At 36.9% G+C, this 72,089-nt stretch overlaps 3 protein-coding genes across 9 annotated transcripts; 2 read left to right on the forward strand and 1 right to left on the reverse strand.

Moving 5' to 3' along the window:
- Nucleotides 1-3,259: 3,259 nt before the first annotated feature.
- Nucleotides 3,260-8,287, forward strand: LOC114284108 (protein LURP-one-related 7). The gene is made up of 3 exons (XM_028226986.2): nucleotides 3,260-3,531; nucleotides 5,083-5,292; nucleotides 7,920-8,287. Exons 1-3 carry the CDS (start codon nucleotides 3,310-3,312, stop codon nucleotides 8,064-8,066), a joined length of 579 nt encoding a protein of 192 aa, XP_028082787.1. The 5' UTR covers nucleotides 3,260-3,309; the 3' UTR covers nucleotides 8,067-8,287.
- Nucleotides 8,288-11,472: 3,185 nt separating this feature from the next.
- On the forward strand, nucleotides 11,473-31,030 carry LOC114256463 (HEAT/U-box domain-containing protein). Of its 7 annotated transcripts, none has more exons than XM_082907006.1 (18): nucleotides 11,473-11,874; nucleotides 11,994-12,105; nucleotides 12,468-12,530; nucleotides 13,812-13,889; nucleotides 16,249-16,340; nucleotides 17,404-17,506; nucleotides 18,561-18,713; nucleotides 20,472-21,136; nucleotides 21,216-21,705; nucleotides 22,908-23,434; nucleotides 24,177-24,909; nucleotides 25,823-26,504; nucleotides 26,804-27,969; nucleotides 28,042-28,500; nucleotides 28,941-29,171; nucleotides 29,671-30,123; nucleotides 30,503-30,568; nucleotides 30,817-31,030. In XM_082907006.1, exons 1-16 carry the CDS (start codon nucleotides 11,819-11,821, stop codon nucleotides 29,896-29,898), a joined length of 5,838 nt encoding a protein of 1,945 aa, XP_082763132.1. In that variant the 5' UTR covers nucleotides 11,473-11,818; the 3' UTR covers nucleotides 29,899-30,123; nucleotides 30,503-30,568; nucleotides 30,817-31,030. The 7 variants fall into 7 exon arrangements, with proteins under 7 accessions (XP_082763132.1, XP_028051908.2, XP_082763131.1 ...); XM_028196107.2 differs by having other exon boundaries at nucleotides 26,927-27,969; XM_082907005.1 differs by lacking the exon at nucleotides 30,503-30,568.
- An 870-nt stretch (nucleotides 31,031-31,900) lies between these two features.
- LOC145807946 (wound-induced protein 1-like) lies at nucleotides 31,901-32,703 on the reverse strand. The gene has a single exon (XM_082907010.1). The coding sequence runs from the start codon at nucleotides 32,624-32,626 to the stop codon at nucleotides 32,132-32,134; it is 495 nt and encodes a 164-aa protein (XP_082763136.1). The 5' UTR covers nucleotides 32,627-32,703; the 3' UTR covers nucleotides 31,901-32,131.
- Nucleotides 32,704-72,089: the final 39,386 nt, after the last annotated feature.

Consider the following 72,089-nt stretch of genomic DNA (forward strand, 5'->3'; position numbering starts at 1 on the left):
AGAAAATTATTCATGCAAAAAATTAAGGGTAAATTACAAATACATCTCCTGAGATTTGCTTAAAGTATAGATGTGCCTTGTAGTTTAGAAAATTACAAATACCCCATTGTTAGAATTTTTTATTGTACAGAATTAACTAAAAAAATAAAATTTATAATTGCTCTCCTATACAATAATAAAATTACCTAAATTAGTAATTGAAACATATTTCTAATAACATTAAAAATAGTTAATTGACTTAATAATTTATTAATAAAAGAGGCAATTTGTTATGAAATTAGAAACCTCAAGGAGTGAAATGTAATTTTCAAAATCACAGGTGGCGTTTCGTATTTTAATAAAATCTCAAGGTGTGTATTTCTAATTTATTCAAAAATTAAATTGATCCAACATTGATTGTCATACTATTGAACTATTTTTATTTATACGGTCTATATGTTTTTAAGAATAGACTGTCCATGTATTATAATATATATATACAATTGGATCATGTGATTATTTATGTTTGACCAACTCAATTTTTTATATACATATTTTTTTTAGTTTGTCATATGAGATGAACGATTCCGATCGTTAACATAAATACAAATTAGTTCTACAATGCTCAAAATTCACCCATGAAGTTAGAATTTTCAACATTAACAAATACGAACATGTATATTCATACTATATAGTAATTTTAATTCAGTTAACTTTATTAAAAATAAAATTAATGTAATTATTTTAAAATTTTAAAATTTATTATGGTTTCGTTTGGAATGTAGATTGACTTTTTAGCTTTTTTGTTATTTTAGTCTAGGACTAAATTACCTTATTTGGGATAAATTTTTTGAATTTTTTAACTTTTATAAGAGAAAAAATAAAATAAGTATGATTTAAATGACATACATTTTATTTTATTAACTTTTAACTTATTTTATTTTTTTGTGTGATTGTTTTAATCAAAAAATTCCAAAACCTTATATGCCAAATGACGGCTAATTACTGTTCAAATTCCACTTTTAGGTTGACACAACTCCAGCGAAACTAGTTAAATTAATTATTCAAAATCCCTCCTTTTAATTTAGCTTTAATTAGTTTGATGAAGCTATTTTTGTTTTAATTTGTGGATTATTAACTAAAATACCATTTTAGCGACTTCTTTGGAGTTAATCATCATTGTGATGGGTGAATTTATAAGTATAAATATGTGGATCTCTAGCATTGCTCTAGAAAATTAAAATAATTTATATCAAATTAAATTTTTTATTGATATTTCGGTGTCACTTGGGGAGTATCTTATAAGCTGGCCTTTTGACTTATTATAAAAAATAGAGAGATAATATGATCCAAATAAGTTAATAAGCTAACTTATAAGTTTCTTTCTAAAATAGGCCTTGAATTGAAATAAAATTACGGGAAAATAACAGTTTGACCCTTTGTGATTTATCGAAAAAACACAAAGCACTCCTGTAGTTTCATTTGTAACACTTAAACTCCATGGATTTCATACCACATTGTGATTTTTGACGAAACCATTTGTTTCAACAGAGTGTGTGTTGCACAACCATAAAACTAAAATTTATTCCCTCAACCACACTGGATAATTCTTTAGTTTTTTTCTTCTTCCAATTTTTTTTTTAAAAACCAAGGACGATGGGTCTCTCTCCAAAATGCTTCCATCTCTCTCATTTCTCCATCCTTCCCTTTCATTTTTGTTTCATTATTCTTCTAAAATCTATGTTTATCATTCTCTTAACTTAAATAATGTTAACCTAACCAAGCTCAACCCCTTCCGCTTCTATTCCTCTATCCACAGCCACAACCTCACCACCTCCTCTCCTATTAACCTCTTTCTCCTCTCAATAGTCACACCATTGTGCCTGTGCTGCTGATCGAATAGGACATGCTCTATTGCTTACTCTTTATTTTATGGCCAAGCTATAAGACACAATATCCAATTTTTTGTTGAATATTTTGCCTTGATCTATTAATGGGTAGTGATGGTATGCATTCTCATTTTTCTCTTAAAAATTCTATTTCATTCGTCCCAAAATAATAGTCCATTTTGGGGAATTTAACTTTTTTTGGTAGTATAATTATTGCATTTGAAAAAGGTTGATTTTTCAAAATTATTCTTTTGATAGTACATTTTTTGAAAATATCAATGTCATAATTGTACTTTTTATATTGTTTATTAATTTAAAAGAAGGGCAAAATAGGAAATTTATATTATTTTTGTACTTGATTTTTGAAGAGGGACTAATATTTTGAGACAATAAAAAATGAAATAAGAAACTAATATTTTGAGACGGAGGAAATATTAATTAATTAATTAATTTTTAAGGGCTATTGTTTGGCAATTGGAAGAATATGATCCTCTCAAAAATTAGGAGTACAGTGAAAGAAAGATTAGGTTAAAAGTACTTTTAATGTTTGTCCACTTGAAAAAAAAACTAAAAAATCATTGTGGAATTTGTGCAATTATGGGTTTACTGAGTGAAGAAAATAGTAATGAAATCTTCTTTTCTACTATATTATTAATGGGTCTTCATGGTTAGTTTTGGATGGGGCAACCCAAACTGTTTTCATCAAAACAAGAATGGAGGATAGAAATTTGCTTGTAATCTAGTTGGAGAGGTGTGTGGTTTGCTATGGATGAGAAGAAAATTAGAGAAGAAGAAAAGCGAAAGAATACAAAAAAATTAAAGAAAAATGAGAGAGAATATTCTAGTTTGTAATGGCATTAAAAAGAAAATTAAAAAAAGAAATTAGGCTAATTTAGATTTTTTACAACTTCTGTTTCATCCGTTCAAAATTGCATTATGATATGAAATTTAGAGGTTAAAGTGTTATTTGGGAAGAGTTCATTTGGGCTCTTTTGGCTCTTTGAGCCACAAAAGACAGAATAGGCTATTTGAGTCACAACAAACAAAACATCACATCCAACTCATAATCATTACACTCTTCTCTCACAAAAAAAGTTAAAAAGTCAAAAAGTCCTTTCCAAACCAAGCTTTTGAGCCCAGGCTCAAATAGTCAAAAAAATCAAAAAGTTAAAAAGCCAACCCACTTCCCAAAACCCACTTCCCAAACGGAGATATTTTCGTGTTTTTTCGTTAAACTACATGGGTTAAAAGGGTAATTTATCCTAAAATTAGATGAATGAAAAAATAGCGAAAAGTTTGAGATGCTGAAAGTCAACGTCAGCAAAAAATATGAACTTTGGTCCAATCAAACACTCCCACGTTACGTATGTATGAAATGAGCGAATCGTTTTTTTTTTTTTTTTGAATCAGAACTTTCCCTATTGTTTATTCCTCTATTTTCATGGATTTCGCAGCACCTGAATTCCAGGCCAATTTGCAAATAGCGATCGATTTGTTCGTCTCCAAGAAACGTCACGGCGTTACACGTGGCGGCGGTCTGAGGTTCAAAGACTCCTCCGGTAATCTCGTATTTAGAGTCGAACGCCAATCGCACAAGTCGGCTCTCAAACGCGTCCTCTTCGATGCCTCCGGAAATCCCCTCATTTACATCCACCGAAACCAGGTCTCTCTCTCTTTCTCTTTCTCTCTCTACATGTGTGTGTATGTCATTGATCAGATACTGAGTTTAAAAACTATGAATTTTGATTATTATTTAAAAAGTTTATACTTCTATTCTGCTTTTGATTTGACAATAATGCTGATGCTACGAGATAAGAAAAAAAAGGTTGGAATTGATGGGAATTTATACCATATTTTATATGTTTTTTGGAGGCATATTCATTATTGATTAAATGTGAGAACAAAAGGATGTAAGATGTTAGGCTTTTGTAATTCAGTGGAAATTAGTGAATTGGGTTGGATGCCTGATTATCCCTTTTCTAATAAAAATTAGCGGTGAGTGCAAATGCGATATTTTGCAATTTAATATTTAATTTTTTAGATAGTTTGATGATTGTGGAAGACTGACTTGCAGTTTTTGGATATGAGTTATTGAGTGGGAAGGGGTTACCGGTATTGGGTGGGAAGGGCATTCATGGAGAAGTAAAAAACGTGACAGTATTACACCATCTCAGGTGTATGTTTATGTAATAAGAATATATAGAATAGATTTTACTTCCTTGTTAAGACTACAGAACATAGCCTAATAGGCAAAGTGTTATTTTGTTGGTATCTATATATTCCAGTCAATTTGTATACGGGCAATTTGGGGGGATTAATGCTGTGTTTGGTTAGAGGATTTGAGGAGAGATTTAGAAAGGGAAATGAAAAGAGAAGAATTAGGTGAAATATGAACAAAATATACCTATATTTCACCTAGTTTCATACACCTTTTCTCTTTTCCTTTCCAAATCTATTTTCAAATCTCTCAATCAAATACAGCGTAAAGGTATCTATCTTTTTGTTCTGTTACTCACAACTACATGATTGGTTGCTACTGAGTGCATGGGACAGAGTGGATATGCAACATTTAAGGCTAAAGGATCCAATGCCACTGCCAATAGGGGAGTAGTCCCTTTTTTCTTTCTCGGTTAATTGAGATTAAAAAGGAGGGGGGGGGGGGGGGGGGGGCTTGGAGTTGTCCTTTGTTTGGATAAGCTCAGAGAGAGAGAGATAAGTGCAACGATCATAGTAACCAACAATTCTTCTCTCTCCATAAATGGGCAAATTTGGGGAGAAAATAAATGAGGGTCAATGATTACCAATTTTTTGTCATTGTTTTTATTACAAGGTGTTTTTAACTTTACTCCCTTCTATTCGTATGTCGGAACTTTATTTTTTTTTGTTGGATCTCCTCGTATACTTTTCCAACGCCATAAGGAGAATGCTGCACTAGCATACCAACTCCCGAGGGGCCTTCGTGGTCTTGCCAGCCAACCGAAGTGGTCATAATACTGGGTGAATGAGAATGTTTACATATAACTCAGTTGCTTAATTGCTTACATGTGCATCATGCAAAATTTTTCTAAGACTTCCTGTGCAACTCTAGTGCTTTAATTTCATATTGTAGTTTGTCTGAAGCATGCAAATAAAAGGTCTTGAATTGGACTTGTGACTACTAGAATTTTATTATATGAGCTTATTAGAAGTAACGAAAAATACTTCCTGTTTGTAGAATGGATCTTGGCAAGGCTTTAAGAGAGACAACAGCGAGGAAGTCATGATATTCAGAGTAGAGAGGACACTGAATGCACTTTTTAGAACTGAGTTAGACGTATTCCCTGTTGGTGAAAATGGGGAAGAGTCAAAGTCTGATTTCAAGATGAAAGGCTCCCCCTTCCACAGATCATGCACCATCTATAGTGGCAATTCGATAATGGCCCAGGTATTTACACCCTTACGGTAACTAGCAGTACCTCCAAGGTCTTTTGAGATGGCCTGCTTCATCTTGAGTGGAGCGAAAGCACAATTATAATTAATATATGCTAGTATGGATTTCAGAAAATATTTTAATATTCAAATTACTGTCCATTTAGGCTTGTTTTATGTTTCTAAAGCCATTTACATGATATCAGTGCCATGGTGGAATATGACTGTGAATGTTAGCCTGGTTCCCTTCCTCCCTTTCACTTCTGAAATGTGACAGTTAAATCATAATATTTCTTTCTTATGAACTTCACATCATTGTTAATGTTACGTAATAATTATTTTGTTCCTAAACTGTATTGATGCCATGGTTAATTCCTGCATCCAGACAATTCAAACAATTTGTCGTCTAAACTACAATGATACCACTGGGTAATTCCAGTGTCCAGTCAATTCTAATAATTCGCAGTAATTGAGCTTATTATTTGCTATGAAATGGATGTAGGAGCTAGTATTGAAATGGAGAAATTTTATTGCTGAATGAATCGACAATGAAATGTATGTTCAGAACTTTTACAATTCAACTTATTTATAGGTACAACATTGGCTACACTGATTCCTCTCATTGATATTGTTCTACTTAAGCTTCAGCTGAAATTTTTTTTTTTATTCTTTTCATTTAATTCTGTTTTCATTGTCGGCTTTTCAACTTCCATATGGTTAACCTTATACACAAAGCCTCTAGCCTTGAATTTGTTGCTGAGGTTATGAAACCCTACCGTTGTTTGTCATGTCTGACTGGGCCTCGTTTGGAAATAGGCTTTTGTAGTAACTTTTTGGTTTTTTGGCTAAAATATAATGTAAAAAAAACTAGTGGGCTCGTTTGGTTTGATTTTCTGAAAAAAATTTGAGAAATTTTCTCTACAAATAAGTTTTCAAAAATAACCAAACCAAACAAATTTTCCCAAATTTTTTTTCCAAAACTTGTAAACCAAACAAGTTTTCCAAACAAATCTCTCTCTCACACACATCAAATCAATCACTTTTTCCAAAACTCTATCTCAAAATAATTTTCCAAAACATCTTTTAAAAAAAACCAAACCAAACATGTTTTCGTACTTTTTATCTCTAAAACACATCTCTCAAACACAAACCAAACATACCCAGTATGTTTGGGATGACTTTTTGATTTTTTATGAAAAGATGTGTAAAAAGTAGAGAGAAAATGAAATCTTTGACTTTTTGGTATAGGTTGTTGGTTTTTTGATTTTTTTAGTGACTTTTTGACTTTTAGGTTAAAAAGTGATGTTGTCAAACGAGGCCTAGTTTTCCTCTGCATGTAACTTATCATGAATGTTTTCCTCTCCCCAACTGATTTTATCATCCCTAATACTTCCACTCATCCATGTCCTTATCCTCAAACCAACTTAACTAGCACTCGAAGGATTTTCACTCGTAGACATAGATTTTGTTTTCTGTCATATAAAAGGTTTCTTGTCACAAATACATCATTGTTGGGAAACAATACTTGTATTTTGGCATGGATCCATTTACAATGCAGTTGCAAAATATTACCAGATCAAATATTGAAAAAACTAGTATAGCAGTAGGATCATTGGACTATGGGTGTCCTAAAGTGCTTAATCTATTCTTAATAATTATCTTTCCTTTGAATCAGAATCAGACCTCTGGAACTTGGACATGAGTTGGTCGGTGCCTGAATTGGTAACATCTGGTCCAAGTTTAAAAACTCCCCCCACTTGATTTGGGAAATCTTGATGTTTCCTCATAAAGGAAACCACATTAGAGGAGGATTTTGTAACATATTCATGATAATTTTTGTTTGATGTAATTTAATCTGATTAACATGTTATATTTATTGTGAAGATTTGGTAAACTTTATTACTAAACTTGGGATGTTAACACGGGTTAAAGTACCTTAGCTACTGTAGTATCATCATGGGATAAATTTTCCTCCATACTCATCCATGCTCCTCTTGTGGGCCTTAATTTGTACTCACTTTGATATCCAAACTGTCTATTTCATAGGCTTCACAGTAAAGTTCATTCATACAAAACATTAAAGTACCTTAGCTACTATAGTATCATCATGGGACAAATTTGCCCCCATACTTCATCTCTCCATACTCAACCATACTCCTATTGTGGGCCTTAATTCGTACTCACTTCTCATCCATACTCCTGTTGTGGGCCTTAATTCGTACTCACTTTGATATCCAAACTGTCTATTTCATAGGCTTCACAGTAAAGTTCATTCATACAAAAAATTAAATTTATTGGGCAACTATAAACACACAAACAAATAATGTTTTATTTTACAAAACGAATGGTTCAAAGCTATTAATTTCATAAAACAAAATGTGATTTGTTCTTTTATTTATAGATATTCGATGAAATTAATTTTTTACATGGATGGCCTTTATTATGGTACCTATAAAGTAGGCAGCTCAGATTGTCAATGTGAGTCCAAATTTGGGCTCACAAGAGGAGTAAGAGTATGGAGAGATGCGAGTATGGAGAGATGCAAGTATGGAGGGAAGCTTATCCCTGTCATCATATATGTTTTGTCTCTTGTATATGCCTGCTGAGATAACCTTATGTTTATTTTTCATGGAATTAATGCAGACTAGCCTTATGTACAAGCTTGGGATTCAGAAGGTTCTGGTGCCGAGGCACAGATTTCGACTAACCATATTTCCCGGGTTTGTAGATCATGCTTTCGTAGTCGCTTTGATTGTAATATTTTTCGATGGGAGAAAATTATGGATCTAGCAGAACATACATAACAAAGAGTTGATCTTTGTCGACCTGTAACATATTTTAGTTTCATCTCATGTTGACCCTGACACAATATGGGCATAGTGCCTCGGAGGCTGCTTCCATGGTGTCAGTTCGATGAAATTGATTTCCCTGTGAATTTCCAGAAATGGATGAATATTTTTCTGGGATTAATTGATAGTAAAGAGTAAATGCTGACTCACTAGAAAAATAAATTGCCAAAGAGGAAAATGGGATTGTTGGATTGGAGCACGAGGGAAGTTGTGAGGGAAAGGGGAGAGAATGAAAACTTGTGAAATCACATTTTCTAAAATTGTTGCAATTTTGACAACAAAAACATAAAACAAAAATTGTTACCATTACTCTTTTGGGAGCATTTAAAATGTACATTTTAAATTTCCCACTATACTCATCATATGTATTGTAACATTTGTATTTTTGAAACAAAGTCTTTTACAGGTGATTGAACATAGATATTCAAGGGTGTATTTAGAAGCTTGCTATTACCTTGCTAACTTTGTTATGTAATTAAATAATATAAAAATTATAAATAAATTGGCCAAAATTACTTATCTCAAACTCAATTTAAAAAATAAATTGACTTAAATTTTTAGTCAAGTTCGACCTTACAAACAAAAACAATTGTTTCGAATATTAAAAATATTGAGCTAAGTTTGGCCAGCTAGACCCCCTATTGAATCGATGGCCATCCTTATTGCGGGGTGGGATTGACTGGCCAGACCTAGGCTAGAAAAAATAAGAAACTCGTGTCTAAGCCCAATTCGGCTAGACATTGGGTGTAAAAATTTCATTTTAAAATTGATCCTAAAATGATGTTAAAATTTTAGGCTTGGCCAACAAATTCACATATTATACTAAAAATAAAAATTATAAAATAAAAATTACTAAATTATGGTTTAGCCACGTGAGCACTTATGGTTTACTATGGTTTAATAGGTGTAATTTTTTTCTTCTTAAAATACATTTTGTATTACAACAAAAATAAAACTAAACAAATTATTTGTGTATAATAATAATAATAATAATAATAATAACAACAACAAGGGAAAATTATACAAATAGTCCTTATAGTTTATACGATGTGTCAATTTGGTCTCTGTAGTTTTAATTTGTTCGATTTTGCCCCTTAATTTAACGGATTATGTCATTGTAGTTCAATAAATAACGGTTGTTAAGTTAATTTAACGGAAAGTCAAACAATGTGTCAATTTGGTCTCTGTATTTTTCACAATGTGTCAATTTGGTCCCATCAAAATCGAGAAAATTATAATAATAAGGACCAAATTGACACATCATGTAAAATATAGGGACTAAATTGACACATTGTTTGATTTTTCGTTAAATTAACTTAACAACTGTTATTTATTGGACTAAAATGACACAATCTGTTAAATTAATGAGCAAAATCGAACAAATTAAAATTACAAAAATTAAATTGACATATCGTATAAACCACATAGATTATTTACATAACTTACCCTAATAACAATAATAATAATCGGGCCATGCTGGGCCAAGTGGTTTTCAATTACTATTCCAAGCCGATTAATGAATTAAAAATTTCAATTAAACCTGATGCTATGAATTATATGTCTAAATTCTCAAAAAATAAATTAAATATGATGTACTACAGGTCGTCTCTTAGTTTTTAGGGTAAATTACATTGACACTTTCTGAGATTTATTATTATTATAATTTTTCTTCTTACTTTTTGAAAATTACATCCCCTTTCCTGAGGTTTAAGTTTCATTACAGATTGCTCCCTTAGTTAGTTGACTGTTAAGTCAACTAATAGATTTTGCTGATGTCAGCAATTCAATTTTTTTAAATACCAATTTTACCATCACTGGGTAAATTACATTGACATTCCTCACATTTTAGAAATTACAATCTCCTCTCTAAGGTTTAAAGTAGCATTACCAATTGCCCCCTCGGTTAGTATTAGTTAAAAAAAATTCATTGAAAAAAAATTTAATTGGGAAAAAAATTATTTGGAAAAAAAATTAATTGATAAAAAAGTTAATTGAAAAAAAATTTTGTTAGTCAAATTTTTAAATTTCTGTTTAAAAACTAATGTAAACTCATTTTTTGAATTTACGTTTTTTTTTCAAATTTACAAACTGATACAACAATTTATAAACCAAAAAAATTATCAAACAAGTTTTTATGACAGTTTTTAAATTTTTTGTAAATACAAATTGAAAACTGTAAGCGAAATGGTTACCAAATAGGGCTCAGATAGTAAAAATATCGTAAAATTAACAAATAATGAAATAAGTTACCAGCGTAAAAAATGACTTATCAAAAGATTCTTAAGCTATGTATGGTTTGATTTTTAGATTTTTTTTAAAAATTAAAAATTAATTTTGTTAAGAAATAAAAAATAAAAAATAATTATCATTTTTATATAATTTTTATCTTTCGAGTGGTTAGAAATATTTTTTTACAAATTAAATATATTTCTTCATATTTATTTTTATTAAATTAGTTTTTTTTTAAATATCAGGGGGGATCCGTATTAAATTGAAACCTCAGGGGTGTCAATGTAATTTACCTTTTAAAATATATGTAAAGGTTAAGGGTAAATATGTCATTTTTACTTAAAAGTTAATACCGTCAACTAATTACATTGACAAGAAGGATCAATGTAATTTTTCAAATATAAAAGAGGAATTATAATAAATATAAATCTCAGGGATTGCCAGTATAATTTACCCTAATTTTTATAAAATGAATCACAAATGTGACGTAGAAGAGTTGGATCCATATACACCTATTCATTGTTTGGTATTATGAAAATTTTAAGAAGTGTAAAAATTCAGCATAATTTTGAAAACAAATTTCATAAACTTTAATAGTTAAAAAGTATAATTTTGGATAAATTACAAACACAGCCTGAAATTTACTTAAATTATAAATTATTTCTGTGATTCTAGAAATTATATTATGCCCCCTAAGGTTTCAATTTCATAACAAATAAGTCCTTTTATTAATAAATTATCAAATTAATTAACAATTTTTAATAATGTTAAAATTTTATTTTAATTAATAATTCAGATAATTTTATTATTATATAGGTGAAGAGTTAGAAATTTCACTCTTTCAATTAATTCTGTTAAATAAAAAATTCAAATAGGGAGATATTTATAATTTTCTAAAACACAAAAACTAATTCATATTTTAAGTAATCTTGGATGATATATTTATAATTTAACCTATAATTTTTTTATGTCAATTTATAATTATGTGAGAAGTAAAATTATATATATTTTTAATTTAATATTTTACGGCGACACTTTTAAGTCTTACTATTTTGGAGAATTACACACAGATGAAAAATTGAAAAAAAAAAATCATGTAAATGACAATTACACTCCCGAAACATTTCATTTATACTCCGTTACAAATGAACATATTTGTAATTTTCTCCCCTGCTATTTTTACGAGACCGAGCTTTGTCGGCCGTAAATCGAATAGGGAAGGCGGCTGACTCCGCCAGGACGAACCGGCTCGGCCCTATACAGGCCTTAACAAAGGGTTTTCTCAACTTTTTCAGAGAGAACAAGCCAAAAAAATAAAAATAAAAATAAAAATAAAAATCCCAGTTTGGGGCCAAACTCAACTCAACAGAATAGAAGAATCTCAGAGTTTTAGGTATTCTGATTGATAGATAGAATAGAAAGAACATGCAGAGTTTTTGAGTGAATAAATAAGTAAGCATATCAATGGGGAGACAGAAAGGAGATGGAAACAGAAGCAAGGCACGTCCCTCCAGCAGCAGGTAAAATCAATTCTTCTTCTCTTTCCAATTTTTCTGTTTCTCTTTAATTTTTGAATTCTACTTTTAATGAAATCATTATTATTATTATTATTATTGTGTTTTTAAAAAAAAATTTCAAGTCTGGCTGCTTCGCTCGTGCCGTCGGGTTCTACAGCCGTTGGATTCGGGGGTTTTGTGGGTAGTTCGCGGGTCGATTCGGCTCTCTCAACCGATGATTCTGTCCCCTTTTTGGTAATTCTTTCTCTCAGTTTATTTCAATCTTTAATTCACCATTAGAGAAAGTTTATAACTTTGATTGCTTCATTAATGGGTTTCAAAATTTAATGCTTATTTATTTATTTATTTGTGTTTTAATTGTTTGCGAAACAGTTAAAAACCTTGAAAACACTACTATGTTATTCTCAATTCAGCTGGGTAAATTTTTTGCCCATTGTCCTAATTCAAGAATTTGCAAGAAGAAGAAAAAAAAAAAAAAGAGTTTAGTGTCTTATTGGCTTGTTGATTGGAGTCCGAGATGGAATCGTACTGTTTATGCAATGATGTCTTGTTTGTTTATTGTTTCTATTGATCTTTCAGTGGTCTTGGCATTGCAGGATATTGATGGTGAAGTTGCACAGCACTTGAAGAGGCTTGCCAGGAAGGATCCAACCACCAAGGTAACAGTACAGTTACATGTAATGATTATTATTATTATTTTTGTATCAACTTTTGTAGAAGTTTGGTTAGTTAAGAAAAGAGTGTTTATGAGTTGCTTTATGACTGATTTTCCATCTCTCTCTTGTGGTGGGTTGAGTCTAAGCTAAATTTTTTCATGTTAATGGTAAAGAAAAAATTCAGTATATCTTATTCAAATATAAATAAAATAAAAATAAAGAATAAGATATCAATGCAGCCTTTTTATATTTCATTGGGTTTAAGTCACGAGAATTAACCTCTCCACACAAAAAAAAAAAAAAAAAAAAGGTGGGTGAGACTGCATACATGTGCCATCTCTCCTGGATCTTACTATAACCAGGAGCCTTGTTTACTGAATATGACCTTAAGAGATTGTATGCATTTTACCAAACTACTGTTATAGATTCATAGACTATCGGAAGGCATGGCAGCCATGGTGGTGTGTCATAATTGGGGAAACTCCTTGCCGAGAACCTGTGCATCCCTACGGATTAGTCAAGCTTTGATTTGGACACCCCGGTGCCAATAAAAAAAATATTCCCCCAACGGCTTAGGTAACGTTCACTCAATAAAGAAATTTAAGTTTGAGTCTCCTTAACATAAAAAATAAAATAAAAAAAGACAAAAAGAACAAAAAAAAGAAAAGAAAAAAAGAGAGATTGGATATCCTGTTAGTCAAGAAAATTGCATTGTAAAATAGAGAGAGAGAGAGAGAGAGAGAGAGAGAGAGAGAGAGAGGGGAGAGATATAGTAACATGGTTGTGGCGGCAGTTGGTGAGAGACTACCATTTGTTGGTGTTTGTGGGTTTGTGATGGTTCCTTTTCTCTTTCTTTTGGGGTGTTGGTGTGGCCGTTATGATAGAGCAAGATAAAGAGAGAGAAAAGAGGAATAGATGCTAATGTTGTTTGAATTAACATATTGCAACATTGCATAGTGTAATTCCATTTAACTTCCATCAACCGGACAACTTTGATGGGGTGCAATTTTATTTTAGAATCCTGATTGGGTGGACATAATTGTCAAGAAGCTCAAGGGGTGTTAGTGTGATTTATTATTATTATTATTTTGGTATTTTTGCATTTTTGCTTGTGTTTGTCTGGTTTTGTTGTGATTCTTGGGACCTTTTTTGTTTGTTTGGGTCTCTATATCTATCTCTATTGTTTCATATAATTGGTGCATTTCATCTTCATGTTCAACCATATTTAATTTGCAAGTGTTTTATTCTTAGTTAAAAAGCTCATTGACTTTTCTTCTTTTACAGCTTAAAGCTTTGGCATCTTTGTCTACACTTTTCAAGCAAAAATCCAGCAAGGAAATAGTACCAATCATTCCACAATGGGTATGCTTTTTTGTTCTTGATTCATCTGCTGCCAAGATTGTTAAAATCGGGATCCTAGGTAGGATCGGTGAGAGGGTCTCATGGATTGGATCGAGGATCATAAGATCCTACTTTCTATTAAAAACAAGATAAAAATACAAATTAGAATGATACATATTAAAAATAAGATGAAAAATCACAAAATCTACGATCCTACTTACGATTTTGCACTATCCCATATGTTCCTACACGATCCTACTTGTGATCCTATTATAACACCAATCCTACAATGATCTGGATCATTTTAGCAATGTAGTACAATCCTACTATCCGGATCGCGATTTTAATAACCATGCCAGCTGCTTAAGGAATGCATGTTATGATCATGCTCTTTCTATTGCTTTCTAGTGCTTTCAAGTGATATTTTGTATAGCTATAGTTGAAATAGCCTTTCATAAGCATCTCATGCTCTTTAAAAGTGATCAGCATTGTTGTCAAATCGTGAATTGAATAGTGAATCGTTTTGCTAAAATAGTGAATTGTGAATCGTAAGATTCATTTTATTTAATATGATATATAATTCTATGTATTTATATACATATAAAAATACATGAAATGTTTAAAATAAGGTAAATTATCAGTATGACTAAATTATATATATGTATATACGTATAAAATCTCATATATCAATATAACTAATTAATCTCTTCTATATATTTTCATAGTTTGGCAAAAATAACTTTGTTTCATGTATTATGTAAAGAAAAATAAAAATAAAATTGAATCGCAATGAATCATAGTGAATTGCAATGAATCGTAAATTGAATCGTATGATTCACTCAATTTTTGATTCAATAGAATGATTTGAATCGTTTTTGTTGAAACTCGTATCAAATTGTGAATTGTACGATTCTAATAACAATGGTGAGCAGTACGCATTTTTTCCTATTGAAGTGGCCATTTACCTGCTGAAGCAGTCATGATATGGAGGCCAAAGTTGGATATAAAGATGTAACAACTGAAGATGGGGTCAACAAAAGTCAACTTGCAATTTCACTGGTTGGTGTTGGTCAATCAGTATGCCTATTGGCTTTGTTTTAACCCTGTTATATTTTAGAGTTTGCCACTTAGTTGGGGTCAACCAAACTGGCTACCAAAATGGAGCTGTGTGGTTTTGATAATTATGCTTTCGTAGGCTCATTGGTGTGGCTGATTATGTGAGAGAGAGAGAGAGAGAGAGAGAGAGAGAGAGAGAGATTCTAGCAATTAAGTCTTGAACTGAGAAAATTATAAAGGAAAAAAAAATACAGTTTGTCAATCAAGTCTGAAAATGAGAAATTACAAAAATAACACCTTCAACTAAAGCACTTAATCATCAGTTAACCCTAAATTTTTTCCTCCATTTACCCCTGCAATAAGTGTATGGACCCCTGTGATTATGCCATTTGTAATTGATATGAGTTTTCATTGCGATTCTCACATATCAATGGTCCATTATATAGTTGTTGTGAAGTGTGTAATTGCTAAAAGATAATGGTACTATCATGAAGACAAAATGTTGAGTATTACAGTTTCTTTTATTTGCTTGCTTTCATGAAGACAAAACGAGACAAAACGGTATTATCATGAAAACAAAATGAAGTGCTTAATTTCTAAAAGATAATGGTCCCTGTTTTATAGAGAGGTGGGACCTTGACCAAAATATGTGATATCTTGATGGCTGTATCATATCTGCCGCTGAGCCACTTTGACACAACCGAAAGGGCTGTATCATGTCTATCAATTGTCCACATATGAGACGTCCCTCGAGGCCTCTCCTTACTCTCTGGCATACAAAGCTCTCTATTACCACCATCTTGATTTCTTTCCTAAGGCTGCCTTGGCTCTCTCTTCTCCCACCTCCAGTGGTCTCCAGCCATCTCAGTACTTAGGCCTTGTTTGGAGTACTCTAAAAAAGTCAAAAAGTCACTATCCTATTTAAGTCACATCATCTTATTTAAGTCACACCACCTCTCTACCACATCACTTCAAACCCAACTCATACCCAACCCATATTTCACAAAAAGTCAAAAAGTGGATTTATTTAGATCATCCCAAACCACCCCTTACTATTCCAGAGGGCATTCCTTAGCCAACTCGCCACCAGCCATCCACAGTTTTCAGATAGTATAAAGTGAAAAAAATAAAATATTAATAACTTCTGCAAGGGTTGGATTTTGGACTCTCAATTATCATCACTTCTGCCTGAACACATTGGATGATAGTTATTGATGTTGTGGTTTGTGTTATATGCTGAGCTAAGACTTGTTCTTGGATGTATGATTACTTTCACTGATTGGTGACTCATAGTTTCCTGCCTTTTATTTATGTTTTTGCTTAGGCATTTGAATATAAAAGGCTGTTGTTGGACTACAATAGAGAGGTTCGGCGAGCTACTCATGACACAATGACTCTTCTTGTTGCCGCTGTCAGGTATTATCTTTTTGAAGTTTTATTGAAGTTGGGCTCGATTTTTTTGCCTTTTTTTTTTTTTGCTGTGATTCATATCTGCTAGCTGTTTTCTAAAGTTAGTGTGTTAGTTTAAAATCCACAATAGAAGGGGAAGACATTTATAACTGATTCTTGTGGATGCTAATTATGTTGACATCGATAATACCAATCAACACACACACACACACGCAATGAAAGTAGAGTGGGTGGGCTCAACTGTTGATTGTGTTGTTGCATGCTTTTGGGTAGAGCCCCCACCTCCCACGACTACAGCCAGCAACAGGAGCCTATAAAGGTATAGGTACCAGTTCATTTAGAATAACTAGATTCCATTCCAGTGATAGCATGCTTGTTAAATCTATAGATTTTCCAACCTTTTACTCTTTATCTTTCTCATGGACTTTTCTATTTCCTTTACAATCATTATCGATCCCCTTTTCAGGGGACAGATTTTGGATTCCACATGTAGGGGTTTCAAGTTTCTTAGCATTATGCTTAGTAGCTTGTGGATAAATTGGGTGATTGCGAACCATTTGGTCCAGATTTAAGTTACTTGATGAGAACAAGGGACCATTACTTGGTGCAGTGGTAACAGCTCTAGCAATCAAGCTGGGCATGTAGTTTTATGAGCATTACCATTTTGTGCAAATAATGCCAATGATTAGGTCTATGTTCAGCACTGCCCTCCCAACATCTTGCATTAGTGTGACTGACATGGTGTAATGGATTCTAGGCTTTATGGAAAGCATACTTTATTTGATTTAAGTGCAAGAGAGGAAGTAATTTTTTTAAGAAAACAAGCATGGATGGAAAACTATGACTGATCCATGCAGCAGGTTCTAGAATTTCATATTTCTGCAGCTAGGGTGTCATGCCTTTGATTATTATCAGTCTGACAATCTCTTTGTTGCAAGTTTATAATGTTTACACATAGCTGTTGAAATACTTCCATATTGATTGCAAGTAATGTGTCTTTTTACTCACTCTTCACAAAATTCCCTTAGAATATGTCTGTTGATTTCTCTCTCTCTCTCTCTCTCCACAGGAGAGACTTAGCCCCGCATCTGAAGTCTCTGATGGGACCATGGTGGTTTTCTCAGTTTGATCCAGCTTCTGAAGTTTCTCAAGCTGCTAAGCGGTCGTTGCAGGTTCATTTTTGTTTATGTTTAGTTGTGCAACTGTTGTGAATCATTTCATGGGAATTAATTTGCAAAACTAACCTGCCGTCTTGATGTCACTATGGAAATCTCAAGATCTTGCACAATGTTTAAGCTAAGAAAATTTATGAGAATTTAAAGATATGATGAACAGAAGAAATTAGTGTGCTGTGGAACTTGGTCCATGTCCAACCGGCTAAGGAAAGTATGTTGTCAATTTGGGATTGGGCAGAAGTTACTGGTGGATGAAGTTGGGAATTTGTCATCATTACTTCATGGTAAACTTGGTTTGCACCAATAGTTGGAATAAATATTAACTTGTAACCGGTTTTGGTGAGGCAAAGAAGAGACCACTTTTGTGTGTTCGCTTCTGCCCCAGTTTATAAGTCTGACCATCTAAACCAGGCCGGTTTGGATGACACTGGTTCACAAGGCCATTCAGTTGCGATGAATAATACATGCATTTATCTATATATATATAAACAGTTTAGATCTTTGGTAGTGCTACTTCTTTCTCTGTGTCTGTGTCTGTGTCTGTGTCTGTGTCTGTGTCTGTCTCTCTCTCTCTCTCTCTCTTAATACTTCAATATTGTTGAAGTTGTAGGAAGTTGTTATAATTCTGAAGAACTTTCTTGTGGATGCTGGTCATTGGACATAGTTTGTTTTTCATTGTGGGTGGTTTATGTATATGTTTATCATTTCTTCCAGTTTATTATAAACTTAGTGTCTGAGTATGCCAACATTTACATTAATTTAAGTTTCCTAACTTTTCCAAGCATCCTTTTTTTTAGGTACAAGATTGTTCAATATCTATTGTTTTGCTTATAGCTATATTGTTCTTGTTAGCAAATTTTTATTCTATTTTCAAGCAAAGTTCCCATGTTGCTACCCCTTTTTCATTTAACTTTCTCAAACAGTTGTTTATTTGAAGCTATGTTCACTGTGGCAATCTTATTAGTATTATTATTTTTTTGATAATCGGGTGTCCAGGCCAGCTTATGCGCACCTCAACTAATAAAAGGCAATCTTATTGTTAAATTAACAGGCAGCCTTTCCAGCACAGGAGAAAAGACTAGATGCCTTAATTTTGTGCACGACTGAGATATTTATTTATTTAGAAGAAAATCTGAATCTCACTCCAAAGAGTATGTCTGACAAGGCAGTTGCTTTGGATGAATTGGAAGAAATACACCGGCAGGTATTTTATATGGGATCAAGATAACTTTCTCATATATATCATTGCTTATTTATATTTTGTTTTAAAATTTGTTTGGTTAATAAGGAGCGTGAGTTTCTGTTATTTTTTGCAAGAATATGCAACATGTTCACGAAGAAATAATGAAACTTGTCACTTGACTGGATGATTATGTCTTGCCCATTTGTGTTTTGCAACTTATCTTGTATAATTACTAGTTTCAGTTTCATTGAGTATCTTTATTCTTACATTACTCTTCAAGGTAAGGTAGGTCGTTAATTAGTTAATGTAATCTACTCTATGAAGACATTGTTTAACATAATTCTACTTCATGAAGACTGTTAGAAATACTGGCATAAAAAAATATATATATATATATATAATTAAAAGAAACCTGGCCAAAAACTGCATGCTTACCAAAAAAAAAAAAAAATACTGGTTTTATCTTCTTTCTGTGAATACAGATCTTGTAAATGGAACTGGAGGTTCATTACCTAGTGGTTTTACTTTTTAATGAGAAACTTGGGATGTTTGACCTTGGGATCTCCCTGAGTAAGAGGCTTGGACAGCATCATCAATAATGTTTGTTTTGAGGTAAGCACAGGGGAATCAGGGAAGGTATATGACATGAGGTGCTTCTTTAAAGCAAAGCTTGTTGGTCTATTTTTATAAACTTCACTATTGATTAGAAAATTCTGAGCTGTTTGTTGCTAGCATCATATGAGGAAGAAAACCCACAGGCTTCAGTTTTTTCCAAAAGAAATCTTAATGGAAGAGATGGAGCACCTGAATCTTCTCTCGCTGTCAATGGGTCTTGATTCTGTCAAGTATGATGTAGTTGGTGGATTTTACTTACACTACGAGCTCTTCTAGAGACCTCAAAAATTCTACCAAACATTCTACCAAATGTCTCACATGGGTGTGAGACCCACATTGTGTGGGTCTCACACCCATGTGAGACATTTGGTAGAATTTTTGGAGTCTCTAGCATTACTCTGTTAAATAGCTTACAAACAATAGTTTAATTTTAAAATCATGCTAAGCATAAAAATAAAAATAAAAAAGAAGTCCAATGGAATTGATTTTACCTTTGTATTAGAAGAAAATAGGTACGGCTTAGGTATATTCTAGGTACGTCTAGGTATGCCAAAAATTAAGAAAAAAAAAATTGAGTATATGTTTCATGTACCTGGTACGTATGCAGAAGTATCATACGAAATATTAGTACTCGGTAAGTATCTGGTATAGGTATGACATGTTTTTCGAAGTATCCATGCTCCATGGAGCCTTGCCATTATGAAATGATTTCCTTTTAAGTGGATTTTTTGACCTGAATTCAATGATTCAGAGAAACATGTTTATTTGAACCTGTCAAGACATTTCTATTTTTGAGTTTCCTTGTCACTGGGGGCAGCACTGTCATGGAGAACTTTGCCATTAAGCTTGATTGTCATTGACTCATCAAAGATCTTATATAAAGTACAAAACTGAGTGCCCCTTGGGAGGAGGATTCTTTATAGCATCGTAGACACTCAGGAAACATAACAAATTTAACATATTTGGATGCTTATGTTCTCCTAAGAGAACATTCCTAAAGTTTTCTTTTTTCATTCTCTCTTTTTTCACCTTTTGTGTATGGATGTTAGACCAGTGTCTTGCAATAAGTTGTTGGATGTGGGAGAGGTACTTTCAAATATGGTGTCTGACCATTCTTGTTTTAATTCCTAGATTTTTTTTTTGTCTTGATTCTCTGTGTTACAGGTGGTTTCTTCATCATTGCTGGCATTGGCCACTTTCCTTGATGTTTTGATGGACTTGCAATTTGGAAAACCTGGTTTTGAAAATACAGCTGCTGAGACCAATAATGATAAAGCTTCAAAAGCACGGACCACAGCCATTGCTTATGCAGAGAAGTTGTTCTCTGCACATAAATACTTCCTTGATTTTCTTAAGTCCCAAAGCCCTGCTATTCGATCAGCTACATATTCGATGCTAAGGAGTTTCATTAAAAACATTCCTCATGCTTTCAATGAAGGAAACATGAAAACTCTCGCCACAGCAATTCTTGGTTCTTTCCAGGAAAAGGATCCAGCTTGCCATTCATCAATGTGGGAGACTATGTTGCTATTTTCCAAAAGATTTCCCGACAGTTGGACCACCTTCAATGTTCAAAAATCCCTGCTAAATCGGTTCTGGCATTTTCTTAGGAATGGGTGCTTTGGATCTCAGCAAGTTTCTTATCCAGCTTTAGTTCTATTTCTAGATGCTATCCCTCCTAAGGCAATAGTGGCGGAGAAGTTCTTCCTTGATTTTTTCCAAAACTTTTGGGCTGGAAGAAACCCGTCACATTCCTTAAATGCTGATCGACTAGTATTTTTCCGGGCATTTAGAGAATGTTTTCTTTGGAGTTTGCAAAATGCTTCAAGGTTGGAGTTCATTGAACTTGTCTTTTACCCTCCTATCTGTTTGGCCCTAATATACATTTTCTTATTGTTTGCACACCAGATATTGTGTTGGAGCAGATGCCATTCATTCTTTACAAGTTACTCTCATTGACAAGATCCTTCTGAAGCTTCTGTGGCACGACTATCTACCAATCAACTCAAAAGAACAGGATAGAGTCTCCTCTGGGCAAATGAGGGATCCATCTGAGATTAATGTTCGGCCTTTTCACGAGGAAACAGTGGAAACACTCAAGATCAAGTATCCAATGGATTACGTGCAAGAGTTGGGGAAATGCATCATTGAGATCCTTTCAGGGGTTTATTCACGGGACCTTGATCTGCTCTTGACTTTTTGCACAGAATTTCAAGAGAATTGCTTTGAGATATTTCAGCAAACAGAGAACACAGAAAGTTCTTCGGAGTTTATAGAACTGGTCATCAAATTTTTGTTATTACTAGGGCAACATGCAGTGCAGAAAGGTGAAAAATGGCCTTTGGTTAATATGGTGGGACCAATGTTGGCAAAGTCATTCCCATTGATAAAAACACTTGTAAGTTAACTGTTGTGCATCTTTTGTTAGACTCTCATCGTGGTTGTAACTTGTCAGGCATGTTTTACACAATGGCTAATACATAATATTTAGGTGACACACAACCTCTGTAACCCCTTTTAAAATAAAAATCTTTATCTTATTCATTACTTTGTTTTCTATGTTAGTTTTTTTAGTTTTTATTTTTATAAATATATACAACGTACATAAGATTATTTGGATGTTTTGATAAGCTTCACGAAGCGTAGAATTCCTTATGTTTTGGGATGTATCATTTTTGTATTGGTGTCTTCTGTTCACAGAGAAGGATTGTTGTCTGTAGCCGTAGGTGACATATACAGTAATGCACAGCTAGAGCATCAAAAGGTCTGAAGCTAAAGTACAATATGGAGAACTAATGTATTAGTTTTATAGTTTAACATTTCATTTCATTTCATTAATGTAAAATATTGCAGTTGTTCTAATGGCTAGTCGTACTATATATTTTGGTTTAATGAAAACTATGAAGCATGGGTACTTCGAAAAACATGCTGTACCTGTACCGGGTACTTACTGGCGTATGGTACCTTGTATGGTACTTCTGCATACGTGCCGGGTACACGAAACACGTACCCACATTTTCTTTTCTTAATTTTTGGCGTACCCAGACATACCTACTATATACCCAAACGGCACCGTACCTCAGTTGAAACAATATTTTCTTCTACTGCAGAGATGAAACTCCTTTCACTAGACTTCTTTTTTATTTTTAGTTTTATACTTAGCATTTTTTTAAAATTAAACTATGGTTTGTAAGTTAATTAATATATTGACATTTAATTTTGATTTATACTTTTACTTTTGGCATTAAATGTTAATTATAGGTTAAATCTTAACAAATTAAACCATTTAATTAATTTTTACATTACTCTAAATTAAAAATAAATATTTTTTTACAAGCGTACCAAGCCGTACCTGTACTCCACTTTTTTTGGATTTTACTGTATCGACGTACCCGTATCGTACTAGTATCATCAGTACACGTATCCATACCCGTGCTTCATAGAATGAAAAGGAGTATATAAGGTTCTGCCTTCATATCTGCATTAAGAAATGCAATGATAAATTACTGTGCTTGAAGTTTTTCAGTTGACAATTTTTAATGTGTATTTATTTTCTTCCTGTACTACTATCTTAATTGTTGTATTTGATGTTTTTGACAGGATTCGCCAGATATTGTGAGACTTGCATCGGTTGCAGTGTCGGTATTTGGTCCACGCAAGATAGTTGGAGAACTCGTCTGCAATGATAGCACTTTCTTTCGTAGTCTTTCTGATGAATTGAACAGAGAATTGGATTCAGAGCAGTTTCTGCAGCTGTACAAGGAAATATTTGTACCTTGTTGCCTGCAAGGAAATGGTTCTTCCACCAATGCTCGACTTGATCTCTTGCTTGTGTTACTTGATAATGAAAGCTTTTCAGAACAATGGCATTGTATTATCACATATGCAACTGATCCAGAACGTTTTGGAGTGGGGCCTGAGACCCCAGACCCCAACCACATACTTGTCTTGGGAATGCTCATAGAGAAAGCAAGAGTGGAAATTATAAAGAGAAAGGTGGGAGTAGGACTTGATCATCAGCAAGGCTCCCACTCAGACCACTGGCATCATGAACTTCTAGATTCATCTGCTGTTTCTATTGCCCGTTCTTTGTCTTCCTTCAGGAGTTCTGATGCTCGGTTCCTGCGGTATGCAAATATAAAATTTTGATAACATGCATTTTAGTCATTTATACCTTGCAAATATTGGATTGCACTTCCATCTATCTATGTTACTTATTGATCCATGCTCTTTTGAATTGTCCTTTGCCTTGATGTTTTTCTCGATTCCACCTAATTACCAACATACTGCTTAGTAGGCATCCTGACAGGTGGCCCTGTTTGGCAACCTGGCTCTTTGGCTAAAATAGCCAAAAAGCCAAAAAAATAGCCAAAAAGCCAAAAAAGACCAAGAAGCCTGAAAGTCACTAAAAAAGTTAAAAAGCCAAAAGCCACTAAAAAAGGTCAAACATCTCGGTAATTCACGGTTTTCAATACAACTAAAAAAAGCCATTCCCAAACACATTTTCTTTTTTTCACCTCATAAAAAAGCAACTATCAATTCCCAAACAAGGCCAGTTTGCCAATTTTCTGGTTCTCTCTCTTACAAGATATGAGGCAACCAACCAGCCTAAAGTGGGTTTATATACCTAAGAATTATTCAATTGGGATACGTGTATCTATCAAGACTAATAATTTCTTTTTGATAAGCAATCGTGATTAATCATTTCTGTGACCATCAGAATTGCATTCTGAAATGCTGCTCTCTTTTTTTTCTTTATTTATTTATTTTTTTTCACTAGAAGCTTGCTTGAGTATTTACTTTGGTAGTTGCATACTGTCATATTTTTATGGTTTCAAATGCTGACATTTGTCATATCTATTAAAACAGAGCTGTTCTTGGTGGCTCAACAGAAGATGATCAAACTTCTTTTGTGTCTAGAAATGCTAAGATCCTTATCTTTAAAGAGTTCTGCAAAAAGTTAGTAACCTTCACAATGGATTCTACTTTTACCTGGATCAGAGATGCATGTTCTTTATTAATTGCTGAGGCAAATGATTCTGTGCTAAGAATTGAACATTCCGTGCCTGTGCCTGAAATGGCTCATTTTGCACTTGAAGTACTTGATGGAAGCTTATTTTGCTTAAAGACTATTGAAGATGAAAGTTGGTTAGTCCGAAGTACTTTAGCTGCAATTTTTCTCATTGACTGGGAATATAGCATGGCCATAGTGTCTGATGATGCACTTGATGGTGAAAGTACTAGAAAAATGAAGGACAGGTTGGATTGTTCTGCATCTGTGCATGATTTTCGTAGCAAGATAAGTAGTCAATTCTTTAAAAGCCTCAATGGAAACAATCGGAACAGTTTGGGAAGTATTTTGGTTCAGTCTATTAGGTTTGCCATATTCAAGGAGGATGAATTTGATACTAATAAAGTAACATCTTTGTGCTGCCTTTGGATGCTTGAAGTTCTTGGATGTCTCTGTCAGGATCAATTTGAGGAACAAGAACTGTTAGACCAGTTTTTGAGCAAGAGTGATTCCTGGCCTTTGTGGATCTTACCAGATTTCTCTACAGGAGAAAGATCAGCCACCTTGAAGACAGAAAACATTTCCATTAATGTAAGTGCTTTGTTTGATATTTATTCTTGCTGACATTTTCTGATTAGACAGGTATGCTATAAAAGTTTACTATGATAATCTTGTTCTTACATTATTGGTCTATGCAATAGGACATGGGCATGCTTTGATCAGTTCCTGTGTAATTATGAAGCTATCACTTCCTGCATTCGTTTAATGCATTGTCCTCCCTATTTCCTCTTACTAATCATTGATTGAGGCATTTTTTCTCTTATGAATCATGAATTAAGGAAGTTCACATTTTTTTTTTGGTTACCAAAGCATTGGGAATATATTTTGGAAGTATTTTAATAAGAGGAGACTTCCCTTGTTCTCTTTTGCAACCATGGGGCAACTTCTTGCTGCGTGCCTGGTGCCCACCAAAGCACAGATTCTACTCAAACGAGAGGATTCCTTGTCGCTGCCTAATGCTGCCTCTGTCTTGTCTTGGCTGTCACTTGTATGAATATAGTGCCGTGTCCTGAACCACTTTGCTCATCTTCAAGTACATGAAAGGCAATTGAAGGAATGAAATATATATTTAAAAGTTACGGCCTAAATGGGTAGAAAACCTAGGGCCAGGGTGCAGAATGTGAAGCTAAAGAACTCGTCTTGTTTCCATGCAGTTTTTTTAACTACATTGAAAAAATTCTCGCATGTATCTTCAAGTTTCTTCTTTTTTAATCTTGTTGGAAATAAATAAATAAATAAATAAAAATCTTATTATCTATGGCCTACACCTGTGCCCCTTTCTTACCTGGAAATCCTGCATTTTCAGGACTAGTCACTGTAGCCATGAAAGAATCCTTATTTGTTTCTTCTCAAGTTTTGTTCTGAATTTATATGAATCATATATTGTTATATAATAGGACTCAGGGTATGGACAACTTATAAATTCCAAATGATTACTGTGTAGGCATCCAGGAATCACATACTTGTTGCTGTAATTGATGAGCTTGTATCTAAGATTGGGATTGACATGGTTGTTGCTGGTTCTGTTTCACTTACTCCATCTTCAACTGAGGAAGCAACAAAAGAACTGATTACCTCTCAATCTGATTATTCTCGAGCCTGGCTTGCTGCTGAAATATTATGCACATGGAAATGGCATGGTGGCAGTGCTTTGAGCTCTTTCTTACCTTTACTGAGTTCATATGGGAAGAATGGGAATTATTCTCGTGAGGAAAGTTTGTTAGACTCTATTGTTAACATTTTGCTTGATGGTGCTCTTGTTCATGGAGTTAGTGGTAGACTGAGCCTTTCCTATGTCTGGCCTGTTTCATATGATGAAATAGGGAGTGTTGAAGAATCCTTCTTAAGAGCACTTGCATCTTTACTTCTTACTCTATTTGAAGACAATATATGGGAAATGGACAAAGCTATATTACTTTTTAAATTACTTGTAAACAAACTTTTCATTGGTGAAGCAATTAACTTGAATTGTTTGAGGATTCTTCCTTTAGTTATGAGTGTCCTTGTTAGGCCATTGAGCATTGGATGTGATGAATCCAATCGAGATGTTCAACATGATACTATAAAGGACTGGCTGCAAAAAACTCTGTTATTCCCACCTTCAAACACATGGCAAACTGGAGAAGGTAAATGAATATTTTTTTTTTTTATAAAGTAAATTCATTTTGCGCTGCTATGGTGATATGCTGAATACTTGTCCCTAGGACAACATTTTTTAGTTTCAGAATACCACTGGTCAGTCCCTGATACATAGGGGGCTCTAGTTTGCCGAAGAGCAATACGCATTTCTACTATCCGTCTATTGTCATGTTAGTGATTTGCATGTTAGAAGGTACTTATCAGAATAAAATCCATATTGCGAGGTGCAAAAGGAACTGAATGATGAATGTTTCTCGGGTTTTAACTTTTTCTTCTTTATTTTTAGGCTTAAGGTATATTTTTAGTTTGGAGCATAAAGAGGAAGACCCTCTTCCTTGTTCATCTTCTTCAAAATCCTGCTGTTGCTGTAATCTGACTTATTGCAGCCCCACCCCCATCCCCTTTGCAGAGATGGAAGATTGGTTACAGCTGATTATATCTTGTTACCCACTAAGTGCAATAGCAGGAATACAAGGGTTAAAACCAGAGAGAGATATCGGCCCCATGGAGAGGGAACTTTTACTTGAATTATTTCGTAAGCAGAGACATGGTTCTGTGTCAACAGCTGCAAATAACAAGCTGCCAGCAGTGCAGATGTTATTATCAAATCTAATTGTAGTTTCAGTTGGGTATTGCTGGAAGGAATTTAATGAAGAAGATTGGGAGTTTGTGGTCTATCGGTTGAGATTGTGGATTGAATCAGCGGTGGTGATGATGGAAGAAGTAGCTGAAAATGCTAACGAAGCCATAACAAACAGCTCTACGTCTAATAACTCTGAAGTTGCAGTAACTAAGCTCAGGCATACTGTTTCAGAGTTAAACCCTTACCCTATAAAGATTGCTACTAATGCCCTTGCTGCTTTTTCTCTATTTTGTGGAGTCGTTGCATTACAAAAGGAAGAAGATGCTGATAATTTGAATCCCTTGAGAACTGAGAAATGGGATCTAATCAAAGATCGGATTCTAGAAGGTATTCTTCGCTTATTCTTTTCCACTGGTGCTGCTGAGGCCATTGCAGGTTCCTGTTGCTACGAGGCTTCACTTATTGTAGCATCAACCAGGCTTGATCATCCTCACTTTTGGGAGTTGGTTGCTTCAAGTGTTATAAAGTCTTCTGCATATGCTAGAGACAAAGCTGTGAAATCAGTTGAACTTTGGGGGCTAAGCAAAGGGACCATCAGCTCTTTGTATGCAATCCTTTTTTCCTCCGAACCACTTCCTGGTTTGCAGTTTGCTGCATATGCTATTCTTTCATCTGAACCTGTTTCAAACTTGTCTATCCTTAGAGAAGACACTGCATGTTCCTTGGATGGAGATACCACTGGTGACCAGGATTCCGATCGTCTTGATTTGTCTTCAGAAGAAGATGTTCATTTGAGGGAGGAAATTTCTTGCATGCTTGAAAATTTTCCATATGAGATTCTTGAAATGGGCCTGGTGGCACCACAACGTGTAAGTGCGAACTTTCTTCCCCATTAAGATGTGATGGTTGCTATCATAGACTGATCTATTTTAAATCTACAGGTGAATGTCTTTCTTGCTTGGTCTTTGTTGTTATCACGTCTACAATCCTTCCCACCATCATCACCTGCTAGGGAAAGATTGGTTCAACATATACAAGAGCATGCTAATTCAGCAATATTGGATTGCCTGTTCCAGCACATTCCATTGGATTTGTGCTTGGCACATAGCTTGAAGAAGAAAGATGTAGAACTTCCTGCTGTGTTATCAGAGGCTGCAGCTGCAGCAACACAAGCCATCAGAAGCAGTTCAGTTTTGTTTTGTGTGGAGTCACTTTGGCCTGTTGGACCAGAGAAAATGGCTTCACTTGCTGGTGCAATATTTGGTTTGATGCTTCATATTCTTCCTGCTTATGTTCGAGGGTGGTTTAGTGATATACGTGACCGTTCTATGTCATCAGCAATTGAGTATTTTACGAAAGTATGGTGTAGCCCACCTCTAATCACAAATGAACTATCTCAGGTGTGTTTACTTTGACTTAGACTTTTAGGTTCCATTGTCTTTAGAACTGTGTCTTGAAAGTTTAATTTTCTATAATTCTATAATTGAATCTACATTTCTTTCGGAAGTAATCAATGCTTAAATCCTCTCAATGCGTCTCTCAGACTTCCTTTGGATGAGTGGAATCAGACTTGTAGCTTTACGAAAAAAGTGATTTTCAAGAAAATTTTAGAATCCTATTAGGTTCTCTCTTCCCCGCAAGTTGTTGAGAGTGATCTGTTTGTCTTTCTATGTTAGTTATCATTGAACTTGCAGGCACACTAATTGCCTATTCCATACTTTATCATGCTTGAGACACCAAACTGTTGGATGGCAAAGTCATACTTGTTCCGATTTCATGAATTTTTTAGGACAGAGCTCTATTATAATTTTGCTCTATAATAATTTTGTTCTTACTGCAGATCAAGAAAGCTAGCTTTGCTGATGAAAATTTCTCAGTTAGTGTGAGCAAGTCAGCCAATGAGGTTGTTGCTACCTATACAAAGGATGAAACTGGAATGGATTTAGTAATTCGTCTTCCTGCATCTTATCCATTGCGTGCTGTGGATGTTGATTGTCCTAGGAGCCTTGGCATTAGCGAAGTGAAGCAAAGGAAATGGTTGATGTCAATGCTGTCATTTGTCCGTAGTCAGGTACTTCCTACATATGTTAGTTGGTTATGCATCATATTCATCAATTTATGTGATCAAATTTTAGTGATGTGGACAGAACAACATGCATTTCTAATTGGGTATTCGGTTTGTGCAAGCGGGCATTGCTCATGTTTCAATTGTTCAACTTCTGTAGAAAATTAAATAAGAACATGCTTTAAGGAGAACAGTTACGTAGAAAAAGGGTTTTATTGCAAGTAAGTTGAATTTTGATTGATGTGAGGGGGAAATAGGCTGAAACTGAAATTAGAATGTTTCTAACAATTTGAAATATACAATAATGTGCTTTGTTGAAGACACATGCGTGCACTTGGTTGCAACATCAAATGGTTTCTTAGTGTCATCTTTATTGTCTGCACCCTTTTGTATATCTTTTCCTACAATTTATTTGAGCCTATTTGTTGGCTTATTCCCACTTCGGACGCTTGTTTGTACCATTTCCAGAAGCAGATAGTTTATTTGCCTTACTTATGTGATGCAGAATGGAGCCTTAGCTGAAGCAATACGAATCTGGAAGAGCAATTTTGACAAGGAATTTGAAGGTGTTGAGGAATGCCCTATCTGTTACAGTGTGATCCACACTACCAACCACAGCCTTCCACGCCTAGCTTGCAAGACTTGCAAGCACAAGTTCCATTCTGCTTGCCTCTACAAGTGGTTCTCAACTTCTCACAAATCAACTTGCCCATTGTGCCAGTCACCATTTTGACCTTAAACAAACACATATGAAGCATAATATTCTTTTAGATTATATTGGGGACTCGAGATTCAGTGAGTAATGGTCTTTGTTGATTTTGCTCGTCCACCTGTAATATGAATTCTCTGTACAAAAGAAGGCAAAGTTGATTTAATTGGAAAAGTTACCTGCTGTGCTGATCTTGTTGGTGGCTGACAGTCAAGCTTATGGCGAGTGCTTAGAGAGTCCTGTCAAATGGTGAGCTCACACCCGCCCTATATGTATGACTTATTTATTGTGTTTTAATGTCTTGAGTGTTGCAAATAAATATGCTTCAAATTTCTTGACTGCATTTCATCATTTGCCTCCTAACTTTGCTCTTTCAAGATATAAGCAAATTTTGATGTAATAATCTTCAAAATGACTCCCTTGAGGTTTTGAATTTCCATCTTGTATCCAATTCAGTCCTGGCCAAGGCTCCTAGTCAAACAAAAACCTGAAGTTCTAAATCTTGGATCTTTTAGTATACTGGGATTTGGGTTTGCTCTGGTGTTTTGAGTTCGAAACTCTTAGAATCTTTTTATTTTGATTCTAATCATGGTTCAAAATTTAATCTCATGATCATTCTTTCTACTAGGTGGGCATGGGTGTGTTCTTGGAAGCATTCTAGAAGTGTGGTTTGTTGTTTTGAGCTTCCTCAAAAGTAGGTTAATTTTTTTATTTTTTCTTTAGAAATACAAGAACATCAATGTGTTAGACTAAACCTCAGGGGAGGAGGGTGTAGAGGAAAGGGAGGGGGTTGGGGGTGTGCAACCAACCAGGCCAGCCATCAAGTCCCGCAAAAGAAGAAGTGTTGTGTTTTCATTTTCAATAAAACCTTTTGGTCCATTTTTCTGTGTTGTTTTTTAACGCTTGTTTTATGCTCTTTTTTTTTTATTTTTTGGTGTGCAGATAAACTGCTTCTGCAAGCACACTGGATTTAGGTGACATAGTGATCCCTATGCTATGCTGTAAAGTTGTGATGGACTAACAGTTTGCGAAAAAACTCCGTAGAGAACATTTATTTGTTTTCATAATTTCTGATTTTCTCTTTCAGAAGGGGTCGGTGAGAACTATTTTGGAAATTTTGAGTTAGTATATATAGAAATGTACAATTTTTTGGAAATTTGGTTTCCATTTGTTTTTGGTTTTGGTTTCTTTTTTTTTGGCTTAAAATTTGAACCACAGGAATCCTATTAAACCCAAGTTCTTTCCGTTCCTCCCCCTATCACACCCTAAAACCCTGCACACACGCACACACACAAAGATAGAAGAACATTATTCTTCTCTTTTTCTTTTTTATAGCATTTTGATGCAAGACTTGATGGGTTTTTTTTAACATAAAAATGCTTTGCAATTGTGTGCCCAAATACTATCGTTACTTTTTACCTTCTGCAGGTATTCTGAAGAAATTGTACATAAATTTTTATGAAAATGATGTGGTGGTATTTTTATAATTAAATATGATTTTAATTGACACTTTATTTTAATGTTTTAACTCTCAATGCAGTCATATTATTTTATACACAAATTTTGTAATATTTTTATTTGTTTATATTTATATATGATTACAATAATATTCATAAAAGTAAACCAACTAATAGAGATAAAAGCCTAAATGGAACCGAGGTCCTGCTGTGAGTTGGTCATAGCACAACCTGCCGTTGTGGCCCGTAGTGTGTTCACTCTGAACCCACTTTTCAGACGCTGAACAAATTATTAATGGAAAAAAATAGTTTTATCAGACTTGCGTAGTCATATAATTAGTACATATTTGTTTTAAAATAAATGAACGATAAATATGATTTTTAAAATAAATTATTCATTTATTTTAAGATAAATGTATAGATGTTCTTTGAAGTGTCAATATAGTTTTGATGTTTTTGTCAAGCATATGATACAATTTCTTCCGACATCTTTTTATTAATAAATTATCTTTTTTGTTGATAATTGTTTTTTTATTCTTTCAAGGAAATTTTCCTTCATAAATCATATCTTTAATAAATCTTACAAATTAAACCGTTCGAATCATATTCATGAAAATATGTTTGATACAGATGCTATTGAAAGTTGTATAACCCATTCCCTAGCATAGATGTACACTCACATATACGTGTTCTTATGCGAGAATGTAAAATTTCACATTTTATTAACATATGATATGCATACTCCTTAATTATCATAGCCTAATTTCATTCATATGATGATCAAACCAATTAAAACAACATCAAACGGCTAGCATGAGATCTGGCAGCGATCGGTTCAAACGCTGTTCTGGCTCACTCTGCCACAGCCTGACGCTCTCCTTCCTCGCCTCCTCCGGTACCTGAAGAAGCACAGTGAGCCACGTGTTGAAATACTCACGAAATTGAGTGATTGCACTGTCTTTGATCGTCCAAACATGCACCCAATAATACCTTTTCAGTTCATTCCACCCCTCCAAGATCACAAGGTCGCCAACGGACGTGATGCTCCGAGGTTTAAATTTGAACCCATCATCAGTACTATTGTTGTGCCTTGATTTTCCAGTGAGCAAGAGCATCATGTGTTGGCAATTGGGAGGACCATGGTACCACCACTCGAGGTCAGTAGCCAGTAGTTGAGCGACGATCTCTAATTTGCCTCGTGCCAAGGCCTTATATAGGGCTTTAGCAATGTTTTTGTTTTGAGTTTTTGGCTTTGCTGCCGGCACCGGTGACTGATGGTGGCCATGGATTCCCATTTTGAAGGGAAGGCTTGTAATGTAATGTAATGGGTAGTGTAGTCTTGATAAATGACTGGACTTGGGTTACTCTTGTGTGCGCGGGAGAGGTGCTATTTATACAAACAATTGGAGGGGGGAAAAAAAAATTAAATTTACAAAAAAAAATGTCGGCTGCAATGTAGCTGCAAAAAACGTACTTAAATTTAGGATATAAAATGCGTCGAATCCGTTGTATATTAGTGAGTATAGAATAGTCGGACTTTCAGATTATGCCATATTAGCATTTTTAAATTTTTTTTTTTAATTTTTTATAAATTAAAGATTTATTAAAATCTATTAACTCACCAAATATTGAGTCAGATTTTTTTAATCTAAATTAATATAATCTAAATTACTTTAGATTATAATCTAATAAAATCTAAACAAACTATATTAATTAGATTATAAAAATTAATTTAGATTAATATAGTTTCTTTAGATTTTTTAATCTAAAAATAAATAATTAGATTAAATTAGATTATATTAATTTAAAAACTAAACCAAACGGAACCATATTTTTCTTTTAAAATTGCATATTTATTATTTTTTTAAAAATAAAATAAAATAAAAAATCATTGCATTAGAGAGTAGTTGAACAGTATCCATCTATTAGAATAGCTGAGAAACTGGGATTAAAAGGGATCCCAATCATGTATGAATAATTTTATACATAATAATAATCTTACTAAAAATATAGGTTGTCAAATGTGATTGGTTAAAAAAAAATTTTTTTTTGATATTTGAGCATTTATTGATGTTTGGACATGTATGTTTTTAATAGGACTGTAAATGAATAGAATCGTTTGTGAACAAACTCGAGCTCGGCTCGATAAGGGTTCATCCGAATTCGATTCGTTAAATTTTTATTACGTTTGAAGTCGAGCTCAAACTCGTTAAAATCTTAATAAATAAAGCCAAACATACTAAAACATGACTCGTTAGCTCGATTCGTTAGTTGGGTTCATTTAATATTTATTTAAATAATAAAAAATATATTATTTATAAATTTAAATAATGTAAATGTAAATAATTGTTAAATTTATTTATCTGTAAATAATAGTTAACTATAGATAATATATTTATATAATAATGGTAGTAGATATTATTATTTTGGTAAGATATTAATTTTTTTATTAGTGTATTTATATATATATATATATATATTGTATATATAATTGTATAATTAAAATTTTAATTATAACTTTAGATGCATACACAAATATGAATTTATAATTTTTGTGGCTCGTTAAGGTTTGCGAACAGGCTTGAGCTCGAGTAAAACATAAGCTAACTCGGCTCGAGTTTGATTCATTAAATTTTTATTGAGTTCGTATTCGAACTAAATTAAAATCTTAATAAACAAATCTAAATATACTAAAACTGACTCAATTCGCCTCGTTTGTAATCCTTTTTAGTAGAGTTATTAAAAATTTAAGTATATGTAGTATTGCTGATTATGCATTATGATGCCTTCTATTCGTTACGTTTGAGAGTAGTTGAACATTAAGGTGACTCTCCAACCACTGTTGTGATAGAAAAAACAAAATATATAAAATCTAGAGGTTTAAAAGAAAAAAAGGTTGGTATCTGAAAGGAATATTTTTATTAAAAATACATATATTTTTTTGCATATATTTTAGAATATGGGATCCATTGTATAGTGGATGCCAGAGTTCAAAAAAAAAAAATTACATTGTAATGAAATGTTGTTAATTTTGAATCAATTACTCTCCTTAAAAAATATTTGAAAGAATTAAAGAAAATGGTGAAGCATGAACTTTAATGAAAGGGGATAACAACAAGCAAGTGGGAGTTAAGGGAAAAAAATGTAAATACATGAGAGGTGTAAGTGTGTTTGTAGTGATATGCAAATGAAAGGTTGTAAGTATTGGCAAAATTACTCACATTACATAATTTCACATTGCATATCGCAAAATTATGAGATGAACAAAACAAACCTTCAATCCTAAGAAAAATAAAATGCTGAATAAAATACAGATAAAATATAAAATGGTTAAAGGAAGCAAACCGAAGCCTGTGTGATACCACAGTCTTCTTAAAATAGATTCGCCGTCTCACCGTTGGGTGCTGGAGGTACGCCGGCGTCTATTTCTCAGGATACGATAGTTTTTACCAGCTATAACAGAAGCACCTTCTGATTAGCTTAGCGAACGGACAACGGCAGCACTCTCTCTGAGGAAGAAAATTATAGGAGAAGTAGACTGACAGTGTATGGATGTCAAGGAAAAATTCTATATCTCTTTTCAAGGAATAGGGCCTCCTTTTATACACCATGGGGGAGAGGGGAGGAGCCTCTAGCCATTAAGGCTGGCAACTAATGCTAGCAAAACTGCCCAATCAATTTTGTAAAACTGATGAGCCTTAAATGTGTGAGTTATATACACATTTATGAGGCAATTTCTTATTCAACAATTTTTTTCCAACAATCCCCCACATGAATAAAAATTGACCGAATACAGCAAACGCTCAACGTTTATCAACAAAGACTCGGAAAGAGAGAGAACACATAGACTAACCCTGCATCAGAAAATGTAGCTGTTGGCCTTGAACCTTTCGTAGTGAAAGCCTATCGGATTTACTGGCTGACCAGTGAACGTGATGTCTTGAACTGTTCTGCCGTTTATGTAAACCGAGACAATAGACCTCACACAGGAGTTAGTCCAACCATTGTTCTTGTTCTCACTGGTGTGTCCGGTATGGCCCTGGAACACTAGCCTGGTTTTGTAAGTGTTTTTAAAGAATTCAGCCTTGGCAATTCTTAAAGAAGCAGCCCCACTTCGCACTCATATAGGTGACCTAGATACGGTATTTCATTATACCACATCACTAAGGTCATTAAAAGCATTAGCTTAACCTTCCACCCCCACGGAGCATCACTGTATAAAGGAATGGGCAAGAGGATTTACCTCTTCAGTGACTCACCAGTTACACGAAGTTAGGTTGTTCCTTTGAACCTAGATCTTGGGATCTCCAGTCAACTAGATTGGGTTTTCCGTTCCGGTAACCTTTACTAAAGGTCTTAACCCCATTCATCTTGACGACTTTTCTACTAACTCTCGAGTTAACCCTTTGGTTAGCGGATCCGCAATGTTGTCCTTAGACTTGACATAGTCTAGAGAGACAACTCCATTTGAGAGTAGTTGTCGTATGGAATTATGTCTACGACGGATATGTCTAGACTTTCCATTATACATATTACTCTGTCCCGACCAATCGCTGATTGGCTATCGCAATGAATACTGATAGCTGGCACAGGTTTCGGCCAACGTGAAATATCTTCAACAAACTGGTGAAGCCATTCAGCTTCTTCAGTTGCTTTATCTAAAGCAATAAACTCAGATTCCATCATTGATCTCGAGATACACGTTTGCTTGGCAGATTTCCAAGACACGGCTGCCCCTTCGAGGGTAAACACATAACTACTAGTGGATTTGGAATCTTTTATATCAGATATCCAATTTGCGTCACTATACCCTTCTAGTACCGCTGGGTATCTGGTATAATGCAGCCCATAATCCAGGGTGTAACGGATATACCCCAACACCCGCATAATGCCCTTCCAATGAGTAGCATTAGGATTACTCGTGTGTCTACTCAGCCTACTAACAGCGTAGGCGATATCTGGCCTTGTACAACTCATCAGATACATCAAACTCCCAATGACCCGAGAATATTCTAGTTGAAAGACACTCTCACCATTATTCTTGGTCAAATATAGACTTAAGTCTACCGGTGTCCTAAACATACTTGTATCTGACTTTCCAAATTTCTCAAGTATCTTATTAACATAATGAGCTTGAGAAAGTACAATACCACCAGATGTTCTGGTGATCTTAACACCCAGAATGACATCTGCAAGGCCCATATCCTTCATGTCAAACTTAGAGTTTAACAATCTTTTGGTAGCTTTAATCATTTCATCATTGCTACCAATAATGAGTACGTCATCAACGTATAGACACAAAATGACATAACCTTTGTCAGTGCCTTTAACATATACGCACTTATCACACTCATTGATTCAAAACCCATTTGACAACATAGCATTGTCAAACTTCTCACGCCATTGTTTGGGAGCTTGCTTCAAACCATACAATGACTTGACAAGCTTACAGACTTTCTTACTTTTTCCTGGAGCTGAAAACCCCTCGGGTTGCTCCATGTAGATTTCTTTATCTAAATCTCCATTTAAGAAAGCTGTCTTTACATCCATCTAATGTATTTCTAAACCACGTAAAGTTGCTATTGCAATCACCATGCGAATGGATGCAATCCTTGTCACAGGTGAATACATATCAAAGTAATCCAGGCCTTCTCGCTGTTTGTATCCTTTGATAACTAGCCGAGCTTTATATTTGTCAATTGACCCATCCACTTTCATCTTTCTTCGAAAGATCCACTTACTCCCCAAGGCCTTACTGCCTGGGGGTAGATCAACCAACTCCCAAGTATGGTTCTGTAAGATGGAGTCAATCTCACTCTTAATTGCTTCTTTCCATAAAGGACTTTCAGGTGAAGTCACAGCTTCATGGAACGTTCAAGGTTCTCCCTCTAACATATAAGTCAAGAAGTCTGGACCAAAAGACTTTGTGGTTCTAGCTCTTTTATTCCTTCTTGGCTCATCTATTTCATTAGCTTGATCATCTACTTGATCAGTTATTTGATCAGCTGTTTGATCATCCATGTGATCATCTATGTGATCGTCTTCGTGGTAATCTATTTCTTTCATGGAACTCGGAACCCTGTCTTGGGGACGACACGGAAATACATCTTCAAAGAAAGATGCACTTCTAGATTACATGATAGTATTCTTGTGTATATCTGAAATATCAGACTTGTGCACAAGAAATCTATATGCACTACTGTTTTGTGTATAACTAATGAAAATACAGTCCACGATTTTCGGACCTATCCTAACCCGTTTGGGTGTAGTTACCGCCACTTTTGCAAGACACCCCCATATTCGTAGGTATTTATATGAATGCTTGTGACCTTTCCACAACTCATATGGAGTCTTGTCCACTTTCTTCCATGGTATTCTATTAAGAATATAATTCGCGGAGAGAATTGCTTCCCCCCATAAGTTCTGTGGTAACCCAGAACTTATCAACATTGCATTCATCATCTCTTTCAGCGTCCTGTTCTTCCGCTCAGCAACACCATTTGACTGAGGCGAATAAGGCGCTGTGGTTTGGTGAATTATCCCAAATTGAGCACAAGTCTCGGCAAACGGGGATTCATACTCACCATCACGATCGCTTCTCAATGCCTTGATTTTTCGGCTTAATTGATTCTCAACTTCATTCTTAAAAAGAATAAATTTATCAATAGCCTCGTCTTTGCTTTTAAGCAAATACACATAACAGTATTTAGTGCAATCATCAACAAAAGCGATGAACTACTTATTGCCACCACGTGATTGTACAACTTTCAAGTCACACACATCACTATGCACTAAACCCAAAGGCTGGGTACTTCTTTCAATAGAATGAAAGAAGACCTTGTCAATTTTGCTTATACACAAGTTTCACACTTGTTGTGGATTAATCTTGAAAGATGGTATGTGATCTAACTTGATTAATCTACGTAAAGAGTCAAAATTTACATGACCCAATCTACCATGCCATAAATTAGGGGACTCAAGCATATAAGCAGAAGAAGAAGCTTTCTCATTAATCTTAGGGATAAGTGTCATTACATTCAATTTAAACATAGCACCTGACATATATTCCTTCCCCATATAGACTCCGCCCTTGGTCAACATAACCTTGTCTGATTCAAACACCATGCGGAAGCCATGCTTTCTTATGAGAGACCCCGAGACAAGGTTCTTACGAATGTCCGGCACGAAAAGGACATCATTCAAAGTCAGCTCTTTTCCTGAAGTCATCTTCAGGATCACTTTGCCTTTACCCTCAACAGTTGAGGTTGCAGAGTTTCCCATAAACAACTTCTCCCCGTTTGAAACCGGTTCGAAAGTTGTGAACATTCTCTTCTCTGCACAAATATGGCGAGTGGCCCCAGTGTCCACCCACCACTCCCTCGGGTTTGACCCCACCATGTTCACTTCTGACACGACGGCTGACAGATGCATGTCGTCCACATCGTGTGACAATTCCTCCATTTCAGCCATATGTGCCCAGTTTTTGTGATGGGGAGGGTTTTTCCTGTAGGGCTTCTTCTTCAGACAATCAACTGCCCGATGCCCGTCACTTCCACAGTTGAAGCATTTGCCATCGAACCTAAAAGTAGGCTCCTTTAGCTTGTAGGCTGGCCTTTTGGAGATTCCTCCTCTAGCCCCCAACTTTGAGTTTTTGCCTATCGATGGTTTTTTCCTCGCCCCCGAGGACTCGCCATGCTCAACCATGTTGGCTTTGACAGTGGAGGTACTCCCTCCTTTTTTCCTGTTGTCCTCTTCAATCCGAAGCCTGACAACTAGCTCTTCGACTGTCATCTCCTTTCGTTTGTGTTTCAAGTAGTTCTTGAAGTCTTTCCAGCCGTTAGGCAACTTCTCAATCAAAGCAGCTGCCTGGAATGACTCACTTAGGACTATCCCTTCTGCATGTATCTCGTGTAGAATCATTTGTAACTCTTGGACTTGACTCAGGACAGTTTTAGAGTCCACCATCTTGAAGTCCAGGAACCGGCCGATGATAAATTTCTTTACCCCAGCATCCTCGGTCTTGTACTTTTTGTTCAAGGTATCCCACAACTCCTTAGCCGATTTCTTGGCATAGAACACGTTAAAAAGCGGATCCGCCAAGCCGTTTAGAATGTAATTCTGGCATAAGAAGTCTGTTTGTTTCCAAGCGTTCAGAGCCGTGAGCTTTTGTTTATCTTGCACATTCTCTTCTACGGCTGGTACATCTTCACTCAGAAACCTCGCAAGGCTTAGAGTAGTCAAATAAAACAGTATCTTCTGCTGCCATCTCTTGAAATTCACTCCCGTGAACTTCTCTGGGTGTTCGTGATGATTGAGCGGTCCTCCCGGAACATCCGGAGTAACAACAGGAGGATTGACCACAGAGATCACAGTAGGGGTTGGCAAGCCAGTCGCCTCGGGGTTCGGATCCCCACCAACATTAGCAGCAGCAGTAGCAGCATCAGAGACAGTTGCCATTTCTGAAAAATTACAGCAGAATTTTCACTATTCTGTATTTCCAGAAATCAAACTTAACACTAGAAAATCCGACAAGTGGAAATTTAATTCAAAATTAGTTTCACCACGCAACCGAGAATCGAACATGGTCAAGAAAGTTTCCAGGAAGACTAGAGGGGTTATACCGGTCCCACTTAAAACCTAGTTAACCTTAGACAAAACTTTCAAGAGCATGTTGACTCCTAGTCCATGGGAAACAACTTTAAGAATTAAATTTTCCAATGGATGAACTAGGTTAAACATACCAAGTTCCAAACTGTACAAGCAATTACAACAAAATTGCTATAATAATTACGAGCAAATAAAACGTGCTTTACATATTGATGAATAACCACAATTGAACACTCAAGCAAACAATTGCTTCAAATATTTAGTCCAAATTAATCCTTTTTCCCATTTCCATAGGTATTCCTGCAATAAAGAGTTAGCAGCAAAATACAACAAAACCTCCCTCAGCTTTTCTTTGCTTTTGGCAAAGTAGTGATTGAAGGGGAGGGTACTAGCAAACAAACTAATAAATAACTGTAAGTAAAGATTAAAACCAACCCTTAAGTTACATATCTAGAATTTAAACTAAAAAAAAACTGTAAAAAATTAATTGCATAATAAATATGTAATTAACTATATAAGTTACAGACTTAAATTAAATATAATTAAACCATATTTTAAATTGGTAAAGGTTACATATGAACTTATAATACACTAAACATGTATTTAATTGAGGCAAGTTACAAACATTTTATAACTCCTAAATACTTAAATCACATTACTAGGCAAGAATTGCAAATGACATGATTAACATGCAAATAATTCTAGAGAAATTAACATGAATTTAAATATACGCAAGTTATAAACTTTATAACTTCACACCTAAATTAAAGATTAATAGGTGCAAGTTACATGAAAATTTACTACCTAATAAACATGCTAGAAATGTAAATTACACTAAAAATTAAACCCGAATGAACATGTAATTTATATTGTAAACTAGAAGCATGTGAACTAGAAGCATGTAAATCTAGAAATACAAGGCATGAACCGGTACACCATAAATTAATAAATTAATTAGAAAATATAGTGAATTAACGTTGCACCAATGGAACTCTTCTTCCCTATTGATAATAGTGGCCTATTCTATGCCATGGGAAGACCAAACAGTAGCATACACAAAATGGCAAAATCAAAAGTTTAACCCTGTGTACATGCATCTAATAAACTAATTAACTCGCTAGTACTACCAGTGGCCAATTACATGCAAAATTATTGCACACACCTATGAATCTATTAATCTAATTCTATGATAAACGTTGAATCTATTTTAAGTTTGTTGGAAAAAACTACTCACATTACATAATTTCACATTGCATATCGCAAAATTATGAGATGAACAAAACAAACCTTCAATCCTAGGAAAAATAAAATGCTGAATAAAATACAGATAAAATATAAAATGGTTAAAGGAAGCAAACAGAAGCTTGTGTGATACCACAGTCTCCTTAAAATATATTCGCCGCCTCATCGTTGGGTGCTGGAGGTACGCCGGCGTCTACTCCCCAAGATACGACGGTTTTTACCAGCTACAACAGAAGCACCTTCTGATTAGCTTAGCGAACGGACAACGGCAGCACTCTCTCTCAGGAAGAAAATTATAGGAGAAGTAGACTGACAGTGTATGGATGTCAAGGAAAAATTCTATATCTCTTTTCAAGGAATAGGGCCTCCTTTTATACATCATGGGGGAGAGGGGAGGAGCCTCTAGCCATCAAGGCTGGCAACTAATGCTAGCAAAACTGCCCAATCAATTTTGTAAAACTGATGAGCCTTAAATGTGTGAGTTATATACACATTTATGAGGCAATTTGTTATTCAACCATTTTTCTCCAACAGTAAGAGTACAAGTGTCATTTGCACGCCTTCATGTGTTAGAAATTTTTTTTTCCAACTCTCACCTACACGTAGTTGTCCATTAATGAAATGGCAATTCATGATTTTATTTTTTAATAGAAAAAAGAAACAAGCATGCTACCCCTTAGGTCTACAAACCTTATCCTCTCAAGAAAATAGTTTTTTAAAAAATAAATAATAAATAAAACCAGTATTATTGGTGGTGATTTTGCAATAGTTGTTAAATAATATAGTTGTTTTTCAAACAATAATAAAATGATACGAAGATTATAGTTTACTAGTAGAATAATTGAAAATTGCACGCGTACGTGATTTGGTGCATAGAACATGTCTGCGTAATTGGGTATTTTTTTTTGGTGTCAACCTAATTAGAATTAGATTAAGATATTATTTGTTTTTGTCTTTTCTTTATTAATGTATACCCATATGTAATGTATGCTTGTTGTCATTAATAAAATTTATTTTTTTTACCGATAAAAAAAAAAATGCCTACAGATAATAACAGAAAAATGATACAATTTTTCCTCCAAAACTCCCCAAATAACATGACAAGCAAAATTTGAAAAATTAATCCACATTCAAATATTTTCTCAAAACTCTCTTTACAAGCATTCTATCTTGCCACCTCAATTAGGAAGATTGTAGGGAGAAGAAATAGTGTGAATGTAACATTATTGATAATAATATCTATATAATATGGCAGGGCGATTTTTGAAAATATGTCAAAATGTATTAGAGATACATTTTGAATCAACGGTTTATATTATTTCATCTGACAATTTAAGAGTCAAGATGATTTCTTTACTTTTGCTTTTTCCCTCAAAATATATCTCTCTTTCTCTAATTTTTTGAGTCTTTTCAATTATCCACCCACCTCTTCTCCCTCTTTCTTTTTTTTTTTTTTTTTTTTTTTGTCTTTTCGCAAATTTCAAGTGTAGTGCACTACTTTCTCCAATGTAATTGTCTTCTTTGGGAATGAGTCTTTGGTTTGTTTTTTAATTTTATTTATTTTTTGTTTATTTATTTATTTATTTTTGTGTGTATATAAAATGATATTGGACTTTTAAAAGTATCTATTGACAAAGTTTGACTGCAATTTAAAAAATATATATAAAAAAAACTTGGACAAATCACAACCAAAAAAAAAATCTTAGAGTTTCACCATGGTAATAAAATAAATCTTGTGGTTTTAATTTTTTTTAATTTAAACCCTTATTTTTTTAATCTAAATTATTTATCTATTTTTATTAAATAAAACCGACATAAAAGTGTATTTTAGCCATTAAACTTAATGTAAGTATACATAAAATGTTTAAAATATCATTTTTTATTCAGTTAATGGCTAAAATATCATTTTTTTCGTTAGTTTTACTTAATATAAATAGATAAACAGTTTAGATTGGAAACAAATCAAAATATTAATGTTTAAATTGATAAAATTAAAATCTAAGGGCTTATTTTGTTATAAGGATCAAATCCTAGGAGTTTTGTTTTGTTTTGTTTTTTAATTAATTATTTTTATAATTTCCCCAAAAAACTTAACCAAATAATTATTGATTTTCTTATTGGTTGTATTTAAAAAACTAGGCTACAAATTGTTAAAAATTAGATAATGTTCAAAAAATTAAAATTTTAATACACATTTTACATATTCTTACACAGTTTTAGATATTTATATACATGTTTACATTTTTAATATAATATATATATATATATATTTAAATATGTATTAAAAATTTAAAATTTTCTAACATTATTTGATTTTGAACAAATACTCAGAGATAGGTTCTAAGCATAATATTTTTTAATAACCAATAAGAAAATCAGTAATATTTTGGTCAAAGGTTTTTCTTTAAATAAATGAAACCAATAAGAAAATTAGTGAAACATTTTGCCACAAGGAATAATTTTAAAAGCAAATACCATTCAACAACAATGAGCCAAAAAATAAAAAAAACGATACCGTAACATGTGCAACAGTTGCTGCTATGCTTTATGCACAACAACATCTTCACATCTAACATCACCATCTAAAACTTTGCACCCACCCACCCTCCCTCTTTCTCTCTCACGTCTCACCTCATTTTTTCTCTACACTCTCCTATCTCTTTTTCTCTCAGCCTCACTTTTCAGATTTTAAATTTCAAAACACACATTCACTTACTCTCTTCCCTTAGGCTCTTCTCACTTTGTCTCTAAACTCTTTTATCTCTCTTAAGGCTCTCAGCCTCATTTCTTAATTTCCAGTGTCACTAAACACTCTCTTTTGTCTTTCAGCCTCACTTCTCCCGATACAAACCCAATAACCCGGCGGCGTCGACGAACAAGCCTTCGTTACTGTGACCGTATCCGAGAGCAACATTGGGGACTCTGGTCCTCCGAAACGTCAACATTTCGGTTGAGAAATCGACCACCGTGAACGAATCATTGCTATACAATACTTGGTAGAGACACATCTGACGGTTGTTGTAGTTCAGCAAGTCAATTTGGTCAGATTAAAGATTGGGTCGGTCTGAGTGTAGCATTTTCGGCATGGGGAGCACTGGATCCAAACAAACCATCACCGTATGATACCTGTTGAAGTCGCGGCCGATGGTAGTGTTGTGGTAGATAGTCGCAGATAAAGTTTTTGCCCTACTGCGTTGTGTTGGAGGCGGCGTGGAAGAGGCGTCTTGGGGTGGCAATGATGGTGGTTTCGGAGAGGGTTGTTGTCAATAAGGGTGGTGTAACTGTATGGAGAGGATGATTTTGGATTCTAATTGACGGTAAGAGTTTTTGAATCTTGGGTTGTTGTCCATGAGAGAGACTGAGGTTTTGGAAGAAATTGTAAAATGAGGGTTTGGAAGTGGAGGGGTTGGGCGAGAGAGGTAGGGAGAGAGAGGAAGAGGAGTGAGAAACCAAATATTATTTTTATTTTATTTTATTTTGTTTTCTATAACCTGGGCATGCCCTAGATTTATGGGTTTATGTGCTTTATGCTCTTAAAAGTGAAGAGCATGTCCTAAATTTATGAGTTTTTGTAGTTAGTATAGAAAATGTATATATAAAAAATAAAATAAAGTAAAATAAAATAAAATAAGAGAGTAGGGAATAGGAATTTGGAGGCAAAAGGGATGGGAAATTGGTCCCTGTTATTTTTATTTATTTATTTATTTATTTTTTCGCATTTGCTTTGTGTGCTGGCTGGTGATTATAATCATGTTAAAAAATATTTGTGAAATCTTTTAGTTTACAAAGTTGAATTCAAAATTTAAATAAATAAAAAAAAATTGAAGTTGTTTGGCTATTAAAAGACGAAACATCATTAGAAATATTTATATTTAATGATGAGATCAAAATATAATTGGAAGATTTTTTTTGGAAAATAATTTTTTCTTTGGTGAACAAATTTGAGTTCAAAATTTGAATTGGGTTTAAATTGGGTTCTGTTAACAAAAAAAAAAAAAAAAAAAAAAGTTTGGTTTTACTATTAAAATATAATCTTTTCACAATGAGAGATAAGAGAGATAAGAGAGATAATGATGATGGTGTGATTTGTTTAAAGACTGAAAAACCCACCTCAGTGACAAAGATAACATATTTTTATTTCCGAATAACTAATAGGACATGTATTTATGTTTTCACATCAAATTTTTAGCAACAAATTTGATAAGTTACATTTTAACTTAATAATTTTATACTCAATTATATTTTGATCTCATTATTAATTATACTATGTCTTTAGGTACGGGCATGCACTAGTACTAAACAAAGCAGTTCCCTAGTCCTCTTTTTAGGATCGGTGGGGTCGGTTTAGTTCAAACTCGTGGACTTATCACAAGTTTCATTTTGATGATCTGATTTATTGATTTTCTAAGTATTTTTATATAAATTATTCATAAAAAAAATTAAATTAAATTGATCCGATAACTGTAACTATATAATTTTATATTATTTGTATTTAAAAAAACTAAATGAACTATTTTTGAAATTACACTTATAGTTTATATTTTAAAGATAATTGTGATAAAATCATATAATTACAATTATTAAATCTATCTGATTTATTTTGTAAATTATATATATATAAGGTATTAAAATGAGACCCATAATAAATTTACAGAGGAGAACTAAATAACCCAATCCTCCTATGATGACGACAGCCAAGTTGATCTCAATACTAAATTCTATCTAAAATGAGATTAAATTTGATCTCTTCTTCCTCTTTTTTATTTATTATAAAATAATTTTCATGTATTGTTATTCCCTTGCTTCCACAGAATTGGTGAATATTAGTAGTGCCACTGATCACACATTAACAAAAAGCGATAAGCGCATAAGTACTGTAATGTAATTTTGCAAATATTAACTCTATATGTCATGACATCGATAGGTTTTTCAAGATTCACCTAATACAGCGGGTATATATATAGCAGGAAGATGATCATGACCCATGATAACGACTATAACATTTAAAAAAGAAATAATTAAAATAGTCATGTTTTACGATAATTCTAGAGACACATAATCAATTAAGCAACCAACCAAAGAAAGTACTCCGAAGCTGTATCCTTAAAGCATCTCTAAAATAATGTGTATGATTTAAATTTAAAATTAGTGTGATGTGGTCACACTCAAAATTAAGGGTTGTTTGAGATGATTTAAATAAGTGTATTTTTTTTATTTTTTTTACGAAAAGATATGTAGAAAAGTAGAGAGGTGATGTAATGAAAAAAAAAATACAAAATAAAAAGATGAATTATTTAGAGTATGCCAAACTTGACCTTAATGTGATTTATCGATGAAACTTCTATTTCACTCAAGTTACTTCTCTTATATTTCATGTGATTAGTTTTGCTGCTAATTCTATAATTTTAAAATTATAGTCCAAATCAAGAAAACTTCCATACATTTTCTTTAGGTCTCTTTTGGCAATTCAATATTTTAGTTTAAAAATTTTCTCTTTATTTTTTGTACATCTTTTGGTAAAAAATCAAAAAATTATGCCAAACATAATAATTTTTTTTATCTCATATTTTAACCATAAAATTAAAAAATTATTAAAATAAGGGCAAATTATTGATAAATCCCATTTAGAAGTGTTTTAACCCAAGAAGTCCATGAAGGAATTTTTTAACCCATTTAGTCCCATGTATGTATAGTTTTATTCCATAAAGTCATTTTTCTTGATTTACACTATTTTCTTGGACAGTTATGCCCTTATATTTAATTTTGATATCCTTATAAATATTTTTTGAACGGTTAGCAATTTTATGACGTGAACGTTCATATTTTAAAATTTACATTGGTAGGAATGTAAAATTGGCCTGTAGGCGGCCCGAAACCGGCCCGCCAGCCGGGCCGGGCCCGGCCCGTTGACAATGTGAATATTCACATTGACATGTTAACATTCACATTAATAGGAGTGTAAAATTGGCCCGCGTCCCGTGGCTGCGCGAAACCCGTTCGCGGCCTATGGGTGGCCCGGGGCGGGCCCGGTTCGGCCCGTTGACAATGTGAATATTCACATTGACATGTTAACATTCGCCTTGATAAGAGTATAAAATTGGCCTGCGGCCCATGGACGGCCAAAAGCCCGCCCGCCCGCTACCCGGGCGGGCCTGGCCCGGCCCGTTGACAATGTGAATATTCACATTGACATGTTAACATTCACATTGATAGGAGTGTAAAATTAACCCGCGCCTCGTGGCTGCCCGAAACCAGCCCACGGCCCATTGGTGGCCTGGGGAGGGCCCGGCCCGGCCTGTTGACAATGTGAATATTCACATTGACATGTTAACATTCACATTGATAAGAGAATAAAATTGGCCAGGGGCCCAAGCCGGGCTCGACCCGGCCCGTTGACAATGTGAATATTCACATCGATATATTAACATTCACATTGATAGGAGTATAAAATTGGCTAGCGGCCCAGGGCGGGCCTGACCCAGCCCGTTGACAATGTGAATATTCACATTGACATGTTAACATTCACATTGATAGGAGTATAAAATTGGCCAGCGGCCTAGGGCGGGCCCAACCCGGCCCGTTGACAATGTGAATATTCACATTGACATGTTAACATTCACATTGATAGAAGTGTAAAATTAGCCCGCGCCTCGTGATTGCCCGAAACCTGCCCACGGCCCATGGGCGGCCCGGCCCGGCCCGGCCTGTTGATAATGTGAATATTCACATTGACATGTAAACATTCACATTGATAAGAGTATAAAATTGGGCCGCGACCCATGGACGGCCAAATGCCCGCCTGCCCGCCTCCCGGGCGCGGGCCCGGCCCGACCCGTTGAGAATGTGAATATTCACATTGACAGGAGTGTAAAATTAGCCCGCGCCTCGTGGCTGCCTGAAACCCATCCATGGCCCATGGGCGGCCTGGGGCGGGCCCGGCCCGGCCTGTTGACAATGTGAATATTCACATTGACATGTTAACATTCACATTGATACAAGTATAAAATTGGCCAGCGGCCCAAGGCGGGCCCGACCCAGCCCGTTGACAATGTGAATATTCACATTGACATATTAACATTCACATTGATAAGAGTGTAAAATTGGCCCTCAGCCCGTGGGCGGCCCGAAGCCCGACCGCAGCCCGAGGCGGGTTTGGCCTGACCCGTGACAATGTGAATATTCGCATTGACATGTTAACATTAACATTGATAGGAGTGTAAAATTTACCTGCTGCCCGAAGCTTGCCCGCGGCCCGGGATAGGCTCGGTCCGACCCGTTGACAATGTGAATATTCACATTGACATGTTAAAATGCACATTGATAGGAATGTAGAATTGGCCCGCGGCCCGTGGGCTGCCCGAAGCCTGCCCACGGGCCGGGCCCGCCCTAGGCCGCTGGCCAATTTTATACTCTTATCAATGTGAATGTTAACATGTCAATGTGAATATTCACATTGTCAACAGGCCGGGCCGGGCCCGGGCCGCCACGGGCCGCCCACAGGTTGTGGGCGGGTTTCGGGCAGCCACGAGGCGCGGGCTAATTTTACACTCCTATTAATGTGAATGTTAACATGTCAATGTGAATATTCACATTGTCAACGAGCCGGGCCCGCCCTGGGCCGTGGACGGGCTTTTGGCCGCCCATGGGCCGCGGGCCAATTTTATACTCTTATCAATGTGAATATTAACATATCAATGTGTATATTCACATTGTCAACGGCTGGACCGGGCCCACCCCGGGCTGCCCATGGGCCACGGGCGGGTTTCGCGCCGCCATGGGACGCGGGCCAATTTTACACTTCTATTAATGTGAATGTTAACATGTCAATGTAAATATTCACATTGTCAATGGGTTGCGCCCGCCCCGCCTCGACTCGAATTTTTTCAGGCACCCATGAAGATCGACATGGACCGGGCCCCTACACATTGACAATATGAACATTCACATTGACGGTGTGAACATTCACATTAGGGGTATTTTGGTAATTATGTCACCTATAGGACTTATTGAAACATAAGAAAATAATGTGAACTAAATGGAACATAAGTAGATGAAAAGGGTATTTTGGTCTTCTTATCTCAAATAGGACCTAATGTAATAGTCAAAAAAAATATGAGTTGGATGGAATAAAACTCTTAGAAAGTGAATTTATCAAAAAAAGATCCCTTAAAATAATATATTTTCAAACGAGATTTAATTCTGTTAGTTTCACAATCATTATTTTTTTTTGGACTTGCCCAAGTTTGGCTTCTATTTAGTTACTCATTTTTTTGCTGGTGAGTATCGTTTTTACTTGTATTTGATATTTGATTAAACTTTTTGCGGTCTAAAGTTTCAGGCATGTAATTACCATTATAATTTATTATGGCTTTTGGAGGTTGTCTTTTTTTATTTTGTTTTGTTTTTGTTTTTGTTTTTTTTTTTTTTTTGTTATGTAGGTATTCTGAATCAGTTTACATACATAAGACCATGATTTGAGATGATATAAATAAGTGTATTTTTTGACTTTTTATGAAAAGATATGCAGAAAAGTAAAGAAGTGATGTGACCTAAAAAAGATAAAAAGATAAAAAGTGTGTACTTATTAGTACACCCCAAACAACTTACAGCCCGAACAAGCCTTTCAAGAGTTTACGCCTTGCGGTCCATAACCCTAAGGTATGTATTTATTGGTTAGGAGATTCGAACCTGAGACTTGGGAGGTCCTAGTTGTCACCCACTAGGCCAACCATCGTGTGGTTTTTGGTGGTTGCCATGATAAGAACTGAGGATTTTATACCATGGCTGATCTCTGGTCACACGATCAGAGGAGGGAGAAGATGGTGGAGGAGAACGATGACATGGCAGTTGACACACATGATGAGGTGGATAGGAGGAATGACATGGAGCCGATTAATGGACTGAATTTGCTGGCCAAAAGTGTTGTGTGGGAGAATGATAATGGTTGGTTGCATGTAGTAGCTGAAACAAAATGTAACTTGGGAAGCACAAGTGAAGGTGGCGCATGTGAAAAGAATTCAATGTTGAGGTCAGGGCCGGCCCTGGCCTAAGGCCTGGGCCTTAGGCTCTAAAATTTTGGCCTAAAAATAGAGCTTTCAAATTTGATAAAATATTATAGGTTCAATGTTTTTTTTTGGGGGGGTTTTAGGATCAATTTAAAGGGTCCCAAAATATGTTATCAGGTCCATGTATGGTTTAGCCCATACTTATTTATAAGTGTAGTTTTTTTGCTTATATTTATTAAAATGAAAATATATATATAAAAAAAAAATGTTTGGACCCAAGAAAAATAATACATACAATATATGGGCCCTATTTTTTTTTTTTTTAACCTTCTTTATCTATTAGATTTTAGTAGAATAAATAATTTTGCCCAAATTTTTTTATCTACGTCTTTATCAGTTTTAATTGAATAATTTTTTCCTAATTTTTTTGCCCTAATTTTGTTTCATTAAATTGTTTTGTTTACAATTTTAATGATTATATGTGCAAGGAAATTTTTTTGTGACTACCAATAAATAAAAAATTTATAACTTATCGTTTATTCATGAATTTTTTTTTTTCAATGTAAGAGGGGCCTCCATTTTCAAAGTTCACCTTAGGCCGCCTAAACCTCAGGGCTGGCCTTGGTTGAGGTTGGTGAATTCTGAAATGGAGGCTGGTGAGGTATATCAAAGAGTGGATGGTCAGGTTTATATGCCTAGTTCCATAAGGAGCTTTAGTGGGTCGGGACAAAAGAGGCCTGGAATTAATTTAGAGGTTGTTTTGGGCCAGGCCAAGTCTCTGAGTAGTGGGTTGGAAGGAGTTGAAGTTGAATGAGGCCATGTTTGGTGGCAAATCAGCCCACCAAATCTCATTTGATAAGGGATCAGTTGAAAAGTAAAGGTAAGAAGAAAGATAGAAGGAAATCAGGGAATGTTAAATAGTTGTAGATGAGAGGCTTTTTTTGGTTTTATTTGAAATTATGGTCATAACGGTGCATCAACTAGCAAGAGAGGATCCAAGGGTATAGTTTTTAGACCAGCTGCAGCTGCTATTTCTATTTCTGGGGCATTGGGTAACAACTCGGAGGTTGGTGTTCTAGCTCGTGAAGAAGCTCAAGCTACCATTCAAATGGGTTATGCTTTGGGGATCAAGTTTAATGCAAAAGAAGATAAGGCTTTAAAGATGGTTACATAGATGGAATTGAAGGACAAAGGAAGGATTCGAGGTGGGGTAGAGATTGCGGCTTAAGTAGTTCCGATGGGTGAGTTACAAAGTAGATTTTCATTATCCATGAAGATTTTATCTTGGAATTGTAGAGGTTTGGGGAGAAGGGAAAAGAGGGGTAAGATTAGGAGGCTAGTTCATGAGAGAAAGATTGATATTGTTCTGCTTCAAGAAACTAAGAGCCAGAGCCTTTCTCAAATTAAGGTGAAATCACTTTGGCCTAGGGATAAAATGAAATTCATGTGTGTGAACTCAGATGCTTTAGTAGGTGGTTTGTTGTGCATTTGGGATCCAGGGATGTTCCAACTTCTTGATTGCCGCAGTAACAGGAATTTCATTTTACTCTCAGGTATTTTTTGAATTCTTTTGAAGGTGTATTAGTGAACGTCTATGCTCCGAATGTAGTGGGTTATAGAAGTAAGTTGTGGGAAGTCCTATGTAACTTGAAATCCATATTTTCTAAACCTCGGTGCTTAGGAGGAGATTTTAATGAAATAAGGAATGGGGGGGGGGGGGGGGGGGGGGGTTGAGAGATAGGGGAACAAGAGACTTTAACAGCTTTATTGATACTTGTGAGTTCTCAGATATACCACTCCTTGGTAGGAGATATACCACTCCTTGGTAGGAAATTTACTGGGTGTAATGCTGGGGGGAGGGGGAAATGGAGCAGAATTGATAGGTTCTTAGCAAATCCTCAGTGGTTGGAGGTGTTTAATTTCAAGCTATGGAGATTGCCTAGACTTTTATCTGATCATTGTCCCTTATTGTTGATGGAGAATGTGTCACGACCCGCTCCCCGTACCCGAGGGTTAAGCATCGTGATGGCTAGTAATTGAAGTTACTTCCGGCCAATTCTTAAATAAATTACTAAACACGAGTGGAAAAAAATTTAAGTAAGGGTACTAAAACAATCATTGGAGCTTTTGTTTTTATAACAAAAACTTATTGACCAAAAGATCGATATTTACATATGAATAATTGAATTATAAATACTATAAAAGTGCTCTGTGTGTCTATTCTACATCCCCGCTTCTAAGACTTTTCAAAAGCTATTTCTGAATTACATCGTTTCCTGAAAATTAGTAAATAACTATAAGCACATGGCAGAGTTAGAAATATTATACTAAGAACATAAGGGCATAAAATTCACCATGGATAATTATTGGCCAAACAAAACTTGATATTAAAATACAGAGTATATAATACAGAGATCATATAAACAAATAATCATAACCACGGTACAGAATACATTTTAATAAACAGTTATATCCATGGGTTTTCTTTAGTATATAAAATAAGATTCATAAAATAAATAACATAATTAAAACACAATTTACCTAAAATAAATTATGGCAACTCAAAACATATGTAAAATATATTATGGTGACTCAAGATATAATATAACTCACCTTAATGTTAATTCCAACTTTTACCTTTCGTTTACTGCGACCCACCAAATACTCCAAACTAAACTCAAAGGTTTATATATAAAACAAAACAATTAGAGAGAGAGGGAGAGAGAGAGTAAAAGTGTTTTAGGAAAGTTGATGCGGTTCAGATTGATTGGCTCGTCTATATATATTGTGAAAAAGCGTGGGCGACAAGACACTTGCGGGGCACGTCTTTTGTTGTACCGAAAATATTATATTTCAGTGTATTTTGGTCTAGGAAAAATATAGAGAAAAATATAATAAAAATATTACAATACTTAGAAAATAATATCGAATAATAATATAAAGTTAAAATTATTTTTTTGAAATCATATATAATTAAATAATACTAATATAAAATTTAAGGGACACCTTAAATTTTCGGGTTGTTACAGAATGATAGGAACTGGGGTCCTAGGCCTTTCAGATTTATAAATTCTTGGACCTTGCATCCTAACTTTGCATCTTTACTGGAGAAGTCTAGGAAAGAATCTATAGTAGAAGGATGGGCAGGTTACATTTTACAGAGTAAACTTAAACAACTTAAGTTAGCTCTAAAAAAATGAAATAATGAGGTGTTTGGGGATGTATCTAGTAAGCTAACGCTACAAAAAATTAAGGTTTTAGAGACTAAAATTTAGGGACAAAAATATTTTTGAGGGACCAAATATTTTTGTTGCGAAAAATATTATTATTATATTTTTAGCAACGAAAATTGAACATTAGTGATGAATTATTATCCTTTTGGGACCAAATTTTTTGTCTAACAAAATAAAATATTTTTGAGATCAAATTATTTTGTCCCTAAAAGTCTATTTAGTAGTAATATTTTCAAAATTTTGTCGCTAAAATCCTTATTTTTGACTTTTCAAGACGACTTTTTAGTGACTATCCTCAAGATGATAGAAATTGGTCCATAAATATCTTTTACAACAAAATTTTTACTTTTAGAGACTAAAAAATTTGATCTCTAAAACTCTTATATGTTGTAGTGTAAAGGCAGCTAAAGATAAAGTGAATAAGGTTGATCTCTTGGCAGAAGTTAAAGAGCTAGTTGAGTCAGAAAAGATAAAAAGAAGAGAAATGATTAGTGAAGCATGGAGGTTAAGCAGAATGACTGGATGGATGTGGCTTCAGAAAGTTAGATTAGATTGGTCTTTGAAAGAATATAAAAATACAAGATATTTTCATGTTATGGCCACCACTAGGCAGAGCATGAATGGGATTAATTCTATCACTGTTGGGAATTCTGTTCATGAGGATCCATGGAGAGTAAAGTAGGAGGTTTACCTTTATTTCAACAAGCATTTCATAGAGGAATGGAGAAGCTGGCCAACTTTAAGTGGTAGTTTTAAATCTATAAGCAATAATAGTGCATTTGAGGGGCTTGAGGCAGGATTTTCAGAATTAGAAATTTGGAATGCCATTAAAAGTTGTGAAGGTAATAAGGGCCCAGGCCCAGATGATTTCAATCTTGTGTGTTTTCAAAAGTATTAGAAGGTAATGAAGGGAGAGGTTATTGTAAACACCCTATTTTTTATGGCCTTTAAGACTTGGGCGTCACTGATTGATCACTCAATGATAAATGTGTACACTTGTCAAATGCTTTATTTCTTCAACAGGAAACCTCAGTTTTGAACCTACAACCTTTGCGTCTTGTTTTTAGACCAAAATAGTAGTTTTTTAAACCTAACTATCTGGGTGGTTGCAAACCCACTTGTGACTCCAGCCGTCCACTATTAGTGGCCTACCGGCCACTTGTGTAATTTTTCAAATCTTTTTGCCAGCTATCCCAACTGTCTCCACAAATGCATGTCATGCATGCACTGCACCAGTTGTGTCTGTATAGATATTTCTGAGGTGGTCTCATATATTTCTATATATAGACGACTCCTTATTTTTTAGGGTTAGAAAATTTTGGAAAGCAAAAGTTTTGGAAAATGTTTCTCTCTACATTTCTCTTTCTCTCTCTCTCTCTCTCTCTCTTACAACTCTTATACCCTTTGCCTAGACACTCTAAACCAAACCTTGAGGAATCTTTGCTGAGGTGCTTAAGCTTGCATTTTAGCACTTGAGAGTGTGAAATTAGTGGTTTGGGAATTCAATGGATCATTCTTCTTCAAGGGGTATACATCCTAGTTCTTTTGTACCATCTCTTTTTCATCTTTTCTTGTTGTTTTTGAGTTGTTTATCATCTATATTTTTGGGCTGAAACTTGTGGTTTAGAGCCATTAAAGGTAGAGAGGTGGATCATCCTTCTTTGAACCTTGTTTCATAAGCTCTTACCCTTGTGTTTCCCACATTTTTATCAACTTTTTTTGAGTTTTTTACCACTGGTTTTTATAGTTTTCCAGAGGCTAAAAATCATGTTTTGAAGTCCCAAAAGTGAAGGGGGTAGTCTCCTCTCATTGTGCTTGTTTATTAGCTTAATTGCTCTATGTTTTTAGCTTACTCTTTTAGCTATTTTTACTTTAATTTCAGCACTGTTTTGAGCTAAATTAGGATTGTTTTTATGTGTTAGTTTCATTTATGTTTTGTATTACATGCATGTAGTGTAATGGTTCTCATAGGCTTGGTGGTGTAGGCCTTAGCCACCAACCTATTTGAGTTGATAGCATTTATTTCTAGCTTTCCATACTTGTGTTCACCTCTAAGCATCTCTGCAATCTCCCTCATTTTTTGGAATTTTCTCTTTGTTTCGAGAGTTACTCCAAAATGAGTGTTGTTTAAGCTTGAAGGGTGATATTGTGCTTAATGGTTTAATCCCTTTTGGGGTTCATTACCAATGGCATAATCTCTCTCTCTTATGCCTAAAACAACATTTGGTTTGACACTTCTCTCTAATAGTGGACTTAAAGCTCATTATTGAACTTAATTGACTACTGAATGGAAGGTAATTAAAATGGAGTAATAAAATTACGGTTAAAATGAAGCAAGATAATAAAATGGCTTAGGTTCAATCGGATGTCAATTGAACCTATTGAGTCTTGAGTCGTTTCATACTTGTTAGTGATGAAAACGGTTCAAGAGTCAATGTCAACCCCTTCCCTTGATCAATCCATGATAGGGAGAATGTTTTGTTAGTATTTCCTTACCATTTATTAAAATTGTATCCCTTGGTTCATAAGTCATCACGCAAAGAAATTGCATCGATTGATGGCTTGCGAATCAAGCCTACCCCTTCTTTGAGCTATTTGATGATAAGAAGAGGCAGGGTGGACAAAAATCCCCATGAGAATGCTTTGTTTGTGCTTTGTTTATTTTCTATTGCAGCAGGAGAAATCCAACATTAGTGGCTGGCATGCCACTTTTACTGGGCGGCAGACCACTACTTCTGGCCTGCTGGCCACTTTTTCCAACAAGGCAGTGTATTGTTTCCTGTAGAACAGAGTAGAAATTGAGGTGAAAAAATCAGTGCAATCTCCTGACTGTGCAACAAAAGCATTCCAGTAGCAAAACGGAGGGCATTTTCAGGTGGAAATCCATATCCATGCATGAACCATCCCTCGATTCTCAGGATCCATTAAAATAATGTTGTAAAAGTAGTATGTTGTATTTAAAGTAGCGGACTTGTAACTAATTAGTTAGTTTAGTTAGAATAGCTAGTTAGTTTCGTGTTGTACTTAATTAATTAGCTAAAGTAGTTAGTTAATTTGTGGTGTTGTAATAATTAGCTAGTATAGTTAATTTATTTCATTTGGTTTGTAATAGTTAGTTAATTAGGTAATAATTAGCTAGTCCATTTATTTGGACCCTCTTGCACGAGGGCAAACTTGTAATAACGTGTATGCCTTCCAACCTCACGTCTTTGTTCCTTTTATTTATCCCCTTACGATGGATAGTGTAGAACATCATGTTTTTTTTTATAGGATTCTACATGTATAAAGCATTCATTTGTCTTGCATGCCTTAGGTTCGGTTCATCATTCTAACAAAGCATTGCTGTTTATTACTTCGTTAAATATGTGTTTAAAACGCATGCTATCAAATTAATTCACATGGTATATTAGTACCCGAGCCTATTAATTACATCTTGCATGTGTTGCATTAGTCATATTACATTAATTAGGGGCATGCATGTTTTCTAATTATTTTGCTTGTTTTGGTTCGCCTCGGAGTACTAGGTGAGCATTTTATTGCTTTAGCATATTTGCAAGAGTGTGATTATTGCCATGTCTAACATGCTTACCATAAGGCTAATTGCTTAAGTGCTATATCTGCTTGAATGCCTACGGATGAAGGCTAATTGCTTGAATTAGAATAATTTGAGCAATGTATATATGAGATCACTTTTTCAAGTGGTACATATTCAAAACAATTTTAAAAAATATACATGAAATCAAATGTTCTAATTTTTACAAATTAGTCTATACTTGTGTGCGTCACATAATAACAATAGCCTAATAATCGGAATAAGAGCATATAATGTAAATAAGAATCATATCATGATTAATAGAGGCCGATCTTTGACCGGGCTAGTGGGATGCTCAATTCATGACCTTCCCCTCTCGTACCTAAGTTCCCAAGCCGAGACACTTTGGTAATGACGGATAAGTGGCCTTTGGCATGAGTCTCGATTTTCCTAAATTTCTTAAAAATATTTAGGTGGCGACTCTCTATCTGGCAAAGCAGTCCATTTTTTGGCATTTTGATTCAAAATCGATTTTCTAAAAGAATTTTTAGATTTGGACTCTTTTGTTTTTTTCTATTTCACATTGCACTTGTGAGATCAGATTCAGAACCACGGGAGTCTGAACTGTAGGGCTATCATATCCGAAAGGAGCACGAAAAGTCAAGCTACAGTTTCTAGTGACTTTGCTGGGGAAATTAGAGAACTTGACTCGAACTTCATGATATGAAATTTTATTTACATTTATATGTTCATTGCATTGCATTTGTATTGGTGTGCATAAGTCACTGTGTTTTCCATCTGCTATTCTTGGACGGTTTGTCGGAGGCTTGCCTAAAAGCTTGCCAAAAGGCTAACCGGTCGTGGGTTCTGCCATGATGGGAACACAACTCTTGGATCTGGACTATCGCTATTCCGTTCGATTCGCCTTTCACTTCTCGGTGTTAGTTGTGAGAGGTATATTAGGTAGTCTTATTGAGGTACCCCCTTTGACCATTTGGCCTAGCTACATATAGTAAACCCATAGTGACTATTCCAAACTAGGACAGGATGCTCACCCGAATACACGATTGCGTGAAACCACTTGATTGTAATAATGAAACCTAGTTCATGACAAAACTAGGACAAGGTAACCCTACCCCCTCATAGGGGTGATTTGGCTTTCTCTTAACTAGTATGTGCTTTACAGTGAAACTGTACAGGAATGTGCATAACAGTTGTAAAATTGGTATCTGTTTTGGAGCAAGATTTAGTGTGGAGTGTAGTCCTATAGCTTTGATCATATCTGTGTTGATAGAATGTCTTAGCTGAGTGTAGACACCCCATTTTTGATCGACCTTAAGACTCAGATGTCACCGATTGAGTGCTTGGTGATGTTGCATATCGTACTTGTTTAGAAGTTTCAGAGTCTCGGCTGTGAGCCTTGCCTTCGGACTTCCGGACTTTTTTGCGCTTTGCCTCGGTTTGCGAACCAGGCTTTGCTTTCTTTGTTTTCTCTTCGCGAAGGGAGGGAGAGGTCTCGTAGACCATCTCTCAGTGGCCGTAGGCTACGTTTCGTGGCCGTAGGCCATTTTGCCCGTTTGGAGTCCGGTTTCCGGTTTTTCAGAGCCGTTGGCCGTGTGCCTCGGTTCGGGACCGCTTAACTATCTCCGTTTGCTCCAGTTTTTGGCATACTTCTTATTTGCTTCCTTTTGAGGGACACTGTGATCCGAGAGACCAACTTCGTGGTCGAACACCACTCCCGGTGCCTAACAGTCAGTTTTCGGGGCCCCGAACTGCGCGTTTCAGCCCCCGAACCTTCATTTTGCATCGGTTTGAGCTCATTTTTGGTGGGGACCTCTGTTTTATCATTAGAAAGGTCGTAGTAGGGTGGGAGGCCAGTAATTGTTCTGTCAACCAATTTTATTCCCCCGTCGCCCTCCGTCGCCCGATTTTCACCACTTCAAAGCCAATGTTGACCACCATTGGGCCATTTTCTTGAACCCTAGACCCCATATTTGTGATGTACACATCTGGGAGGCCACCAATATTTGGTGGCCGGCCAGTAATTATTGTTGAACCTTTTGAACCCCTTTGAAAAGTGGGTTGTTCTCTCTCCTGGTTCACTTTTTCCAGTCTTTGACCACAGGGTTGTGTTGTGCACACATGGGAGGCCCTCTTTCTGTGGTGGCCGGCCACTAATTCTCATTGAACCTTTTGACCCCTAGCCGGCCGGCCATGGGAAGTAGCCGGCCGGCCACCTGCAACCTCAATAACCAGCCGGTCATGTTCCTTGCATCAAGTACAGTGCAGCAGTGTATTCATTTTCCCCCCAGATTCTATATCCGGGGGGCTGTATTTTGGAGGGAAACTTGACTCATTTTCCCTTCATTTTTCCCCCCCTTTTCCCCCTTCTCTTGCCTATATAACCAGCCTCCCAGCTCTGGTTTAGGGGTTGAAAAAATCACCTAAGAGCTTTGCATACATACACCTTCCTCTCCCTCTCTTCAAAGCTCAAAACCTCTCAAGTCCAACACCCTTTCCTTCACCAACCCATAGCCCTACCATTCCATCCTCTATTCTAGCAGATGGAGGTTGTTCTTCAGAGCCTAGGAGTGCTGAAACTCAAGCCAAGAGTTGCCAAAAGATTGGTCTACAAGGGTAAGTTCCATTTCCCCCTTTTTTGAGCTTATTTTGTATGCTTTCTAAGTCATTTTTGCTTGCTGTTTTGGGCTCCGACCCTAACTAGAACTAGGCTTATTTTGAGCCATTTTTCATGTTTTTTTAAGGGTATTTACCTGTTTGAGGTCTCCTTGTTGCACTTGCTTCATTATCTCCCTTGTATGCCATCTTCTTGTGTAGTATTTTTGGCTTATGTATAAACTGTTTTGAGCTCTGTCATGAACTGAAAAGTAGCTTATTTTGAGCCCTTCTTCAACATTGTTGAAGGGCTCATTGCTGTTTGAGGCTTTCATTTATCACTTGCCTTTGTATCTCTCTTTTGGCCATATTTTTGCATGATTTGGTAGCCTCTTGTGCTTCTGTTTTTGGGTCCTGATCCGAACTATAAGTGACCTTATTTTGACCCCCTCTTCATGTTTCATTTAGGGTATTTCACTGTTTGAGGCATCCTTTATATACTTTGTGTTATATCTCTCTTTTTGGCCTTATTTTGCATAGCATTTTGAGCATTCTTGCATACTGTTTTGGGTCTGGCCATCAACTGTAAAGTGAAATATTTTGGGCCCCTATTCAACATTGTTGAAGGGCCCATTTGTGTTTGAGGCCAGCAACCACCACATGCTTCTTTGACCCTCTTTTGGCCCTTTTCTTGCATGAGAGCTTAGCCATACTTGTGTTGGTTTTTGTGGTTTGTTGTAAACTGTAAAATGTCATGTTTTGGGTCCCTCTTCAACATTGTAGAAGGGTCCTTCTCTGTTTTGGGTCAGCAGCTGTCACTTGCTTCATTAGCTTGCACTTAGGGCCATTTTTGCATGCTAGTTTTGCCCTATTTGTGTTTATTGTTTGACCTTGCTTAGAACTGTAAACATGCTTATTTTGAGGCTTCCTTGAATCTGTCTTCATACTTCGTGTACAAATAATGCATGCTTGAGGTAGCTACAAGTCATTTTATGAGCTTAATCTTGCATTTCGAGACCATTTCATGCATCGGGTGCTATATTGTCATGATTCGGGGCTGTTTCGGGTCATATTTTAGCGCTGAAATTTTCATGTTTGCATATCATATTTCATACCTTGCCATGTCTTGATTAGAGTGGCATTTGGTGCCTTAGGGTCGGTCCTCGGTTTGCGTACACGCGTGCGCGCATCTCGAGTTGTCTCATTTTCATCTTATGGACTCTTATGCGAGTGTGGCTGAGGTCCACTTGTGTTAGTGTAAGTCCATTCATGCATTGTGTATGCCATTTTATTTCATAGCATTACGTATGCTAGGTTGTATGTTAGCACATTGTGTATGCCATGTTACCTCGTGCATCGTGTATGCCATTTCATAGCATTGTGTATGTTAGGTTATATCTTAGTTGCATTTCATGCATATCATGCATATTGCATTGTGCTTGGGATAGGAATTAGCCCAGGCACGGGAAACGAGGTATGTTTCGTACTCCGAGTGACGGAACGTGTCTCAATTCCCAGTCGTCGACACTCCGGATTATCCATGATGGAGTCTAGGTTTTGTTTTGTTTTCATGTGCATTCATTCTATATTGAGTTGCACAATTCGACTCCTCGGCCATCATGCATCGAGATGCGTGATTGGTGGCACGAGGATCGAGGCATGCATACATTTGTGAAAATACATTGCTATGCCCCTCTCTTATTCTCTGTTGCAGCAAATCAAGAATCAGCAGTCTCCCAGAGCTTGGCGCGTTTTCCAAGAATAATTGCAAAACAGAGGCTAATTGGGGCATCCCAGTGGATTTCCACGCAAGGCAGCCCAAACATGCATCATTCATCAGAGTCGAGGCAGTCCTTGGCTTGCATGCCAGTTTATAGCTTTCTTAGATTAATTTGTAAATTAATTAGGATTTTTGTATTTATTCGGGACTGTATTATTTATTCATTCGGGACTGTATATTATTTTATTCGGACCCTCTGTGCGAGGGCATAATTGTAATAAGTGTGCGTGTGTGTGATGCATGTCTTCCAACCCCACGTCTTTCTCCCTTTTTATTTACCCGCTTATGATGGTTAGATTAGGGCATGTTTAAATTAGCATACAGTATGACAGCATGTTTGCATCATTCATCTGTATTGCACGCACCGGGCTCGGCACATCATACTAACTGTATCGTATTTTTAATTCCAAGTTGAATACATGCTAGCTGTAGCATTTCATATGCCATGTTTAGAATAGCCGAGCCTACTATAGTTGCATTTTTGCATGTTTTGCATTAGGCATTTCTGTATAGTTAGGATCATGCATGGATTTCTAATCAGCTTCTGTTTTGGCTTGGAGTACTCGGTAAGTTTTATGCTTTAACATCCTTGCATGCGTGTGAGTGACTGCCATGAATAGCATGCTTACCATGAGACTATATGCTTATGTGATATAACTGCCTGAATGCTTGTGGGTGAAGGTTGGGTTATTTGGATTGGAACGAATCATCAACTGTGAGTTTTAAGCCCACTAGATAGTGGCAAAACCATCTTTTCTTAAGCCCACCTGAGGGTGAAAAAATCTGCATTTTAAGCCTACTTGCGAGTAGCAAACCATCTTTCAAATAAACAAACATGAAATGTTTCATTCCAATTCAGGCGATCCAGTCTATACTTGTATGCTGTGCGCATCACATAGTAAATCTAGGCTAATAACCGGAATAAGAACACATAATGTTTTCAAAAATAGATATCATGGTTAGTAGAGGCCGATCTTTGATCGGGCGAGCGGGGGTGCTCACGAAGTGACCTTCCCCAATCGTACCCAAGTTCTCGAGCCGAGTCAACTTTGGTGATGACGGACACGTGGCCTTAGGCAAACGAGTCAGGGTTTCCTAAATTTCCCGAAAATAAAACATTTAGGTGGCGACTCTGTATCTGGCAAAGCAGTCCATGTTTGGCACTGCTTTTAAAAAATCTGTTTTCTCAAAACGATTTGCCAGATTTGGACTCTTTGGTTCAGATTTAGAACCGTGACAATTTGAGAGTCTTGAGCTGTAGTGACCCCAAATGAACGGAACGGGAGCTCGTTCCTCTCGGGGCGTTTGGGGGACGTCTACACTGAGGCATTGTGCGGTTTTTGGTTGTTGCTCTTTTGCTTTATTTCTTTTTTTGCTATGTAGTTTAAAACCATAGCTTTAGAAGGTTTTGATATCCTCTAAGTACTCTGAACCTGAGTCGGAAGACTATGCAAGGCCGGGGACAATGTTCGGGGATAACCTGTGTTTACCTCACTACCACCGATTACAAGGCAAAGGAGGATTCAACAACATTCACCAGTCCAGTTCCTACAATAGTCACCCCTCAGCTCACCTGTGTCCAGTCCAGTTTGAGAACATTTATCTACTTCCAGCTCAGTTCAAAGACAATCACCCATTCCCATGGCACAGTTTCCCCCAGCCGATATGGAGGAATTAATACTTCAGTTGTAGCAAACAGTTGAGACACTACAATGTGATGCGACCCGTCAGGCCAAGGTTACGGCTCATTGTAGACACCCCATTTTTTACCGACCTTAAGACTCAGACGTCACTGATTGAGCGCTTGGTGATGTTGCATAATGTGCTCGTTCAGAAGTTTCAGAGTTGCGGCCGTGAGCCCTGCCTCCGGACTTCCGAACCCTCTTTTGTGCTTTGCCTCGATTTGCGAACCAGGCTCGGTTTTCTTTGTTTCTTTTCCTGAGGGGAGGGAGAGGTCCCGTAGACCATCTCTCAGTGGCCGTAGGCCATTTTGCCCGTTTCGGGGCCTAGTTCCCGGTTTTCGGAGCCGTCAGGCCGTGTGCCTCGATTCGGGACCGCCTAACCATCTCCGTTTGTTCTGATTTTTGGCATACTTCTTTTCTACTCCCTTTTGAGGGACACTGGGGTCTGAGAAACCCACTTCGTGGCCGAATGCCACTTTCGGTGCTTAACAGCCCATTTTCGGAACCCCGAACTGCGCGTTTTGGCCCCCGAACATTCGTTTTGCAACGGTTTTCGTTCATTTTTGGCAGGTACCTCTGTTTTATCACTGGGAAGGCCGTAGAAGGGTGGGAGGCCAGTAATTGTTGCAGCAACCAGTTATATATCCTCCGACGCCCTCCGATGCCCGTTTTTCACACTTCCGGGCTAATGTTGAACACCTTGGGGCCACTTTCTTGAACTTTGAACCACATACTTGTGATGTACACACATGGGAGGACCCTAAAAGTTGGTGGCCGGCCACTAATGTTTCTTGACCCTTTTGAACCCCTCCTTTCGGGCTAATGTTGAACACCTTGGGGCCACTTTCTTGAACTTTGAACCACATACTTGTGATGTACACACATGGGAGGACCCTAAAAGTTGGTGGCCGGCCACTAATGTTGCTTGACCCTTTTGAACCCCTCCTTCCGAGCCAATGTTGAACACCCTTGAGCCACTTTCTTGGACTTTTAACCACAGGGTTGTGTTGAGGGCACATGGGAGGACACCATTATGTGGTGGCCGGCCACTAAACCAACTTGACCCTTTTGACCCCTAGCCGGCCGGCTAGGGGATGTGGCCGGTCGGCCACCTGAAACAAAAATACCTGGCCGGCCATGATCCTCACACTATTCACTTTACAGCTGTATAGCTTTATTCCCCAGAAAATATCCCAATCCGGGGGATATTTTGTGGGGGAAAACTTGCCTATTTTCCCCCACCTTTTGCCCCTCCTTTACTCCCCCTTTTTTGTCCATATAATCAGCTGGCAACATTGCATACAAGGGTTAGAAAATTTACTCCTCAAGCTTGAATACAAAACTCCCTCTCCATCTCCCTCATTTCCTTGAAAACCTTCAAGTTCTACACTACCATTTCTTCTACACCACCAAGCTCTACCACCACCACTCCAATCCAGCAGCAAGGGGAGGAATTCCAGTAGCTAAGAGGCAACAAATTTGGCCCAAGAAGCAACAAAAGAATTGGTCTTCAAGGGTGAGTTGCAATTTCCCCTTTTTGGCCCATTTCTTGTATCTTTTGCAAGCCATACATGCTTATTGTTTTGAGCTCCGACCAAAACTGAAAAGGTCATTTTTTTGAGCTCATTTTCATGTCTCATTAAGGGCTCAACCCTGTTTGAGCCCTCCATCTTGCACTTGCTTCAATACCCTCTTTGAATGTCAATATTTTACATGCTTTTTCTAACCTACGTGTGATCTATTTTGGAGTTTCTCATGAACTGTAAGTAGGCTTATTTTGAGCCCCTCTTCAACATTGAAGAAGGGCTCATCTTTGTTTGGGACCTCCATGTACCACTTGTCTTTGTATCCATCTTTGGTCCCCTATTCTTGTATGACTTGGCAGCCTATCTTGGTTCCATTTTTGGTCATTTTACAGAGCTATAAAAGTTCTTATTTTGGCCCATTCTTCATTTTTCATTAAGGGCCTTTCATGGTTTGAGGCATATTTTATACACTTCATGTTATATCTCTCTTTTAATCCCCATTTTTGCATGATTTGTTAGCCTATATTGCTTCGGTTTTTGGCCTTTTTACAGTACTAAAAATAGTCTTATTTTGGCCCATTCTTCATGTTTAATCAAGGGTCTCTGGCTGTTTGATGAATATTTTGCATACTTTGTGTTATAGCCACTTTTGAGCCTCATTTTGCATTGCATTTCTAGCATGTTTGTATACTGTTTTGGAGTTTTTACAGTTCTGTAAATAGTCATATTTTTGGTCTCTCTTCAATGTTGTAGAAGGGAATTTTTCAGTTTGGGCTTTGCATATACCACTTGCCTCTTTGGCCACCATTTGGCCCTTTTTCTTGCATGGGAGTGCAGCCATACCTGTGTTTGTTTTTGGGGTTTTTACAGTTCTGGAAAACATCATATTTTGGGCCCCTCTTCAACTTTGTTGAAGGGCCCTAACCTATTTGGAGTTAGCAGCTATGAGTTGCTTCATAATCTCATGTTTAGGGTCATTTTTGCATGCCATTGTTGCCCTATCTTTGCTTGCTGTTTGGCCATGTTTTGAACTGGAAAAATGTTTATCTTGGGATTGCCTTGCTTCTGTATTTTCATTGCATGTCCATATTGTGCATGTTTGGTATAGCTATAGGCCATTTCGGGTGCCAAAATTCATATTTCGGGAGAGATTCCATGCATCGGGTGTGTTTTCGCCTCATTTCGGGGCTGTTTTCTCCCACATTTCATTGCTAAAAATCCATTAACATGTTTGCATTCTATATGCCATTTTTGCCATTGCATTGCATATGTCATTGCCTCGGTTTACGTGCCCGTGTGCACGCATTTCGAGGCACTTCATTTTCATTCACCGGCCTCTTATGTGAGTGTGGCTGAGGCTCTCTCATGTTAGTATAAGTCGATGTTGCATTCTATATGCCATTTCCATGCCATTGCATTGCATATGTCATTGCCTCGGTTTACGTGCCCGTGTGCACGCATTTCGAGGCACTTCATTTTCATTCACCGGCCTCTTATGTGAGTGTGGCTGAGGCTCTCTCATGTTAGTATAAGTCCATGTTGCATTCTATATGCCATTTCCATGCCATTGTATTGCATATACCATTGCCTCGGTTTGCGTGCCCGTGTGCACGCATTTCGAGGCACTTCATTTTCATCTACCGGCCTTTTATGTGAGTGTGGTTGAGGCTCTCTCATGTTAGTGTAAGCCCATATCATATTTCTCTATCATTCGCATTGCGTATGTCATTTTCTCAGTTTGCGTGCCCATGTGCACGCATTTCGAGACATCTCATTTTCATAGCATTGTGCATACTAGGTTGTATCTTAGATCGCATTCATGCATTTCCTCAGTTTGCGTGCCCGTGTGCACGCAATTCCAGGCATGTCATTCCATAGCATTGTGCATGCTAGGCTGTATCTTAGTTGCATTCATGCATATCATGCATATTGCATCGTGTTCGGGATAGGAGTTAGCCCGGGCACGGGAAACGAGGTGCGTTTCGTACTCCAAGTGACGGAACGTGTCTCCATCCCCAGTCACCGACACTCCGGATTACCCATGATGGAGTTAGGTTCTTGTTGTGTTTACACGTGCATTCATTCTATATTGAGTTGCACATTTTGACCCCTCGGCCATCATGCATCGATATGCGTGATTGGTGGCACGAGGATCGAGGCATGCATATATCTGTGAAAATACATTGCTATGCCCTTTTCCTGCTCTCTGTTGCAGCAAAATGAAGAATCAGCAACTTTTTGGAGTTTGGCGCGCTTTCCAAGAATAAACTGCTAAACAGAGACTAATTGGGGCATCTCGGTGGATTTCCGCGCAAGACAACCCGGACATGCATCATCCATCAGAAGCAAGGCAATCCCTGGCTTACATGCCAGTTTTTATTTACTTTCTTAGTTAATTTGTTAATTAATTAGGAATTTGTATATTATTTGGACTGTAATATTTGGACTGTAATATTCTTTCATTTGGGACTGTATATTTATTTGGACCCTCTGCGCGAGGACACAACTGTAATAAGTGTGCGTGTGTGTGTTGTATGTCTTCCAACCCCACGTCTTTCTCCCTTTTATTTATCCGCTTATGATGGTTAGATTAGGGCATGTTTAAATTAGCATACAGTATGACAGCATGTTCGCATCATTCATCTGTATTGTATGCACCGGGCTCGGCGCATCATACTAACTGCATTGTACTTTCAATTCCAAATTGAATACATGTTAGCTGTAGCATTTCATATGTCATGTTTAGAATAGCTGAGCCTGCTATAGTTTGCATTTTTGCATGTGTTGCATTAGGCATTTCTGTATACTTAGGGTCATGCATGATTTCTAATACAGTTTTTTGTTTTGGCTTGGAGTACCCGGTGAGTTTTATGCTTTAGCATCCTTGCATACGTGTGAGTGACTGCCATGATAGCATGCTTACCATGAGGCTATTTGCTTATGTGATATAACTGCCTAAATGCCTGTGGGTGAAGGTTGGGTTATTTGAATTGGAATAATTCATCAAATGTTTGTTTTAAGCCCACTAGATAGTGGCAAAACCATCTTTTCTAAGCCCACCCGAGGGTGGCAAAATCTGCATTTTAAGCCTACTTGCGAGTAGCAAACCATCTGTCAAATAAATGAACATGAAAAGTTTTGTTCCAATTCAGCCGACCCAGTCTATACTTGTATGCTGTGCGCATCACATAGTAACCTAGGCTAATAACCGGAATAAGAACTCACAATGTTTTCAAACATAGATATCATGGTTAGTAGAGGCCGATCTTTGATCGGGCGACCGGGGGTGCTCACGAAGTGACCTTCCCCAATCGTACCCAAGTTCCCTAGCCGAGGCAACTTTGGTGATGACGGTCACGTGGCCTTTTGGCACCGAGTCAGGGTTTCCTAAATTTCCCAAAATAAAATATTTAGGTGGCGACTTTGTATCTGGCAAAGCAGTCCATGTTTGACACTTCTTTCAAAAATCTGTTTTCTCAAAACGATTTGCCGGATTTGGACTCTTTGGTTCAGACTTAGAACCGTGACTACAAATCGAGTCCGAGCTGTAGCGAGGTCCCCCGCGGGCTTGTTACAGTTTCTGGCGACTCCACTGGGGATTTAGAGAACTTGACTCGAACTCTCGATATCTGTTTTTGACTACACTTGTGTGATTCTTTGCATTGCATTTGCATTGGTGCGCCTAGGACACCGTGTTTGCCATCTGCTATTCCTGAACGGTTTGTCGGAGGCTTGTCTTGTCAAGGCATGACCATAAGGCTGACCGGTTGTGGGCTCTGCCAGTATGGGAACACAAACCCCGGTTTTACCGGGGCACCCTCTTTGACCTTTCGACCTAGTGCATATTCGGATCCATAGTGACCATTCCAAATTAGGACAGGTTGCTTACCCGTTTATAGGTTGTTTGAAACCGCTGCGTGCGTAGTGAAACCCTTGCTCCTGACAAAATAGGACAGGGAAACCCTACCCCAACATAGGGGTGTTTTGGCTCTCACTTATCTGTTATGTGCTTTAGAGTGTGTCTCTACAGGAATACATATATCAGTATATGAGTTTGGGCATCAGGCCTGCGGGCATCAGTTCAGTATATGAGTTTGGGCATCAGGCCTGCGAGCATCAGTTCAGTATTATGAGTATCAGGCTTGCGGGCATCAGCCAGTATTTGAGAATTAGTTATCTGCGGGTATCAGATTCTGTTTTAGGGGACAGTGATACAGGGATAATAATCAGTGTTTGAGGACAGTGTGTATTCAGCTTATTGACTGTGTGTTATTATGCCCGGCTGTGTGTCATGCATTTTATTTTAAGCTGTTATGCTGTCCGTTTATCTGTTTATTTATTTCCTTTTCGCTTTATTTATCTTTTGCTAGGGTCAGTTCTAGCACAATTGCTTCCAACCCAGCAGGCATTCCCCAAGCACTTTGGACACGAGGTCGCCGACTCAATCGATCTGAGGATCTAATCGACGGACAGCCAGTGTTCCATTCTCTACCCCCCGTTACCAAAAGAAAGCCGAAAAGGCGCAGTGTGTCAGAACAGAGGTTGTCAGAGCAGTGGGTTACTTCATCAGAGGACTATATGACTGAGGTCTCAATTACTGCTATAGAAACAGACATACCAGTTAGACAGATGGATCAGCAAAATACATTAGGGATAGAGGCCCTAATGCGCCAGATGCAGGAGAGCATGAGACAGATGCATGATGATGCCGCCCGTCAAACGGAGTTCTCCAAACAGCAGGCCGCAATCATGGCCCAACAGGCCGAACTAATCACCAGACTGCAACAGCAGAATGCGGCATCTGCTTCACACCAAATTCCTCCTCCAGCAGGGGCTCCATTACTTGAGCAAACACCTACTGTTCAGAACGCTCCGCCAAACACCCAGAACGCTGTGCCAAATCTCCAAAACTTACAAGAGGACACGAATCTTCCAACGGGGCCAGCTCCGCCCCCGCTTCCACCACAACTGTCCAAGGTCCATGCACCCAATCGCCCCGACTCTCCCTTCGAGTTCGAGGTTGATCATATAGCTCTGAAATTGAGCAAACTTGAGAAACTCTTCAAGAAATCCCAAGGGGTCAAGGCTATGCCGGATATCGAAGACGGATATACCGAGGAGGCCGTGACACTCCCCGATAGGTTCAAAATGCCACAAATCGACCGCTTTGACTGGTCTGGCGACCCCATGGTCCATCTCTGACTGTTCGCAGACATCTTGCGGTCAATGGGCCTAACACGACCACAGAAGCTTTCACTATTCGGCCGAACCCTGTCGGGTGTGGCCGCCCACTGGTACGCAAAGTTACAAGATGAAGTGAAAAAGAATTGGGATGAAATGGCTGAGGCCTTTGTCGCGCAATATTCGTACAACACTCAGATCGAGATCACAACTCGTGATCTCGAAACGACAAGGCAAGAGCCCAAGGAAACTTTCTCGGACTTTGTAATCCGATGGAGGGCAAAGGCGTCAATGATGGCTTTAAAGCCCACTGACAAAGATCAAATCCGGATGATTGTGCGCAATCTCCACCCAAAGTTGATGCAGAGAATGATTGTAGTCCCCTTTCCTACTTTCGCAGATTTACACGAGATGGGGGTACAAATCGAAGATGCAATGAAACAAGGTCTGTTTGACCACGATAGGGAGCAACCGAGGAGGACTTTCAACCGTAACAACAATGCGGGCCCGAGTGGCGCTGCAAATACAAGAGCCTCGGAAGTCAGTATGGTCACCACCACTCCCCCTCCCCCTCCAAGGCCCATGGCTGCCACACCCTTCTCCGGCACGTCCGAAAGCAACACACAAACCAACAGATTCCAACCGCGAGGCCAAAGAACCTTTACACCCTTATACATACCCCTGACCAAAGTTCTGGGAATATTGATTAGGAAAAAGCATTTGAAACCCCTGGAGCCCAAGCCACTACCGAGTCCACTCCCCCTCTCTTATGACCCAGCAAAATACTGTGCGTATCACCAACAACACGGTCACGACACCGACCGTTGTTACAAATTGCGTCATGAGATCCAGGATCTTATTGACAAGCAGGTGATCGCGCCTCCCGATAAACCCAATGTCACAACCACCCTCTCCCACCACATAACCAAGCTCCCCCTCCCAACAGAATCAATTTTATCCAAACTGGGGTCGCATCTTACGATCCCAGTATCTATATCACCCCATCCCACCTACCCAAGCTGGAGGTGTTCCTCCCCGATTGCACTGACTTCTTGTGCATGGTGGACATCTCCAAAACCCAACCAGAGCCGACGGTGGTGGCCATCGGAGATGGGGAAGAGCAAACTTCAGGAGAAAGTGGGGTTGTTGAATCTGGGACTGGACAGAGTTTTGCTGGGGGAGCCTATGATCCAAGCGAGTACATCCTATCAACGAGCCGAATTGGGCTAGGTATAGAATTGCCAGAGACAGGAGAGCTATGCATGATCCGGGGGGATGGATCTGGGCTAGGGGCAGATGATCTGACAGCCGTAGAGGAGGACTTTGCCAACCTGTAATTTTTCGACGACCAGGAACCGGGGGATTCGGCAATCAACTGGTTCGACTATGAGGAATCGGCAGAGGCCGCTGGATGGCTCGAGGATCAACCAGATGAAGTGGGGGAAGCCCAACCAGAACAGAGCCCGGCAGGGGCAGAGGTATCAGCTGTGGCCGGAATGGCCGAAAGTCAAGTTGTATCGCCGGAGAGCGCCGGTGCTAAGAATTCCGCTCGAGACTTGGGCATTATGGATACGGGAATTGTTGAACAACCAGCTGTACTGATGCAGCTGGAACGAGAAAAGTTTGAGGATGCCGAGAGAATTAGGAAAGCTAAGGGCCCTGAGGGGACTGAAGGTGCCGTGTGCACGAAGATAGAGAATGCTGCGAGCATGTGGACAGGGAGTACTGCGAGTGCAACTAAACCGGAGCCAGATAGGTGTCTGTTGGCTGCCGACGGAATGTGGTGGGAAGACGATGACTTATGTCTTGCCCACACGGATGAAGACTGGGGAAATAATCAACCGGATGACACTTGGTACCTCGATGAGGTTGACCATATGACGAGAAGTGGGCGGTACTTCAAACCCCCACACCTGGACCAACCCGAGGCATCCGGGAAGGATAGGGAAGCGGAGAAGCAGATTGAAGAGGAAGCTGTGCTGAAACAGTTAAAAAAGATACAAGCAGACATCTCCATCTGGGGACTGCTAATGGCATCACAAGTACATAGGGAAGCTGTCCTGTCTGCTATGGACAAGTCCAAACTCTCCATAGACACCACGCCTGAACAGCTGGTTGGGCTGGTTTTTCCGGGAGGAGGTTCCCCGGCATTAACCTTTTCGGACAAGGAACTACCGCCTGAGGGCACAAATCATAACAAACCTCTCTATATTTCTGTGGAATGTAGAGATAAGTGGATACCGGTGGAACTTGTTGATACCGGGTCTGCGATTAATGTCTGCCCGACCAGAACGACATATGCAATCGGGTTAAAGCCCGTGGACTTTGTCCCAACTACCCAAGTGATCAGAGCA

Source organism: Camellia sinensis, chromosome 14 (genome assembly GCF_055761805.1).
Source record: "Camellia sinensis isolate YWXY chromosome 14, ASM5576180v1, whole genome shotgun sequence".
NCBI lineage: Eukaryota > Viridiplantae > Streptophyta > Magnoliopsida > Ericales > Theaceae > Camellia > Camellia sinensis.

Excerpts from the sequence above, each read along its gene's own strand:
- LOC145807946 (XM_082907010.1), bottom strand. The coding sequence starts at position 32,626 with ATGGGAATCCATGGCCACCATCAGTCACCGGTGCCGGCAGCAAAGCCA.
- LOC114284108 (XM_028226986.2), top strand. The coding sequence starts at position 3,310 with ATGGATTTCGCAGCACCTGAATTCCAGGCCAATTTGCAAATAGCGATC. Across the intron at positions 3,532-5,082 it reads TTTACATCCACCGAAACCAG|AATGGATCTTGGCAAGGCTT; the intron begins GTCTCTCTCTCT and ends TCCTGTTTGTAG. Across the intron at positions 5,293-7,919 it reads GCAATTCGATAATGGCCCAG|ACTAGCCTTATGTACAAGCT; the intron begins GTATTTACACCC and ends GAATTAATGCAG.
- LOC114256463 (XM_082907006.1), top strand. The coding sequence starts at position 11,819 with ATGGGGAGACAGAAAGGAGATGGAAACAGAAGCAAGGCACGTCCCTCC. Across the intron at positions 16,341-17,403 it reads CTTCTTGTTGCCGCTGTCAG|GAGAGACTTAGCCCCGCATC; the intron begins GTATTATCTTTT and ends CTCTCTCCACAG. Across the intron at positions 18,714-20,471 it reads TGGAAGAAATACACCGGCAG|GTGGTTTCTTCATCATTGCT; the intron begins GTATTTTATATG and ends TCTGTGTTACAG.